The 72,089-nt window shown below is 34.8% G+C and overlaps 5 protein-coding genes across 12 annotated transcripts in view; all 5 read right to left on the bottom strand.

Moving 5' to 3' along the window:
- Positions 1-4,751, bottom strand: part of LOC110112197 (electron transfer flavoprotein-ubiquinone oxidoreductase, mitochondrial) — a 46,191-nt gene extending 41,440 nt beyond the window's left edge. For 4 of the 6 annotated variants that reach the window (XR_003699987.1, XR_002305005.2, XM_020844333.2 and 1 more), the window contains exons 1-2: positions 4,645-4,751; positions 4,397-4,479 (exon numbers count right to left, since the gene is read on the bottom strand). Coding sequence is in view for 2 of the 6 variants with exons in the window: in XM_020844333.2 (XP_020699992.1) it covers positions 4,397-4,461 (65 nt within the window). In the remaining 4 variants the exon portion in view is untranslated. The remainder of the gene's footprint in view (positions 1-4,396; positions 4,480-4,644) is intronic. The other 2 variants (XM_020844337.2, XM_020844336.2) reach the window with 2 other exon arrangements.
- On the bottom strand, positions 4,645-13,802 carry LOC114579141 (electron transfer flavoprotein-ubiquinone oxidoreductase, mitochondrial-like). Its single transcript, XM_028692885.1, has 2 exons — positions 13,239-13,802; positions 4,645-4,751 (listed from the first exon to the last, which is right to left on the bottom strand). The coding sequence occupies exons 1-2, from the start codon at positions 13,600-13,602 to the stop codon at positions 4,741-4,743; spliced, it is 375 nt and encodes a 124-aa protein (XP_028548718.1). The 5' UTR covers positions 13,603-13,802; the 3' UTR covers positions 4,645-4,740.
- A 4,923-nt stretch (positions 13,803-18,725) lies between these two features.
- LOC110112167 lies at positions 18,726-28,030 on the bottom strand. The gene is made up of 6 exons (XM_020844277.2): positions 27,488-28,030; positions 27,278-27,376; positions 22,881-23,058; positions 20,451-20,548; positions 19,306-19,367; positions 18,726-19,219 (listed from the first exon to the last, which is right to left on the bottom strand). The coding sequence occupies exons 1-6, from the start codon at positions 27,974-27,976 to the stop codon at positions 19,096-19,098; spliced, it is 1,050 nt and encodes a 349-aa protein (XP_020699936.1). The 5' UTR covers positions 27,977-28,030; the 3' UTR covers positions 18,726-19,095.
- Positions 28,031-30,833: 2,803 nt separating this feature from the next.
- Positions 30,834-38,360, bottom strand: LOC110112169 (UPF0415 protein C7orf25 homolog). Of its 2 annotated transcripts, none has more exons than XM_020844279.2 (4): positions 37,427-38,360; positions 36,325-36,491; positions 31,443-31,642; positions 30,834-31,377 (listed from the first exon to the last, which is right to left on the bottom strand). In XM_020844279.2, exons 1-4 carry the CDS (start codon positions 38,333-38,335, stop codon positions 31,334-31,336), a joined length of 1,320 nt encoding a protein of 439 aa, XP_020699938.1. In that variant the 5' UTR covers positions 38,336-38,360; the 3' UTR covers positions 30,834-31,333. The 2 variants fall into 2 exon arrangements, with proteins under 2 accessions (XP_020699938.1, XP_028548717.1); XM_028692884.1 differs by having other exon boundaries at positions 30,834-31,362.
- Positions 38,361-40,629: 2,269 nt separating this feature from the next.
- Positions 40,630-55,592, bottom strand: LOC110112181. Of its 2 annotated transcripts, none has more exons than XM_020844307.2 (13): positions 55,338-55,592; positions 54,556-54,606; positions 53,707-53,966; positions 53,550-53,624; positions 53,353-53,411; positions 53,107-53,242; positions 51,582-51,678; positions 51,335-51,401; positions 49,278-49,376; positions 46,519-46,608; positions 43,589-43,743; positions 42,854-42,955; positions 40,630-41,183 (listed from the first exon to the last, which is right to left on the bottom strand). In XM_020844307.2, exons 3-13 carry the CDS (start codon positions 53,957-53,959, stop codon positions 41,054-41,056), a joined length of 1,263 nt encoding a protein of 420 aa, XP_020699966.1. In that variant the 5' UTR covers positions 53,960-53,966; positions 54,556-54,606; positions 55,338-55,592; the 3' UTR covers positions 40,630-41,053. The 2 variants fall into 2 exon arrangements, with proteins under 2 accessions (XP_020699966.1, XP_020699965.1); XM_020844306.2 differs by having other exon boundaries at positions 53,707-53,984; positions 55,338-55,591.
- Positions 55,593-72,089: the final 16,497 nt, after the last annotated feature.

Genomic DNA, 72,089 nt, shown 5'->3' with positions numbered 1-72,089 from the left:
TTAATTTGGTATGGGTTTATAGAATTTTCTTGAGAATTATAAGGCTGAACGAGTAATGAAGTGGTGCCGGTCAGCCAAAACAAGAAAACCAAGCAAGGGCAAGAGCAATTATAGGGGAAATGAGAAGAAATAATAAATTTATGCAAGGAATAACTATGAAAACTTGAAGGGCTTACCATAAGGAACCACAAAGATGATTGAAGGGTGATGCAGCAATGGTTGACAAACATTCAAGGCAAAGGGAAAGATCGATTATTAAATTTGTTGGTCACATTGCCTTGATTATGGAAGGATGATACAGGAATAGGGTATCAGTTCAATTGCAATTTTGGCATAAATATCCGATAACAATATTGTTAATTCCATAACAAATAAAAATTCAAAATATGAAACCAAAATACAAATTTATCAAGTCATTTTATAGATAGATCACTTGTCATAAAGATACAGTGGGGGGACATGTAACGAGCTAGATTAAAAGAATCTCAATGGCACGTTTACAAGGTTTATAACTTCATATGAACTCTAGTGAAATTAATAGAGAGAAGAAAACAAATAGGCCACCTCAAAATACAATCTGAGCAATCATTAAATGCATTAACGCACTCATCAAAGAAAGAAAATAAAGCCATAAATAAAATCATAGTAGAACTGCCACAAGGAACATCCCATAATATTGTTATGTCATGAATTGTAAAACAGTTGAACATAAGCTGTTAAGGAAGAAAATACGAACATAAGCTATTTGAATTTTGTTTCAATTTCATTAAAAATATTCTAACTTTTTTTTAGTTTCAATTAGCATTTTGATGGTTTTGATGGGTAGTTCTGGTCCCCGGTTCAAGCCAGCGAACAAGATAAAAAATTATGTAGACAGAAGTGGCTAAGGCATGACACTCTACAAAGGAAGGTCCTACTGCTTCGTCGAAGTCATTGGCTGGAGAGAAGGAAATTCATGGATTCAATTGACCCAGTGAAAGAGAAGGGGAAAGGAGGCTAGCTCGCAAGCTAGGGAAAAACCCCGCAGGTTTGTATGCAAATTCTACACCAAAACTCTCTCCAACTGCAAGAAAAAGCTATAGGGGGAAAAGGGAAAAAATATTTAATGCAAAGTACTTAAAGCACCACCCAAACAACCACTAAAATTCCTTTGAAAACCATAGAAAATAGGGACCAAATGAACAGCACCTAGGGGGAAAACGAAACATTAATACAGCAGCTAATGGGCACAAAAACCGAATGGACAACTGCCCAAACTGAAATGATAGCAGCTAGGGGGACCATGAGGTATTAATACAGCAGCTATTTGGGCACAAAAATCTAAGGGACAACTACAGCTGCCCAAACCGGAGGGACAGCAGCTAGGGGGAAAAAGAGGCATTAATAAAGTAGTTATTGGGCACAAAAATTTAAGAGACAGCTGCCCAAACCGAAGGGACAACAGCTAGGGGGAAAACGATGCATTCATATAGCAGCTAATGGGCACAAAAACTGAAGGGAAAGCTGCCCAAACCGAGGGATAGCTGCCCGAGCCGAGGGGACAACTGGCAAGGGGAAAAATCGAGGAAAATAGGGCCAACGAGGGGACAAACCAGCAGCCCACCAAGGGAAAACAAAAGAAACAAGGTGAAGGATAGGGAGAGACATACCTAAGAACACCAACCTAGCATGATCATCAGTTTTCTTCCATCATAGGGTAACCAAAATAAAAAAAATAAAATATAGAATGATAATCCTTGATTGCATTAAGAAGGCTTTCTAAGCGAAAGCGCTAGAAGAGGTGACCGCATATACCAAAATTAGTGGAATTTGGCCGTTGAAAATTTGGTCATCTTACAAAAAATTTTGACAAAAAACAAATCAATTTTTTGAATTAATTTCACTTGACATTAACAAACAAATTATAAACAACTCAGTCATCAACTTCAATAGTCTTATCCCAACTATTTGGGCAGCTTTACAAATCCTGATTTTTTCATTCATTCATTATGACTAAAAGTGCAACCAAAAGCATTAAACATATTCTTTAAAATCATTTTGAACATATGACTCTTAATGGCTTGGATTTTTCTGCATGTTGACCTGAAGACGGAGATTTCCTTTCCCTCAACACTCTTGAGAACTTTGAGAGCAAGACAAGCAGATGGGCTTAGTCCTCTATAATTTATTAAGGCTGAGATAATGGTTGCAGAGTCCATGGAGTCAAATAAATACAATAGAAAGTGAAAGAAGCTGACATAGCCAAGGTTTAAAAACATAAAATCAAGAATCAAAGCGTTTTGTCTTAGCAAGGCGAGGAGTAAGTCTCAAAATGAGAGAATAAACTACTTAAAAATTATAACTAAGTAATAAAAATAACATAAATAAATAAATAAATTATGAGCATAATTAACTATTTGGAAGTAAATGCCATTGAAATACCAGTAGCAGCATCTATTTTCATCAGCATATCAATAGATGAGTGATCAAGAAGCTGAAGATGATGCAAATTACCTTTAAGTTTTCTTTTTCATTAAGATAGTAATTTAGATTAACTTTTGAACCCCTTGATTGATATCAAGAATTGTATCCTTGTACCTTTGTTCCAAGATATTCTAAGGAAATCAAACTAGTTGGACCCTTTCTATCATGTAAAGCATCATTATCATAATGGATTTCTACAAAATCATGTGAATACTTAAATGATTTAGTAGTAAATTATAGCATATTATTATTATATGAGAATGGTGTGAATTCATAAAACAGCGTGAAGTGAAATCATAAACTTGTTAATACTTGTTTTGTATTTGCCAAGTTTGCACATGATGAGAGATCATCAGGATGACCCAAGGAGGTTGAGAATGAGTGCATGTTCAATGTTTGAAGGCCTTCAAGAAATAGTGTACAAGGAGTGGATGTAATATTTGGATGCTTGTTTCATGGCATACTAATGAAACTAACTGCCAACAGAAATATAAAGGCTATTGGGAATAGCATTGCTATTATGACCGATAAAAGTGCCAAATCATGGAAGGGCATGAGGGTCTACCACTACTACTACACTAGCTATTGGAAGTATATGAACTTTTGGATGTGCCCTTCATACTTCATATGTTGACAAGCGGAACAAATGCATTATAAGCATTATATATATATATATATATATATATATATATATATATTATTGATAGAGAAAATTCAACATGAGTATAAAGTCACTATGATTGGCATCACTCCGTTGGCCCTAAAGATCTTGATTGTTGAGTTCAGGCTTTCCTTTTTTCTAGCTCGTAGTGCTACAACGTCAAGGTTGAGCTCCATCTAAGCCTTGTGCTTGATGTCTTTTGATTAACAATCCCCAACGTACAATGGCATCCTCAAGTAAGCAAATTTTTCTTTGCCTTCTCTGACCATGGAGTCGCTCTCTCAAGTTAATTTCCCGTCACTCTTGCATAATCATTCGTCATCCAATGACCCTCGAATTCTTTGGGGAATAATTTCAATTGTTCAGTTATATGTCCATTATTAAACTATTCGGCATGTTCTATAACCCTGATGACTCATATGTATAATCCTTTATACATGTTGTGTTAAATTGAAAGTATATGTAAGGGGCAATTCGGTAAACCTTGAATTTCATCGTCTCTTATAAAGATCTAATGGGCAAAGAGATTATATTCTTCATTGAGGAAATTGATGTTGGATCTACTTCCTATAATTCGCTTCACTGAGCTACCGTGTGAGTAAAAGGTGAGGCATAGGAAAAGCTGGCGGGAATAACGACGAAGGCAAAGATTAATGGGAAGGAGAGAGAATATACCTAAATCGGGAGAAATGTGTTTGATGGAGAGATCAAACAACACGAGGATGACCGGCAATTCAAAGAGCACATGGAACCTAAGGCTTCAAATGAACACCAAACAGTTCCATACAAGGTACATACAGTTAATGGTAAATCAATGTTTGCAAGCACAATCGTTATAGATGGCTATTCTTATTCTTAGACTTATTTGTTATAGCAACCTAAACACACTAATTTATAGCTTGTTTGCAAGTTTTGATGTCATTCTTTTTTACTCCTTGGAGGTAAGAAACGAGATGAAAATTTTAACCAGACTGAGAATGCTCCCCCCTTTCTCAAAAATCTGCTTTGGACGTGTAACCGTAGTAGTGGCAAATATTTTAGAAGTATTTAACAATCCATCTGTGTCTGTATAAGGTGCATTTGACGGACATCTGCTCCAGTACATATGGCAAAGGAACATCCTATGACCAAAAGTTAATTTCCAAGGGGATTAGTGCATTGTCGTACTTTTAGAAGCAGCATGGATAAAAACATGTCTTAAAGAAACTTCAACTTTTAAAAATAATGCAGCTAAAAATTGACGCAAGGAAAAAGTAGAAATATAAGCCTTTCCTGCCATGTGTAAATGTATATTCAAGGGAAAGGCTAGTCAGCCAATAGCAAGCAGCAAAAGGCATGTGGAATTTTACAGGAATCTGAAAAGGCATAATTTTGTGATCAAACATTGGTCCAATTCAAGCAGTAAAAACTTTAAAGTAAACAACATCAATGTTCTTTTTCCTGTTTTTTCATTATACCCATTTGCACTCATTGTAAGTAATTGATGCAGCTAGAACGACAAATATAGACTTGTTATGCACCTGATTACATAGTTTCCTTTATTATCAAAAGGAGATGGAAGTGATAAATGTTTATTCTCTGTTAGCAGCCAAAACTTGTCAGAAGATACTGGGACTTCAATTGGAGCCTACAGAAAATCAAAGCAAATATCAGAAACAAAAGCAGATCATTGATTCATAATGAAATGGGTAGATACAACAAGCAGAAGTGATGGATTGCATGGCATGATATGTATATAAACAAATATTTTACCCAACAATTTACAACAAGCTTGGCATTGAAGATTACCATACTTGATAAATTACTTGATAGAACTGAGGAAATGCAAAGTTCTGATGCTAGCTTACCTTATGTTAGAAAAATAAATGTATATGATTAATGGAACAAAAATTATTTTTTTTTTAATAAAAGAGGGGAAGAAGTGCGTATTTTGCAAGTCCATCACATGTGTAAAGGATCTAGAGGCAACACAATATCAAAAGAGAGTGAGATGAGAGTGATGACCGTCTACCAAAATTATAAGGCCCTGTACCTCCATTCCAACATAACAACACCCAACAACCAAGGAACTCTAAAGAAGAAGCAAGAAGCTAAGAAATGAAGGAGATGACATTGCCACCTAGCCAACCAAAAAAATGAAGAGGAAACCCCTGCAAAGTAAAGACAACACGAGTAACACGCCAATGATAAGGGAGGATTCAAACCTCCAACCATTCGCCAAAGAAAATTAATTCCAAAAAAGAGAGCAATGATCCAGGAGGCACCAAGCACAAGAAGCAGCATGAAAAATATCATGCATAACAAGCTCTTATCAAGGTTTTTTAAAAAAATTATCGAATTTACCAGTTCATGTAATATCCACAAATACAGGTAAAGAAAGTATATTTTCTTTAGTGGAGTAAATTTAATATTGACAGTTGCTTTAAGTAAATTATTACAATTAATATTTAATAGTATTATATTAAATTAAATGAGTTAAATTAACCGGATAGATGCTTATATTAAATGTGTAAATTGGGAAATTCAGTTATACAGTGGGCCCCTATTCCAAAAGAAATCCTATATGCCAACCGTAACACTTGGAGTGGTGTTCGGTTGGGAAAAGCAAAGGAATTTTTACGAAAGCAAGTGTAGAGTCACTGTAGAGAAGTTCGGCACTTTCCTGTGAAGTAGAGTGTGGCTCAGTGAGGGGAAATCGAAGGGCCGGCGATTTCTATTGTTGAGTTTGAAGCAGTAAAGGGTTCGGGAGAAGCGGAGCAGTAGCATTGGGAGAGAAAGAAGGTTTGCGGCTGAGTAAATTACATAAGTTTTTATTTTGTTTAATAATAGAATTTGGTTAATATTAAAGTTGGTTTTTGTATTAAGTGTAGAATCTTTATTCGGTAAAGGAAATAACACAGAAAGGAAGAAGAAAATTTAAGAAAGAGGAAATAAAGATAAGCAATTTTGATATATGCATAATTGTCATATAGATTTCCAAATAGTAGTGAAAGTCTTTGAAGATGTTGTATTTAATTGTGTCATAGCCTCATAGGTATCACTGATTATATGCAAAAGGAAGGTTACGAGGTAGATGGTTATGAAAGTAGAAATTTATAGTATACAATTTATTTGAATAATAAATTATAGAAATCATAGAATTGGAGAGGTGATTGTAGGTAACTTACAAGCGTAGAAGAGTAAGAAATAGAGGATTCGGAGGATGAGACTATGTAGTCTATGAGGTTAAGTTGTTATAAATGTATAATTTACAAAATGCATGATTATTATATAATATATATATATAATCACTTGATTTATTTGAAGTGATAAATGCATTATGAATATTCCAATAATGAAAACGAATATACATCCAAGTTCTCACGTAAGAATGATTGCATACCTGTGAGATTGAAGTTTAAAATAAGATTTATTATGGTTGTTTCAATATTTTTCTAGTTGATAATAATTTGGAAAGAGATTAAATTTAATGTTGTCAACACATCCTTGTATGCAAGCATAACAATAGACATATTCTAATGAAATTTTGTACATTACAAATCAAGTATGAATTACTATATTGTGAAATCCATAGAATATAAAAAAAAAGTAAAATATTAGCTATAAAAATAATACGATACTTGAAATTACAGGTGGGGAAAAAGGAACCTCAAGGGTAAAAGAGACCCAAGATATGATATTTGTATTATATGTTGGGCAAAAGGGACTCTAGAGACATGATATCTACATAGCAGATGGGGCAAAAGGGACACCTAAAGAGACAAAAGAGACCTCTAAGTGGTTCAATGACGATAATGTCAAGTTTACCTGGGCTCCATTGAACATTCTTATGAAAGTTTAGCTAAATCTTTAAAATACTAATATTGATATTTAGTATAAACTTCAAAGGAAGTAAATATTAATGCTAAATATGATTTTATGTTGTTTTATAAATAATGTGACGTGAAACCACATAGGAATTGCACGTAGAAATTTATAACGATTGAATTAGGCATCGCAACTTAAACTTAATGTTTCACTTTGAAAAGATTTTCGAATTTAAAATTGTTTAAATTGATATGGCAAGTAACCACACAATTGAAGAACAAGATCTCAAAATAATATCAAGAATATAATGAAAACAAGTAGCGCAACAAACAAACAATTCACCACGTAACAAATAGAGAATTCACCTCGAGTTTCCATCACTCACACTCTTTAAAGGTTAGCGGAAGAAGAATCACCACAATCCGGAAGATGTCACCACGAAGGAGAGGAAGCCGAGGTAGAGGTCTAACGAAAGTTAGCCGGAGGAGGGGCTATGTGTAGACAACCGGTGATCCACCAACGTCCGGAGGGAATATGCTTGACTTCTTATCTTGCAAGAGAGCTCATGGGATGAGAGGAATTCCAAGAAGGTGGGCAAGCAAGAGGGCATGCCAAGTGAGGAGGGTATTAAGGTTTGTGAGGTCTAGGTTTGGCGTTATGGAAAGAGCATTAAATCTGAAATTAATTTCAGATTAAATTAAATGAGGGAAAAGAATTTGAAATTCAAATTCAAATTCAAATATGGGTTAGGGGAATTAGGGTTATTAAATCCTCTTTAGAATTAATTACCAAGGAGGTAATTAATTAAGAGAATTAAATTAGGGTGGAGGGAATGATTAGAATTCAAATTTTGAATTCAAAATTTGGAGCAATGGGAGGGGGCCGGCAGCATGGGTGGGTGTGGGGAAATTGGGGAGGGGAATTAAAGCTTCCTAATTCCTTGGCTCACTTTAGAAAAAAGGATAAATAATTCCAATCTAATTTAATCTTAAATTAGACTCAAATTGAAAACTTTTCTAATTTTGCGTGGTTAATTTAGGAAAGTATTCAAAATTCAAAATTTGAATTTCAAATAGAATGAAACCTTTCCCAAATTATGTAGGCTAAATTAGGAAGAGCTTAATGAAGATTGAAATCAACATTAAGAGGGGGAAAAGGGGTGTGGCCGGTGGTGGGCTTGAGAAAGAGAGGGGCTTGGCTGGTGGGGAGAAAGGGAAGGGAGGATGTGTGGCCGGCGGTTTAGAACGGGAGGGGGCTTTGCCAAGGTTGGCCGACGGGTGGGGTGAGGTTGTGTTGGTCGGCGGTGGGGAGGAAAGGGAGGGGTTTGACCAGATAAAAAAGGAAGAGTAACGACGAATCGCAAGTCCCATAATCCACTGGCGGCTGATGGGCGTTGCAAGATCCTCTCCTAGGGTTTCTCCTCTCAAGAACTAATAAAGAAATCAAGCAAGAAAATCTGAAATTTCATTTCATCGACATCAATCCAAATACAAGACCAAGGACCTACTATATAGGACTCAAAGAGAAAGAAAAGATGATGCAATCAAAATTATAGGAAATTATGATTGCATACAAAGAAGCGTCTTTCTTTCAAAAATGACTTATTTTAACAATATATCATAACAAAACAACTTAGACAAAACATAATGTAACTTTTATATTAAAAAGACGACACATACAAGCTTATAACATAAAACACCTAAAGAAGTTTTTCTTTGATTGAGAAGAAAGATACAAATGGGGTGGTCACTTGCGGAGAGAAGAATGAGATAAGAAGCCCAAGACGAATTCATAGAAGAAGGGGAAGACGAAGAGGCATAGCTCGCAAGCTATCCAAAAAACCCTCAGGTTTTGTCGTTCAAAAAACATTCCATAATCTCTTCTTTTTTATGCATCAAAACAACCATTATTTATAGGTGCAAATAGGAAGCCAGACAGCCCAAACAGCCTTCAACCAAACCAACCAAAAAAAGGGAGACAAAAGGCCAATAGGCTGCTCTAGGAGCAGCATCCGAAGAAACCACACGGGGGATAGGAACGGGCAGCCACGGGGAACAGGAACAGCCGTCCACGGGACAGGAGCCAGGCGGAACAAACCGAAAGGCCAACAGAGAGGGAGAGAGGGGATGAACCAGGACATGCATTTATTATATAATAATGAGTTGATTTAAGTAGAAGAACACAGTAGCTCACCAAAAGAAGCAGTCTAATTCGAGACAACCAAGCCCACAACAACACAAAAATCAAGGCACATCCATTGTCCCCGCCTTTGCCTACATCAAAAGGACTAAAATGCCCATAGGGCTACAACTCAACTCAACACACAAGAAAGGGTACAAACATAAATAAAGAAAATCTGAACTAGTACATAAAATATCAAATATATAAGCTCCTCATCGTAGCCATCAAACTACGATGCTTCTGGCGGTAGACATTCCAGAATCTCCTACCGATGTCCTCATCATAATGTCAAGTTTGATTAATTTATGATTTCAATGTTGTGAATTTTATAATCATGTAATTTAACTGTTATTTAATTTGCATAACTTATTGAGCCTAATAGTTCATCAATTATTTTATGCTGACTATTATTACAGGCAAAGGAAATGGAAAACTTAAAACATAATAGGTTCAAGTTTATTTCAATTTATGTTCTTTTGTTTAACATTATTGGTGAGTCTACATCATAGGTATGTAGACTATTCAGTATTGTATTCTCTTTTGGTTTCTCTTGGTGGCATTGTACCTATTTATGTGATAAAATTTGGATTAATTAGATGCTTTCGTGTATTTAATAAATGAATTTATTTGTGGTTGTTTTATTCAACTATTACATTGTTCAGAAATGGAAAAGGTAATGAATGAATATTACGTTCATTTTTGTGGTATTCTACGTTACTGTTAAGGGGTATTGTGTTGTTGTATAGTTCAATTGGTCGTACCATGAATCAAGCCCTTAAGGGTTAAAAAAAAAGTTGGCCTAACAAAGAACTAGAAACAAAATACTCAAACTAAAGGTCAAATTGATAAATCTTCAGCTTGCTCACATCTTTAAAGTACCACCTAATTCTTAAAATGACCCAAAATTACTCCAATTTTTTGTTCAGATGTCAATATGTCAATAAAAAGCCAAATCAAATCTGTTAGTCATCTCATTTAGAATATAATTTATGGTATTAAACCAAAGCAAATAGAAAAGTCATCACTTTTATTATATTAACAAACGTATTAGCCTTTGAATTCCAACAAAATATTTTATTTTTTGCTTAATCAATTAGTAAATAAAAATATATGAAATTAAATTGAAAATTATTTTGTTCATATATTTTCTTATAATTTTGTTTTTTTTTTTAAGTTTGGCAACTAACTACACTATTATTGTATATATGATATCATTTAAGTAATTATAATATGTTTTTATATTTATTAAAACATCATAATTCAACCTCCGGTTGAATGAACCTTTCCTTAGATTTCATTTTTTGTTTAGTTATAAAAACTTCAATCCGCATTAGTATGTAAGAAGGCACAGGAAGAAGGAAATTCCAAGATATCCAAAGCTATACCTCAAAGGTTATGCCCAAAAGAAGATAAGGAGATGACAAAGAGGAACTCAAGAAATCCAAGATTCCCACCACTATGTTGGTCAACAAGTGGTTATTATCTAAAGTAATAAGAAGGCTCAATAATCCTCTTCCTCTTTTCAACAAGGAACCTTGATTTAATGGTGGATAAAAAAATCAAATGATAACTGAAGTCCTAAAGTTGAGTTTCAATAGCTACATATACTTAGCGCTCATCCGTCTCAATTCCAATAAAGGTAAACAAGCTCATCATGACATCAGTTTTTTTTTTTTTTTATCCTCAATTTGAAGACTATGCTTTCTTCAGTACTTTCTTTTAGCTAATTTTTTTCTAATGGTTTTGCATAACTCTATATCTATATGTGCATGTATATGCGTGTGTTTTGCATAACACACAAATATACATGCATACAAGTTGAATGTTAAAACATATCCGCATACAAAATGAGCTCAATGTATCAATGTTTGATCTTGGTCTACTAACTTAAATAGTGAACTTGACTCAACAGCTCCTACCTTTAAAAAGCTGCGTAAACTATTGTTGATATATCTAACTTCTAACTTTAATGAGTTTTGTGTTAAATTGTTCAAAGAAAAGTTTTTAGTGAAGGAAAAGTGCAGTTAATCTTCTAAGAAAATTTAAAAGTTTATAAATTAACAAAATCAATTCATCGATCAACAAAATTCTGAATCAACAATATATATATATATATAAGTGATATTTAATGAAGAGACAGTGTAGTGACGAGATTAGGTGGGGAGGGGATATTGGAAGCCATTACATCTCAAATGATCTCTATAAGAGTATCTAATCAAGCTAATGAGATAAATTGAAACGTTAAATGGACTATAATCAAGCATTGTCTAAACAAGTACATTGTTATACAACAAAGGAGCTATTTCAAAGTTTTAAACACATAATTAGGCCAATGCTAGATTCACTCTGTTATTAACTGCAGTTTGTGATTGTATTCAGACTTTGACTAAGTGAGAGAACAATCCCTAGTATTGTATTTTTTTTAATCAATTTATCTCTTTAAAACCATGAAAAATATATAGAGACCAAGGATTCTTTTAGCTCCAAGTCTAAAGAAATGGCAACACAAATCAAATATGAGAAATCTTTTAAACTTGACAATGCTAACAGTAATTTGAATCTCAATGACACAATCCTCAATAATTTTGCAACAGCTTTTGGCTCCTAAAATAAAAACTATTGCAATCACCCTCCTTGGATTTAGGGTTGGATCGCATCAATAGTACTCCTATATTCAAAAATGTATCCATAGCTCTCCAGTGAGCTCGAATTTGATAGATATTGGATCTCAATGAATGGGCCTAGGTCCTCTGAGGGATATGAGGTAAGCTTGACGTGTCTTAGGAATAGTTGTAATGATGGGGCAGTGGTGAATAGCTTCTCGAGTATGGGCTTGAAGAGTAGCTTGGGTATGGAGTGTTGGAGAGCTCAATTGAGAGATTGAAGAAGGGAAAACGAAAGGCAAGAGAGGGAAGGAAGTATTTAGGAGGAAAGAGGAAATAGGGAGATGAGAAGGATATAAAGGGGGGAGGGGGATGAGGCTTGGTGGGAGAGAAAAAAAAAAAGAGAAGAGAGGGACTTGGCCACAAAGTATCATCGTCAATAGCATTGGTTAATTTACATCCTAATGATGCCTCTATGTATAGGAAGATGACCATTATAAGACCAAGCAAAAGATTATCTTATCCGAAAACAGGACAGGAGTAAAACAAGGAATAAAAACCAACATAAATTGTCAACTGCCTGCAATCATCATGTTTCACACTCAATAACTAACGATTGGCAATCAATAACTTTATGCTCCTGAGATTAGAATAACATTATGCTTTACATATTTCCTGGGATGTGCACAAACTGCTTAAGTTAATTTGCGGTGTATTTAGTTCAACATGAACAAAAAAACTGGAAAATATCAGCTCATTTTGTTGGTTTTGTCTGAAATTTGTATTTTACCCACAGCATACAGATCATTGGCAAAATACATTAGCAATGCTTCTGCATATTTTAATTTGGAAGGCAGTATATAATGCCTACCTTGAATTCCAAGTTAGCGTTAAATCCGAAAGGCTTAGGCTCCAACTGCAAAAGCAAATAGTTATTTGGGCAACGAAGATGGTCAAAAAGAAAATTACCAGCTTGGAATGCAATGGACATTTCTATGGCTTGACTAATTATTTCATCATCTGTCCATTTGATTTCATTATTTCAATAAGTAATGCAATGCAACATAACAATTACATTTGGATGAAAGCAGCATGACAAGTAGATTTTCACAGAAATGATAATAAGCAATAAATGGAACGTTATATATCATCCCTTCAATCGAACAGCACAGATGCAGGATGCATTGGTCAGAAATTGGTCGAACCTAATCTTATTTCAACCTATCAGATTTAAGAAACCAGTTCCTCTTTACAATCTGCCATAGTTGAGACCTGAGTAAACAACAACGGCAAAGAAAAAAAAGGTGCAATGGCTGCTTCTCATCAAATAATCTCTATAGCCTACACAAAAAAAGAATCAACAGCCTTCAACACTACATCTATTCCGATAATCCAAGAAGATTTGCAAGCCAATCTAGAACTACAAATCTTTCAGACCCAACATTGTACTATGAAAATGGCATATATGCATGAAATAGATAAATACTTTAAAAACAATGAATACTGGCAGTGAGAGGACTTGCCCACTTCTGAGCCTTTCTCCAGGACACAGACCGATAAATCCTTTTTCCTCTCCAAGCACAGCTGCTTCAACCGTATGGCCGCCGATAGGCCTGCTGGCCCAGCTCCAACGATGACAACATCGTAATGCAGTGACTCCCGACCACCCGAACCGCTGCAAAAAGCCCTCCTCCCACCGATCGTACAACCGGTTATCGATTTTCGCAAATTCGTGCAGTTGTAAGAGAGTTCAAATAAAAATAAGGATTTCGGAGATATCGCGAGGGCGGAAAAAGGAGAAGAGCCGCTTGATAAATTGGGGAGGATTGGAGAGTGTTTGGAGATGGATTTTATCAGGATATTTGATATGGAAAGAAATCGAAACATCGGAGCTGCTGGAATCTGGGCACTGCCGATTAGAGAGAAATAGAGCGGATTGGGGAAGAAGAAGAGGAAGTGAGGAGTGGAATGCGGGAGAGGAATTGACTCGTGCGGGCACGAAGCACGGCGGTGGCATTCGTCGTGTTCCTCAAACACGAGACACCGCTACAGAGCCCTATTCTGTCCACTTGCTATTTATATTATTGCTTTAGATTACATCGCCGCTTATATGTTAGGCGGATAATATTTGCAGGCTTGATCTGATGGTAGATAATTGTTGGATGGCTGCCAGATCAGTCAGGTTGCCATAATGCCATGTGGGCAACATAACATAATATAAGAATCCGGTACACATTTCTTGAATCATTTAAAAGATTATTTATTTTAATAATATTAGATATATTATCAAGGTTTTAAAAATCGGATCGATCGAAAGAAGAAGATGTTCACGATTTGACCTATTCGAACGGTTGAATACCCACTCAATTCCAGGTCCAATTTTTGACCTGAAAAGACCAACTTGGACGTTTTTGGTGTCTCGTGATCATTTTTCGACGTTCCTGACTCAATTTCGACACATTCAAAGCTATTTGGGGCTCCTACATGCAAGATTAGATTTTGAATCACATTGAAAATTCTCCAAAGTCTGTGACGCATATTTTCGGACTCCTGGAGCTTCGACATCCGAAAATAGGGGGCAACTGATGTATCATCAATAAATTATCTTGATATGACACAAATCTCGATGCAAAATTAAGCCGGAAACTTCAAATATTAAATATGAGATCATTCGAACTCCGATTTCATCAACCTTATTATCAAACTGAGCATCTCGGAAATACAAACCCAATGACACTAAATTCGACTAAATTCGAGCCCAAGTGAGTCAAAATCAAGGACTCGAAGCGCTGTCAAAAAGTTTGAACCATAATTTGAGTTACCAACGGTTTCCAAACATAATGTGCTTATAGTCGAATTGAGCGGCTCGACGATACGAATCCAATGAGCCTAAGATCGTAGAATTCCGACATCATTAAGACATTCAAATGTCTGACTAATGGTACGCGATCAAGGGATTTAATATCGGCAATCCATCCTATCACTCCCTATTTACCCAAGATCTCTCACCTGTTTACAATCTATAAATTGGTCAGTGTAACACATATATCAGTCAGTATTCGATGTATCACGTGCTATAAGATCGATACAATGAATCAATGTATCAGTGGATCAGTAGTATCGGTATCGGTATCTATAGTATCATTGAATCAATGAATCGATGCAATTTTGAGTGACATGTACAGTATGAAATATCAATGAAATCATGCAATGACAGGAAACTCATAAATCCGTACAGTAAAGCCATTCGATATCAATAAATCAATTCAATATCAGTAAATCCATTCAAAATCCATAATCCAATTCAATATCAATAAATCAGTTAATATCGATAAATCAGTAAATCCATAATGAGATCATAAGAACAATACTTTACACATGCTTTCCAGTACAGTGGTCTTACTCGACAAGTACAATCACTGGCTATTAAGACGTTTTTCAATGTTAGTATGTTAGTAATCCGTTGGCTATAATAGAGTCGCACCCTTGCCCGTCGGCATAAACTCCATATGACTCCCAATCGTTGTATCACGTGAACAATAGAGGATAACACCAAACCCGTTTTAAAGGAAAGCTCGTCGGCCCACCATCTTGACAGGTCAATCTTCAACCAACGGTTCAACCAGCCTTTACTCAACAAGTAAAAGACATGGCTATTACAGCGTTTTTCAATCTTGGAATATCGATGTATCGTTGTATCTGTTGGCTCAATAAGAGTCATCACACTTGCCCGTCGGCAGAATAATCTCCGTATGACTCCCTTCAGTAATCACGTGATCAGTAGAGGATAACACCAAACTCTTTTTAAAGGAAAGCCCGTCGGCCCACCATCCTGTACAGTTACACATCTCCAACCAACGGTTCAACCAGTCCTTACTTGTCTTTCACACACACATTAAACAGTAATATAACAACAATTTCAATCATATAATCACATTCATCATTATCATCAACGCATTGCAACCAATAAACATGATTTAGCTCAATGTAGAAAACACCTTAAAATATCGTATAGTAGACAGAAGTCGTTGTAAAATGCACAGATCCAGAAAATTACAAAATTAGTAGAAATCGCATAAAACAACGATTCAAGACTTTACTTGTACTGAATCAATATTTTTCAACATCTGGATAATTTTTTATTCGATAAAAATCCACAAAAATATCTCAAAATATCTCAAATCCTCAATTTATCAAGCAGGATCGTCTAGGACGATGCCCAGATCGTCCCGGGACGAACTCCTCTGGACACGGATCGTACAGACGAAAATTAATTCCAATTTATTTCGTCCCTGGACAAAACTCTCGGGTTCAGTTCGTCCCGACGGTTCGTCCCGATGCACCCAGCAGGTTCGTCCAGACGAACCTGCATTTTTACTCTGTTCGTCCAGACAATTCGTCTGTACTAACCATACAGATTTTCACAATTTTCTTCAGTTCGTCCCGTACTAAGGCCAGTTCGTCCGGACTAACAGCACTCACAAAAATGAAAATTGAGGGGTTTTAGATGAGTGACACCATAATTCTTTTCGACGTTCAAGTGACACCAGAATTCTGCCCGATCTCCAAGTGACGCCGGAACTCTGCCCGACGTTGTAACTGGATTTCAATGTAGAAATGATTCATTGTAATTTGATCGTCCTAAATTTCAAGGACGATCGGCCTCTTGTATCTTAAACAAACACTAGTGAAACTTTTACAACTGGGCGTGGCCACGTGGTTTTTTTCCCTTTACAGGGTTTTCCACGTAAAAATCATGGTGTTATTTCATTTCATGTTTGTGTGCTGACTATTCGTACAATGCTGAAATGTAAACTTTATAACTCTATCACTGCGTATATTCTAGCCTGCAACAAGAACTTTTATCTTACTATAATGGATAAATTAATTTTAATTTGAGATAATGAAAATTCATCATCTCTATAATTACATAATATGAGAATATAATATAAAAAATTAAAGATCACTTTTTGATGCAAGGTGACAAATATGACCTCCGAAAAAAAGAAAACCTCGTAATAATTTTAAATCTGCCCCCACTTAAATTTGACATGCTTTAAAAAAAATTTTGAAAGTACTTATTAACGCGCGCTCTCTCTCTCTCTCTCTCTCTGTGTGACGAATCATAGAAAAATAAGATGAGTCATTAATGATCTGCTGATTGGTAATAAATTAGCCAATATAAAATTTGACAAGTTCAAGAAAAAAAAATTCAGAGAAAGAGTAGAATTATGTATAGCTTATTCCTTACTAATTACAGGGAAAACTTGGCAAAAAGCGGTATTAGAAGCCTGTTGAATGTACATAATGGCTTTATAATGATAATATAATCATAAGGATCAATTGTAATTAACATGAACCTAAGTGTAATAATATGCTGGATGTTTTTATTAAGAAGGGCAAAGACTTCCGAAAGCAATGATACATAATAAGTTGAGTCCTCTCAAATAAAATTTCTCTTGAATAAGACATCACATATGATATACTATAACATCACTGTTGGGGAAGATGCGGAGGATCAAACACCATAATGATGAAACAAGCATTGAAGTAAAAGTATCGGATAAAGCACATCAGAATTTAATGTGGAAAAATCAAAATAGGAAAAAAAATCACGAAATCACACCACACCACACCACGAAATCAACTATGAAAATTGAGAGAAATAAGTATAGATATCTCTTCTCTCTTACTCTCCTTACTTCTCTTCTCACATACATCATTCTCAATGTCTAACTAAGTCAAAAAATACAAGAGAAAGTAAGTTATAATCCACAAGGGATGCAAGGCTTGAGAAAAATAAGAAAAACACTCAGCGATGTGACGCTCAATCTTTGTCTTGACTCGCTGCGGCGCCATATCTCGATTGCTTTAGTGCTCTTCTCTCTGTCGTTCAATGTCGGGGCGCTCAGGAACACAACGTCGGGGCACTCAAGTACTAAACAATGAGGGTTGTACAAAAAAAAATTGTTTTGCGCCCAAACCCAAGGAGGGTGTAAACCACCCGCACCCCCCAATGTACACGACAAGCTTTGAAGATTGAAACCACAGAATAATCAATTTGATCAGCATAATCAGATTCCACACATAACACAATAAGGTAATGTTTATTTAAGTCCTCTATGGGTAATGGAGGATTATGGGCTAACTGAGCAACTTATAAATGATGGGTAGAGCTGGCAGTGTTCATGAGAACTTGGTGAGGCTATAATCAAGGGGGAATGACAGCATGATAATAATGAAGTACTGCATATGTAGCATCAAATGGATCAATTGCATCATGTTTTTGATTTTATAGTAGTAGAACTCCAATTTCTTGTGATAGTACTCTTTATAGTTCGATCCTTTTTACAACTTGAAAATCTTTCAGACTACATATAAGATCATGCAAAGTGAGGCATGGATAGCTTTCATTATCTAGATTTTACTATCGTTGATTGTGGGATTGATTGACGACTACGAAAAAATTATTTAAACTATGTATGGAATAGTTCCCACAAATCACATAAATTTATGGTCACAAACCATCCAAATATTTCTTGCCCAACCTCCCAAATCATATGGCACTCAATCGTGGAAAGAAACAAAAACTAACCCCAAGAAATATATCAAATAGAACATTGGTTAGACTACTTTATATAATCATAAATTTATATTTTGGTACAAATTCAATACAAAAATTGTTCTTTTGAAATTAAAAGTAATTTGCATTTCTCAAATAAAGCCTTACATAAATAAACATGTGCTCCAATGAACACTCTATTTGGGACGGCTCACGACAGAAGTTGTCAATAAAACTAGTTTAAAAAAGTTTATTAAATATTTCTTTAATAAAAATTTTAATAATCATTTTTGTTTTAATTTAAAAAATAAAATCACATTGATTTAAAAATAATATCTATCAATAAATATCATATTTTATAAAAATATGACTGCAATTTTTAAATATTGTCGATGAAGAAACTTTGGGGATACAGAACTTTAAGAGGAAGAAGCAAAATTTGACACAATAGTCCCAACCATTCAGCAGATCCCATATTTCAGTATTTTAAATTCTCTTTCCATCAACATCAGAGCATAATAGATTAAAAAAAATGAATACAACAACTACAACCCTACATAGGGCAAATTATTAGGTCCGGATATCAAATTAAAATTTGACATGCGAATTGCGCTTTGACTGTGCTTTATCTACGCTTTTGACTTGTTTGGCTTAAAATTCTGCGGACACGTGTACATTCCATATGTCAATATTTTATTGGAGTCCGAATGTATCTCTACATCCGATGTTCGGACCTAATAATTTTCCCCTACATAGGGTCTTACAAAAATTTCCTCTCTATCACTCCAAACTGACTGTTTTATCTCTCGATATATAAATCAACGTACTCTTACAGAATCATCATCAGGTTCTTCAGAGCCTGCATCATCAACAAGCTTCTCGAGTGTTTCAATATCGCCTGATTCAGAGAGTGTGTGCAAACGGAGAGTATCTGCATCCTCACTACAATAAAGATGAAATAAGTAACGGTGTTGCAGAGCTTACGACAAGGAAAGATTAGAGAATGAGTTCATTTTGCTCGAACGTACTCTGTCACTCCAAAAATTTCTTTAATGACTAGCGAATTGTCTCTTGAGCAGAAATCCGGAATCTGGTTTCAAGAGAGAGGATGATTAAGAAACTATTTGACAGGAAAGAATCCAAGCATGTAAATCATTAGCAAAAAAGTTGCAAATTTTTGTAAGTTCAGAAGATTGTGATATTTTCCCCAGAAGATTTAGGGACAGTTTAGTTGCAAGATTTAGGCTAAATTTTGCCGAGTACATTTTTTAGCTGCATAAATTATGTTACCTTCTTAAATCCTATTTTATTGTTTATTAAGATCTAACCAGAATTAATGTCTATCATGCCAATAGTCAATAAGATATTAAAATATTATTCTTATCCTCTAAGAACAAGAGAACACAAGTATAGCAGCTTATGCAATTTTAAAAAATCTACAAAGTATTCAAACATAGCTAATCATCTCTACTTATTAATGGTTAAATTAATAATTTTGAAATCATATAAGTAATAAAAAAAATTTGCAAAAAGAGGGCCAAAAAGTAAAATGAAGAATTTAGAATCGGAGCAGACAAAATTCTTCAAATATGAAAATCATAACCGAATCAAACAAGAGATGGGAGATGGTGTTTGACCCAAGCAAGTGATGATGTTGAACTATGAACAAAACAAAGAACTGATTTGTTGTCCTGAAAGATAGAGAAGGAATAGAAGGCCATTGAGCAACATAATCCATTTTTTTAATTGTGCATATACTTATCACACAATACAACAACATACAACAACAACATCAACATCAAGCATTTGTCCTACTACGTGGGATCGGCTACATGAATCCTTTTTCTCCATTGTGTCCTATTAAAAGTCAAATTATTATTTAAATCTAATAAAGAAAGATCATTTCTAATATTTTCTAACCAAGTCTTTTAGGTCTACCTCTACCTTTCTTAACATAAGTCAAATCTAATACATCTACATTTCTAACCGGGTCATCGGAAGGCCGCTGTTTTATGTGACCGAACCATCTAAGGTGACTCTCTCTAATCTAATCTTCTACTGACGCTACTCCAACCTTTTCACGTATTTGCTCATAATACTTATCAGACAATAACATGAACAAATTTCCAACATTAAGCAACACTTCTCATGGGGGAGGAAGAGAGAATTTTACCTCTGATAGATAGAAAACCTTCCCGAAAAGGGCCTGTACAGCAAGTTTCCTTTTGAAACCCTTTTCTGTGAATCCTGAAATATCCATGACAACTGGTCCTGCAAAAAAAAAATGTTGCTTCAAATAAGGAATAAATAAGCGCCTTTTAACCGCACAGTGGAATAATGTACTCAGCGCAGCAGCAAGTTTTAACATAAATAGTTGAACATGTTTATATTCAATATATTCGAAGAATTTGGCATGCTGAAAGCATATCATTCTTTGTTCATGCTTAGCATTTCCACTCACATAAAACACCCCTCCCAACACAAATTAAAACCATTATTGAGCCATCAATCTCTAAAACTCTCCCAAGTGAGCATATAAAATAATCCCACCAACTCAAGGGATGACAACTTCACCCATAACAAATTTGCAAGACTCGACCCCGATTAAGAGGAATTATTTAACTCACAATGAGACTTCATATCGCAAGATGCAACTACAACACAACACAGGCACAGTGACAATATTTAGGTTCAATTTGCCCTACCTTAACCAAGATATCACATCGAAATTCTTATATTTCCAAAATGTATGAATAAATGAATACTATATTCAAAATCCTAAGACAACCAACAACCCTTCATTCTTTCAACCCACTACAAAATTTTGTGACAGGAGCCAATCAACAAAACTATTTTTCGAGCGTTTACGCTTTCAAATACGTTTGGGAAAAAAATCCGATTATGCTAGGAGGTTTGATATAGTCCACCCATTTAAACCAATAAGGGTGACGAGGTAACCTAAATTGCCCAAACATTGCATCTATCCATTTCTAATCGTTACCTCCCACTTCATATGCTTAACTATGGTCACTAGAGGCATAAGGTCCTCAGGCCTTTCCATCAAGCCCACAGCTCCACTTACCTACTCCTTCCTCATCTTATTACCCTCCCCTTCTCCTACAACTTCTTTGCAGTGGTAGAAGACAAAGACCTTTTCATCATCGCTCAACCAAATCTTTTATGTACCCCACTCCCTCCATTTCCCAATCTCCGCCTACGTAGTTTTCCAATAGAACCCATCCTTTTGAATAAGGGCGGGCAAAATCCAAGCCCAAACTCTTCATTTCACAAGGTTAAAGATACATGGCCCGTAATAGAAAAATGCTGGGTAAATAGAAAGCGATGTTCAACAACTATGTCTAGTAAAATAGAACTTTCTAATTAACATTAGAAAACACCAACGAGCGGCTAAGGAATTATACAGGAATAAGTTTTAAGAGAGCTAACTTGTAATTTCCTAACCAACTTAACAAACCATAAGACATTCCATGCCACAACTCAATACATATCGTACAAAATGGAGTATTACAACAGATGGTAGCTATAACGCTTTTTTTTTTTACCGAGTGCATGTAAATTTGTAGAAGATCAATATTTCAAGAATAGAAAAGGACCAAAATGATCCCTCAACTCTTTAAAATGAGATATTTTTAAACCTAACATTAAATGTTGAAGTTAATGGTGTTAAATATAAGGGATTTGATCATTTTTAATTAAATATTTATTAAATAAAATTTTCAAGTAATTATAATTAAAAAAATTATTAAACATTTCTTTAATAAAATAATAATGATAATAATCTTAAATTTAATTTAAAAAATTTTAGTCATATTTTATAAAATATGGTATTTATTGATTTAGATAAATTAAATGCAAATAGATGTTATTTTCAAGTTAGTCACACATATTTTTACCAATCATATTTTATACAATATGACTAATTTTTTTTAAATTAAAACTAAAATTAGTATTATTTTTTTATAAAAGAAACATTCAATAAAAGTTTTTAGAAAAATTATATTTAATAAATGTTTGATTAGAAAATGACTAAAATATCTTTACATTTAACATCATTAACTCCAACATTAGATGTTAGGACTAAAAATGTCCGATTTTAAAGAGTTAAGAGATCAAATTGGTCCCTCAAAAGAGTTGGGAACTATGTTGGGCCCTCACAAAGAGTTGAGGGACCATTTTATTCATTTTCTCATTGCAAGAGATAAGTTTCTATTACATCATCATCTTGAAATAACATTCTTTTGTTTTGAGAAAAAATGAGACTTCTTATGTGCAAAAAGTCTTATTGTAATAAAGTAAGAATTTCATAACAACATATCATCACAAAGTGACTTGTAATGCAGAACTACAAGAATTTAATTTTGTTATTATAAATGAATAAAAAAATTTATGAACTAGAATTGATATTATGCTACTACAATCTAGCATAGTAGTCTAAATTTAAGGAAAAAGCCTTATATTGGATAGGTAAAATGGAAAATAGTATGCTATTATATTTCCCAACTGATTTTTGCAGTACAATTTAAAAATAAGTTCACAAACAGCAGCGAAGAAAAATGTTAAACGATGTACGTAAAGATATTACCTTTTTCTTTAACAATTCTCCTTGATGTTTCATTTAATACTTCAGCTACTTGATGATCCTCCAACATGGATGCTTTCCTAAGATGTAGTAGACCAGCCACAGTATCTGGATTGAAGGGCCTCTCATTCAGTACATATCGGATGTACTTCCTCAAAATATCATCCATATTAAAGCCTGTCTGAATGGTTAAAAAAAAAACCATCACTTACTAGGTTTGTTTCATCGAGCAAGCAACTCTAGCAAGATGAGTTAAGCCTCAGCGATTTCTAATAGATGGCTAACGGTGTTCATTCAAACTTCATGATGTTGCAAAGTTTGAATTGCTTAAGATTCACTATGTTTCTGGCAAGAAGACCAGTTATTTACTCAGAAATACCATATCAGACATAATTACTCAATTCTCGTCCATGCAAAAACATAAGTTAATGGTAAACAAAAAGTCTCCATTGCCTGATTTACTATGCTAATGGTATGCTTCCACAATTCAACAAGTTCTGTTCAGCTATAGTGAGCCATAAATCCTATGATGAAGTTGCTTACTCCAGCACCCCTGATTAAAATTTAAGCATATACAAAAAGGTACGTAAATGACCATTTGCCCTCAACAACAGCATGTAAGCCAACTAAATTGCATACTTCATCTTCAGATAAAGAACTCTTCATGATTCAATTTCAGCAGAAGAAGACAGCTCTAACTACTAGAGATCAGAAGCACGAGCATACATTTACATTAAGCCAAGAAAGGGTTATTCATAAACATCCATAAAAAAGCACTTTGTGCAGGAAACATATTCGCTTCTTCACATAAAATTAAATGCATCCCACTCAGAAACTTCATATGATTTTGCATTTATTCAATTTAGGCTAATTTCTACAGTGGCTTGAGAGTCATAAGGTTTTAATAGAATTGCACTATTGAAAAATGCACAATTGCAATAAATTGTGAGTTTTGCATGCAGCGAATTATGGTTTCGGTTTTGTCATTGGTTTTATCGATTTGGACTTGGGCAGTGTTGTTTGGATGTATCATTGTGGCTTTTGGTTGTTAAGTGTGGTATTGCTTGGATTTATGCACGGCTTTTGTGGTATTGCTTTGGATTACAATACTTGCATATGGGAATCAGTGGATATGGAAGCCAGTGAAAGAGTGATTGCAGCCAATTTGGATAGAGTAAAATGAATTTATTTTTTCATTATTGCGGAGGGTTGATAGAAAAGGAAAATGATTTTCTATGAATTGAACATGAAGTGAGATGAAGATTTGATGGTTTGTTGGTTCAAAACAAATATAGGCCTTATAAAGGTTTGAAAAATCCTAGAAAAATACAGGATTTAGTAAAATAAGCATTCAAATAGGGACTTGTTATTCAGAATGAGTGCAGGTAAGCTGTTAACAATATAAACCGTTGTGTCAAATGCATAGTGTCATAGGGAAAGAGTTAGACTGTTAGAATCATATGATGGAATAGAGTTAGTCCTATTTCAAAGATGTGTTGGTAAAATTATTACATGGATGAGACATATTAGAGTACATGTAGGGGAAATTAGAAGGTGAATTCCATGAGTTTTACATAAACTTTTTAGCCATTGGTATTCCTTGCTATCATCAACGTGAACAGTGGTGATTGATGTGTTGAAGAATTGTTCATCCATTGATTTGAAAATGAGAAAAATAGAGCGAACCTCTCAATTTTGTGCCATTGAAGAAAGCCAATAATATTTGGTAAAATAATAAAAAAACATAATGTAATATAAAAGATCATTTACTGAGTGAATTGGGATGGACTTCAAACATTACAGTAGAATCAATCAACTAGATGATGACTTGACATGCCTGAAGTATGAAAGGGTAGCTCGTGACTTTTGTTAAATTGACATGAGTTACAAAAAGATACATTGGATGATTTTGCGTTGCTAGAAAGTTTATTTGTGGATATAATATGAATATATGATGTAGGAATTTTTATGACAGATGGCCGAGGCGATCATGCCAACATTCAAGGATATAGTTAAGCTTAACATGGGATCGCTTGGAATTCAATGGATTCTCATTGATGCTTGGCCATTAGTACACATTATTTTTGCCCTACCTTCGAGTTAGAGGTGGCCCTAATAATGAGATCCTTGAAACAAAAAAGTAGGGTTAAATTCAATTGATGTATGATTAGTGGTGCAAAACTGACAAACAAATATTAAATTTTCATCAAATTCTGGGTGCATAAGACATTCTCAAGAAGAAAGGAGGTAGAAGGGGGTGGAGATGGAGGTTTTCCGGTGTGTATGATTTAAGCACCTAAATTTTCTCCAATAACAATGTCATTAGAACATTTGTAGGAATTGAGGAGAGAGATTTTACTTGTGTATGATGCTTGAATTATGGAGGTCAACCTTAGAGTCTAAAGGTTTTTGTTTGAATAGATCTAAAACCAAATACATGGAGCGTAATTTTAGTAGTAATAGATCTAGTGTGGGGATTGTGACATTGAGCGATCAAGTCATTAAGAAGAGTACACGTTTTACATAATTTGGATCGATTGTTCAGAGTGATGGTGAAATAGATGGAATATTATTACTAGAATTCAAGTTGGATGGATGAAGTGAAGGAATGCATCGGGCTTGTTGTGTGATAGAAAAGTACCACTCAACTTAAGGAAAAATTCTATAAGATGATGGTTAGACATGCGATACTTTATGGCACAGAATGTTGGTCATTAAAGGAGAAGCATAATATTAAGTTAAGTGTTGCATAGATGAGGATGCTCAGGTAGATGAGTGGCTTTACTCTTAGAGATAGGATACAAAATGAGCTTACATGTGAAAAGGTTGGAGTAGCTCTAGTGGCACATAAGATTAGAGAGAGTCGCCTTAGATGGTTTGGTCACATAAAACGGCGGACTTCCAATGACCCGATTAGGAGAGTAGATGTATTAGATTTAGCCTATGTTAAGAAAGGTAGAGGTAGACCTAAAAAATCTTGATTAGAAAATATTAGAAATGACCTTTCTTTATTAGATCTAAATGAGAATTTGACTCTTAACCGGAAACAATGGAGAAAAGGATTCATGTAGCCGACCCCATGTAGTGGGATGCTGGGATAAGTGCTTGATGATGATGTTGTTGTTGTATGATGTGATGCGAGGTGTTGATGTCAAGGAGCCAAACAAGTTGTGAGCCTTGATTGTTGGTGGTAGTATATGATGGGTTTTGGACGGGATGGAAAGGCTCATCAGATGTTTTGTCATGAAGCATTCGCATGTTGTATGTCCACATATGTTACTAAACTAATACACCATATTTAGGATTTTAGATCCGTATGGGTGAGAGATGGTACTTAACTTTGTTGTGTCTGGTTTCAAGTTCGATGTTTTTTAGAACGTTCACTTTTGTATTGATTAAAGATGTGATATTAGGAGCAGACAACAATTATTAGTGGAAGACTATTCTCACGTGATGCTCATTCAATAAAGTCTTCATATTCAATAAGTTTTTCAAAAGAGTTAAAAAAATGACCGATTATTCTCTTGTAGGAATGATTCCACTTATTCTTTAAATTCTGGCACAACTCCATTAAGCAATGGATAATGAAATGATCCTCTTGCAACACAACCCAACTAGGGCTAGTTGATCAACATGCCTTTTGAGCGCTTATCTAAACTCAATGGAATAATTTTCCCAGCGAGTCATTTGATATAATTTCTCTTTGAGGAAGAAAATGTGTGATTGTGAGCGATTGACATGCATCTTGTCCCAGGAATCATGTGATGATAAGAAGTAGGCTATGCAAGACATGAGTAGTTTGAATAAACAGTCAAACATGGCATGGAGCAAAAGTTGATCTTGTTGAACCCAAATGGTGTAACTCAGGTTAATGATTTGGAAATCTCCTTGAGTGAAGGTGGAAGTAGGTGGAATATCTTTGTTGATATAGCCAATAATATTGTATCCTTCAACTAGAGATTGTGCTTGAGCTCACCATAATGGGTGATTGTTGGGCATGAGTATGAGTAGGAGCTAAGCAGTTGGATTGATGAGCACAAATGGAGGGCGGATGGTAAGAGGAATGGTAATTTCATCAGCCATGGAGTTGCGTTTAGTCGATTAGGATCAACTTGTTGGAGTTTGTGATCTTTGATAAACTCAATCTTATACCGGATCTTCGATAATATAAATGATTATAAGCCAATAGCGGCAAGTATTTTGGGATGAAATAATAAAGGCTATCAATTAATGCAATACATCAGTAATTACATGATAAATGTATTAACAGCATTAATGTGATTTATTGTATCGAATTATTTGAAAAGTGGATAAATATTTTCTTAATACACAGGACAGAATATAAATTGTTATATAGAAACTTCAAGAGAAAATTTTAAAGCACGTCCCATAAGAATTACCTTCTGCATAAGCCCCTTAAGAGCCGAATGGTTCACTTCTTCCCTACCCTTCTCAAACAATTCGTCTATTGACTTCAGCAGAAAAGCATTCTTATTCACCTACAAAGCATTAGCAGTTATAGTCAAGTAACCAAAACCTGAAACAGCTGACAAATATCAATCTTTCAACCATTCAGCAGAGTAATTCCGCAAGAATTTCAAAATAAATACCAGCTTCTTCCGCTTTGCACGGGGAGAAGTGAACTTTTTCACAGTCTTGAAGACAGCAAAAACAAACGTGAGCCCGATGTACGCCAAAGGAACGGCAAGCATCCACGGTAGAGGGCTCTGGCCAACCCTCGGCCCGGGAATGGCTTGGGTCACAGTACCAGTGAACTCGACAAGGTCAAGGGCCTTCTCCTGAATCCATGGGAGTTCCTCCTCGACTTCCTCTTCTTCTTCCACAAAGCTTTGAACCAAATCCTTGGATTTCTTCGATTGTTGGTCATCGCCGACGGCGCTTGCCTTTGCCCTGGCGATATGAAATGCAGATCGCCGGCAAGGTGTCCGAAACGGAGTAAGAAAGGAGTACCGTGGGGAGAAGCGAACATTGCGTGTAACACCTCCAATACACCAATTTGCATCGGCGGAGAAAGGATGGTTCAGAGTGAAGGCCATAGAGCGGCAGACGGGCTCCGTCGTTAGGAAACCTCTCCACATCCCATATAAGATTGGGTTTGCTGTTAGATATCCGGCAGGGCTGTGGAAAAAATAGCCGTCCGATACGAGTAATTATTCCGTCAGTTTACTCAATGCACCCCAAAACTAATAACAAAACGTCATGTTACTAAAGTGTTAGGTATCGTGCTCAATACAGCGAGTTCGGTACACTCGGTATGCTCGGTATTATTGGTATTTTCATCAGATGTAATAATTTTTCGTCCGATACAGAAACAATTATTACGTCCTCTGTCCGAACGTAGAGCTACGTTCGGCCGCCAATAACATGTCGTCACATGCTCTTACTCTTTACCGTGCGGCCCGACGACTTGATCCAGACCGGAACCCGGGAATGCTATGTTCGCGTATTGCGAGGTATTACTCGATATTGCTAGATATTGCTTGACAATAACGAGAAATACCATTCTGTGAAGACCAATACCGAGTAATGCAGAGCAATACCGAGTTGTACCGAGTTTTTCTAAAAAAACTCGGTACAACTCGGTATTGCTCGGTATTACTCGGTATTTTCTCTATATTTTTTCTAGAAAAACTCGGTACAACTCGGTATTGCTCGATATTACTCGGTATTTTTTTTAGAAAAAATCGATAAAACTCGGTATTGCTCGGTATTTGCTCGGTATTGGTTATTGCCGAGCAAAATCGATCAATACCTAGCAATACCGAGCAGTACCGAGCAATACCTAGCAAAATCGAGAAATACCGAGCCATCCTGGGTCCGTTTCGGGTCGGGTTGTCGGGGCGCGCGGTAAATAGTGAGAATGCCCTAAGAAGGTAGAGCTACGTCTTGTGACCAGACCAAATAAAAGTTCCCGATACAAGCTTTGTGTATATTTATTGTTTTATTTTATTTTATTTTAAAATTTATTAGTTGATTTCCAAAAAAAAAAAGTTGATTATTACATTAGTGTACATATATTATTAATCTTAAATTTGAACAGGCATAATACATGTTGCGTGTTAGAAAATACGCGGCGGTAGAGTTTGTAAATTCGCGTCTGAGCGTTGTACGTAAGTTTAACACACAAACAGGGAAAAGGAATGAACACCAAGAGTTTTTACGTGGAAAACCCAAAACAGGCATAATACAAATATAATATTCATAAATAATTTAAAATAAATAAATAATAACATATGAATATTTAAATTAGTCAAACATAAATATATAGCAAGCACACTAAAAATCAACTTATTATATAACAATTTATTTTGACTCCAATTATGAAATCTAATAGAGGCGGACAATCCAATCATAAATACTTTTCATTAACACATATTTTGATTTTACTAATTAAGAAAAATTGAGTGAAAAATTAGTCTATTTACCCATCGTTGTTTAGCTTAGTTGGTGGGTGAGTACAGTTGGGAACCTCCAACCCGTGCTTGAATCCTCTCGAGCGGTAGCGCATCAAGTGCGGGGAGGTTTATTGGATGGGTTCCTCTTCTAGGTCAGCCGAGGATTAGTCACGTCCCCAAATGACATTTTGGTTTGGAATGGCTGTGAGTGGATACCCCATTCACAAAAAAAAAAAAAATCACGTTCCTTCAAAAAAAAAAAGTATATTTTGATCATCACAAAATATACATTACACTTTACAATTATATAACAAATCCATCATAAGCATTAATGCTAAAGCATGAAAAAAAAATTAGACATCCAAATCCATCATATCATTAAATGAACTATAAAGTTTATAATTAAACTTCAAATATAGATTTATATATAGTGATAGTCATTAAGACATCCAAAAATATAGGGTATAAAATAAAATGGGTCACCTATCAATAGCCCAAACTATGCATCTTTATTGCTAGAAAACTATAATTATATTATCTAATGAGCTAAATGTTCAATGGGATAAATTATTTTAATAAAAATTTTAAAAATATAAAAAAAATATAACATTATAATCATATGAATTAAAAGGAGCACTAATGTTTATAAATAAAAATAGCTTAGTGTAGTAGATTTTAAATATTTTATCAATTAGATAAATAAAAGATTTAATTAGAAATAATAAACATTATTATTTTCAAGATAATAAAATATAAATAATAGAGTATCAAATTATTTAAATACACTGCCTAATTAATTATTGGCATTCTATTACTTTACTTTCTTTTTTCTCAATCTTCGTAATATTTATATAGGCTTTTGACATATTTATATAATTAGTCCACCTCCTAGCTCATCGATCATAATAGCTAGTGATAATCAATGGCCCCATAATACAACTTAGATAATCGCCTGATCTCTCCTCTTATCATGAGAACTGAGATGATTGCTCTCAATCATCAAACTTTCAATGTTCTCCATTACTGAACAATTACCAACAACCAAAATTCAATGTTCAACATATGTTAACTATTAATGTCTAAAACATCTTCTCAGCCATTCAATCTCTTATCTGATTAAGATATTTTTTGGGGGGCAGAATAAGGGATTCGAGCCCGTGTGAGAGCGGGAGGAAGGTCTTCCATCGACCGTCAAAGCACAGAAGAGATTGATCAGGAAAAAAGAAAACAACTTAGCTCGACTTTTGACGATTCTCATTAATTATCAATTGTTAATGATTAGCAATTGACATTTGTCAATTATTGATGTTGGCACTTACCATCCTAATTACTGGTCTCAAGTCCGACTAGAATAAAGACAAAGCTCGCTCACAAACCTTATGGACCTTTCAATGACCTTCACCTCCTGACGCTTAAAACATTAAATTATCACCATTGTCGTGACTATGTCAAAACACAACAGAAACATATGATGAATAGGATCAAAATCATGTGATTCCGCATAATCAAATTTGGATCATTTTGATATTTGAGTTTGGAATGAAAAAAAGGAGGAAGAAAGCTTTATTAGTGCCAAAATTGCAGTACAGGTATAGGGAGAAGATAGAGAGAAGAAAAAGAAAATACAAAAGGAGAGAGAAGTTAGGCGATGCATGATCGAAACTGCCCAAACAATTCTCATGAATAGGGCCACAGAGTGAATTTGAATCACAGGACCACCCCCTTATCATGGGGCAAATTATTGCATCCGGCACGGGACGCGGAGATAGATCAGGATATTAATAAAATATTATTTTAAATTAAGCGCGTCAAAAGCGCAAGTAAAGTGCAGGTAAAGCGCAGTCAAAGCGCAACTAAAGCCCAAGTCAAAAGCGCAGGTGACGTGGGTGAAACTTATCCAAACCTATTTTCCGCATCCGGTGACCGGATGCAATAATTTGCCCATGGGGCCCCCTATCATGGAGGTTTTGCTTTTGATTCTCATGTCTGTTTTCATGTCTCCTTTTAAGAAATCAGATTTTTATAAATTTCTGATCAGTTTCACCCACCTGAACCGGCTCTGATGAGTTCTGCAAATCCACAAACTACACAATACTACATATCAGAGACAAAAATGGTGTAGAATTCAGTTAATGCAGGGTTTAATTACCCGTCAGTGCCCGAGGCCTATGTTCAATGGTTAATAATGACATGCCAGTTTGGGAAATGGCTCTGACAAAACCCATATTTGCAGTTAATGTTGGGGCACGATAGTGATCCCCAGTGCCAAATATGACCTTGTTCTTTTCTGCAATCTTTCTTGTTGTTGGAAGAGCAGAAATGCGCGCCGAAGGACTGTCTGGGACAACCCTACACATTTTAAGAAGATAAAATTGAAACAGGCGTTAATTTAATAATTGATACTTTTAAGTGGAAATATAACACTGCAGTTCAACTGAATTAGTGAGTAAATAATGTCCCGTGTAAATAAAATTTACAACCCAAATAAAATTTGCAATGTCAATATTGGCATCCCATTGTTCACCCGACTAAATAGTGAAAATTTTACCGTTCGGCTAGAGCTCGCGAGCGACCCCATTCAAGTGTTTGGAGTTCGGCTGGAGAAGCCCTTATTTGGGTTGTAAACTGTTCATCTTCGCTATTTTTCTGTCTCTACCGAACTTGCCGAAGAAACGCGCGAAAGAAGAGAACGACCGTTATCTTCGCAAAAGGGGGCAAAATAGAGTTCGATTGGAGATGAATCACGACATTTAGGAGTGAAAAATGAGATTTTCGATTGGAGATGCCCTAAGAAGCCTGGAATGTGTCTCTGAGAGCAACAAATGATTTTGCTTTACTATAACTGCTGAGGAGAATGTAGAAAGTTACATATCTAGTTCAGAGTGAAGATGAAAAGTCATCAAATACTTGAACCTTTATATCCATGGAAGCCAAAAAAAAAGTTCTGAACTGATTTAGGCTTCGTTTGGGACGACTTTTTTATTGCTTCTTAAAACAGAGTTTTAGTAAAAACTTAAAATTTTTTAAGTAAAACTGTTTTAAAAAGCAATAAAAAAGTCGTCTCAAACAAAAAATTAATAAAAACACAAGCAAAGAAATTTAAGTAAGGGCTAAAAATAATGCCTAGAGTTATCTCATAACATTATTAATGCTTCTGACTGATGATGAGCAAATGTGCAATTTGGAGTACCGAAGGAATCACCATTGAGAGACTGATATCATGGAAGGATCACTATAAATATGAATTTGTAGGTCCAATATATTACAGACAAAAAAGGTTCAATGAAGCCACAGAAACGCCAACGTAGGCTCAATGCACTGCTGCAGGCCACTGAAAACACATGGTGCACAAATTTCTCGCTAGGCAGAAGTTCCATCTCCATGGTTGGATGGTGGTGCAGTCCTACTTCATCACCATGCCGTGGTGAGAAACACCTACATAACCGGAATTCTTAGAGGCCACAAAAGCATTTTCTAGATCAGGCAGACAAAACACATTACCAAACAAAACTGCAGCAGAGGAGTGAAATTGTCAGTCTCAGCAGTGCGAGCTAAGTGATGCTTATCACAGCATTGCAAGTGATCATGCAAGTGAGGAAGGCAAGAGTGGAGTAGAATCTAGTGTAACAAGCGTAGATAAGCAAGCTAGCTAGGCGAGCCACTGCAGAAAGCGATCAAGTACATGATCTCAGCAAGAGTGAGGTGGCGTACAATCTAATGCAACAAGGATGGATAAGCCAACTAGCTAGACAAGTCTCTGCAGCAAGCGAGCGAGTGCATGAACTCAGCAAGAGTGAGGAAGCGAGTGAACAAAGTGGCTAGGGTTGATTGTGAGAAAAAGGGGAATGGACCGGTTAGACTACAATGGCTCCGATACCATGTTGAGCATTGGTCTTACATATATGCATATAGGAGTGCAAAAGGAAAATAATAAAGATGATAATTTTCTATAGTAATGAGGATATAAAACAATAATAAGTATGTATCTTATTAATCTAGTACTTTCCAATTTTGCTGCCATCTAATTTAGTATTTTCCTTCAATAGCAAGTACTAAGGCATCAATAACATCATTTATAAGCATGAACATGGATACAAATGCAAAAAGTAGGACATAATTCACAGTTAACACAATATTATAGAGTAAAAGCTCAAAATAATTTTCTGACTATTGATAAATGTCTAATTTAGTCTCAGAATTTCACATTGGCCCAATTTAGTCCCTCGACTATTAGAAAATGAGTCAATTTAGTCCAAGCGCCTAAAATAAAAGTCAAAGTTAACTCTAAAGTTAAATATAAAAGATATTTTGGGTATTGTAAGTGAGTATGAGATTACATTATTTATATTGTCATATTTTATCATTTAATAAATTATAGTATATAATTAATCTAGTACATAATAAAGGTGAACAAATAATAATAAAAAAATATTTTTAAAGTAAAATTTAATATTGCTTTTCTTTATCATATTTTAATAATTTTATAGATTATGAAGCAGATTAGAAATTATTAAAATAAAATTTATTTTATATTAAAATATGACAAAATAAAATTCTGTGGTTGCCAAGGTCCCAAGTACTAGGTGAGAAAAATGGAGAGTTGCGTTAGTTAGTCAACAGCCAGCATAAAACTTGTCAAATAATAATTACATGAATTTTTTAACATATCGTGTTAATGCTAAGGCGTTCCGTGAAAGCAACGAGTTGTATGGCCGGAATACAGTGACAAGTAAGCAAGGGCCGCTGCACCGGTGCTCGGGTGCAGTATTAAATAGGCAATGGTTCCTACATCATGGACGAATGTGGGCATAGAAGCTAGTCCATAAAACTAAAATTAGGATATAAACTTAGAATATAGATTTTCTTACAGGAAAATTAATAGAATTAATAGATATTATGATCCATAGAAAGATAAATATTCTATGTATTTAGAAAAATAAATGTGTTGGAAAGAAAGCTAAGGAGATTGATAGTTTAGGATTTAAATTATAATGATATGGTAGAAGTCGTACTATAAAATAATATAGGTGTGATTATAAATAAAAGTTTGAAAAATAGTGTTATAAAAATAGATATAATTGGAGATATAATTATAACTTTAAAATTGTTGTTGATGCTAAGATTATTAATATTATAAGTGTTTATCCTTCTCAAATAGTTTTGGATATGTATACAAAATTAAAATTTTGGAATGACCTAGAAGAATTAATTCAAAAGATACATCTCGAAGGAAGCATTTTAATTGGAGAAGATTTAAACAGACATAACAGTAGAGAGGTAGATGATTTTAAAAGCATTCATAGTGGCTATGATTTTAGAGCAACTAATAAAGGCGGTAAGACTGTATTAAATTTTTCTTTAGCTTATAATTTTATGATTGCTAATAACTTATTTAAGAAAAGATATGAGCATCTCATCAGTTATAAGAATAAATATAGTAAAACTCAAATTGATTATTTTCTTATAAAAAATAGATTGTTTAAATTGCAAAGATTAAAAAGTTATTTCAAGTGAAAGTTTATGTGCCCAACATCGCTTATTAATTTTGGACTTTGAGATCAAGGGGAATAAGATAAAAATAAAGTAAATCGTTGTTCAAGGATCATATGAGGGCATTTAAGGAATATTAACAAAAATATTTTTAAGAGTAAGATTCTATATTTTAAGATTTTGTCTATACATGAGAAAGCTAATGTTTTATGAAAAAAATAGCTAGTATCAAAGGAAAAAAGCTACTAATAGTAAAAATAGTTGGTGGTGAAATCAAAATGTGCAAAAAAAAGATAAAAAATAAAAATATTTATTATAAAAATTGATTTAGATGTAAAAATTCTAATAATAGGAAAAGAAATAAAATGTCTTGAAATGAGTCTAAGAAACCAATTTGCAATATAAAAATTTTAGCTTTTAATAATTTATATAATATATTAGATACTAATGAGGGTGAAATATATATGTATAAGTTAGTTAAACAAAGAAGTAGGAGTAGTTCGGATTTAGTTCAAGTGAAGTGTATTAAGTATGAAGATAAAAAAATGTTTTTATTAGAAGAGGATAATAAAATAGGGCAATGCAAAACTCTTGAACTAAAGTGGACATTTATCAATAGTCGGGGGACTATTTTTAGCTTTTACTCCAATATTATATGTTATAAACCATGCTGGAACACCTAATTTTGTCATGAAATGCTTTGGACATAATATTGACCAGGTCAAGGAGTTTCAAAGATGTGTTGTGTCCGACATAGACATGAAATTATATGTGCTTCCTAGTTTTAATGAATGTTTCAAGTGAGATTACAAGGAATAAAGTTTTTATTCATAACTATCAATGGCATGTAATATTTCTCCACATGAAAAGTTGAAGATCATCTAAAAAGGACAATGATTTTGAGGCAGGAAATTAGTGGAATAGAAGGAAACTAAAAAAAATTGGAGCAGAAACAACTGACATACAAGCTTCTTAGAATATCTGGGATCAAGCTACAGAAAATTCACCGCAGTTTATTTGGCTGATAGATTAGTGAACTTAATCTTCTAAGTTTCAACCAGATAATCACTAGTATTTCCATTACATGTCAGGGCTACAGTAATACATTAATGGATGGGGCTTACATTTAAGTCAACTCAACATTCAGGTGGTCATATTACATGGATATCATCCTGAATGAACAATGAAGTCAGTACAGCATGGCTGGTAAGAGGTTAGTTTGGTATGTAAGAGGACAAGTGTTTGAAATCAAAATATCAGCAGTACCCTGGAAAATAATGGCATGAAGGGTAGAAAAAATTCCAATATGCTTTTATTTCAAAAAATACCAAATATAGTTGTCATTGACATCATATAGAATGAATATGCAACTACAATATGAAGAACAACTCTGGTGCTAGCTTTAAAACACATCAGAATTCACAAGAAGTTCATGCTGATAAAGGCCTAAATCCATGATGCAAATAGACACAATTGATCTGATATAATTAGAATAAGGACAATCCAGGTAAAGATATAATTAGAACAATTTGAAAACTCACAAAAGATGCTTTAACAATTGATCTGCTCTAAACTTCTCATTAGCTCCTCCACACATGAACATGAGCTCCTTAAACTCTGATCGAACTCTCTCACAAATAATGCCTTTCTTCCCTTCTAGGACAACTTTGAGTGCAAGCAGAATTGGTTGGTCTAGTTCAGAAGTTGCCTGAAGATTAGGATTTATAAAAGAAAGTGACTAAAACAAGTTTTCAAAGCTGAACAAATTTCAGGACAGACCACTCTAAAGCAAAGTTAAAAATTAAAATGGGGATTTACATAAGCATCATAAAGTTCTTATCTTTTTACAAATTCTCATCGTTCAATTGACAAGCCAAATCACATTACAACATATACATAAAACTATATGTTTTAATTAAATAAATTAATATTATCGTTTATTTTATTTTAAATATACTAATATTAGTGGTATATTTTTATATAATTTAGAGATTTAAGTGTTATATAAATGAATATATAAAAATTTAGATATTAGAAATATAAATATATAAAAGATTCGTGGCATATATGTAAATACGCCAAGCAGCACATCTTAATCCTAACCAAAAAATCTTAGGTTCAAGAATTTACGCATGTGATGTGTAAGAGAGGGGTGCCTGTGAATTTATAATTAAATTTACTTAAAATTTTCATATATATAATGAAATTCTTATTATAATAAAAAAAGTGGAAGGAGAATAAAATGCTCATTAAGGCATTTTTTGAAAAAGGTTCATTAAAGAGAGTTGGAATCTAAAAAAAGGTTCAGTAAAGAGAGTTGGAACCTGAACCGAAAAGAGGATTAATTATTTTGGGCAGACTTCGACGGTGTCCGGAGACGAATGAGAGCATGCCAACTCTTTTTTATTTGCACACCATTATGCATTATGCACCAGATGACGTAACAAGTTCTCATTCATACGACTACACAACAATTTTTCCGAAAAGAGTGCAAAATCAAAACCAAACGCAAGTACAGTGTGTGATCAAAATAAATCATATTAAATTATGAATGTAAGCAAAAAAACAATTACATTTTTGTGTCCCATTACCAAGAAAAGCATCTATAGATAATAGACTATAGTGTAAAAACACACGAAATACCTGCTCTATGACAAATTTATAGTTTCCCTTAAACCGCCGTCTCAAGTCAACCTCAGGCGCTCCGAGCAGCCTCTCCGCAGCACCATTACTTATTCCCGACACCATAGCAATCAGCGCAGTCGTATCAAAATTTATCAAATCCACCGAAGCCACCCCTCCCGGCCTCAAGCACGACATCAACTCCCCGAACGCATCCTTTCCCCGATCCACTTCATCCCCCTCACCCACACTCGCAAAACCAGAAACTTCATTAAAACGTTCAAGATCATCCCCTTCGATCTGGATCCTAAACCAGCGCGATCCCTCCATTCCCCATGATTCCACCCCAACCCATCCATCCTCCAAATCTTCGAACACGATACATTCCGCATGCGCATCGATCTCGACGGCACCCAGATGGCCGGCGATCGCCGACGCCGCGTCATCGGGGAGCCCGCGGGAGAATACGAGAAAGAGATAGGTCGGCTTGAGAGTAACTGAGGCAGACCGCGCGGCGAGCAGGGTGCGCTCGGCGCGGGAGCGGAGACTTCCGCTCCAGGAGATGCGAATAGGGTTGCGGTGTGAGACGAGGAACCAGGCGGGGGAGGAGCCGAAGGTGCAGACGATGTCGACGTGTGCCGAATTAGATGGAACAGGCTTGCAGAGGCGGGAGGCGTTGCGGACTGCGGGATGGAGAAGGACGCGGACAATGGACTCGAAGTAGCCGATGTTTGAGGTGATGGGAGTAGAGGGGAAAGGGAGTCGGTGGAGGAAGCGGAGCTCTGCTCGAACGAGACGGAGGAGGGTAAGTTTAGCTGGGTTTGAGAGCTTGAAGGGCGGGAAGGAGGTTGCGATCTGGGCCTGCAGCGAGAGGCAGCGGCTCTGCAACTGCTCGGCTTCGGAGGCGTGTTGAACGACCGCTGGGCCCATGACGATGTACAGTTAATCGCACTTTGAGTCTTCACTTCCTCCTTTCAAGACGAGTTAGTATTTTAGAGTACTACTCTATTTTGAAGTGAAAATTAAATTTTTTGGTTGGAGATGCCTAAGGCCTGTCTCGGATGACTATAATTTTTTTTATAAAATTTGATACTTAAAACAAAATAATCTTGGTCAGATATGGATCAAGACACGATTAAAATAAAAATTTTTAAAATTAAAATTATGAGCATCCAAACTCCAATCTTAGCAAACTTATAATCAAACTAAACTTTTCGGCAAAACGAATCCAACGACACCAAAATCAAACTAATTTGAGTACAAATGGGCTTGAACAAAGATCTGAAGTATATTTTGAAGTTTTAAAGTATTAATTGGATAACTAAATAATCTCCAAAAATTGTATACTTATATTTTAATCGAGCGGCTCAATGAGACGAATTCAAAGAGCCCAAGATTACTTAATGCTTACATCATTAGGGCACTTAAATGCTAAATAAAAGTTCTATGATTGAAGGAATTAATATGGACTATCAGTTTGACCATTTTGAATTTGTCCTAAATTTTCTTCAAATTTATAGAGTATGTCTTTCTAAAAAATATATAAATGTACCCTTATTATTCACCTAAGAGAGAGGAATGAGTAGAAAGAGAGCAATAAAAAAACTATCTTGCATTTCATTATTAACAACTATCATTCTCATTGACGACAGACATTAGAAATCATCATCATCTTCAGAATACTAACAAGATTTTACCCTGTTGTTGAGTATATTTGTCTGTCTGTGCACATCTATTTCTATAATCCTTATTAGGAAAATTAAGTCGTGTTGTTTAGTATAAACTGTCCCTCTGTGGATACTTGATTTTTGCACTTTCCCTCATCTTCATCAGTGAAGAAAGGAAAATATTTGTATCACTTCATTACAATTGAGTCAAAATTTCTAATTTTTCCCTCTCCAGATTTTTCAAGTAAAAAATTATATGATCCTACTACTTTCACATATACATGTTGAATCTTTATGCACTGCTAACATATAAAACACACATTCTACCGACTTAAATTTTTTAAAATGCAACAAAATTGATTTTGAAGTTAAAATCAAGCAAGAATTTATTTGGGACTCTAATTTTTTTTTATAAAGATGATTACAAAGTTATTGTGCAAATTTTTTTTTTTTTAGTTGTTATAAAAAGAAGCTTCTTAAAACAAAATATTTTTAAAAGCAACAAAAAATAGTTTAATAAAATTTGTGATTATTCTATGAAAAACAAAACAATAACAAAGTTATCCTAAATAGACTCTTAGCTATTTTAGTTATAAAAATAAACTTTCTAACAAAAAAATTAAAAAAAAAATTGTGAGAAAACAACTAGAAAATAGCAACAACATAAATTTATGATGATTATCTAAAATGCAAAATAATAAAAAAAAAAATTGCCTCAAAAAAATTTGAAGGGAATTTTAAAATACTATGTTTTATGGCATTAGACTAAGTTTTGAAATGAATTGTTGTATAACCCATACACATTATTATGAAATATCCCTATCATTTATTTTCTCGAAAAAATATATTAAAATTTTGTTTAAGATCAAATTACCCTTTTATTTTTACAGCTTTTCCATTGAAGCAAACTTAAATTTGAATAAATTTGAAACAAATGCCAGAGTAAGATAATAATCTATTCCAAACAAGATTCAAATAATATACAAATAAGAGTAGAACAATGTTCAAAATAAAGTCCTCATTCCAAGTTATCTATCAACCTGACTTTACAAATGTAATAGCATCACAAACATTTTTTTTTTTTTTTTTTTTTTTTGAGAAGAAAAAAAGAGAGAAATATATACTGTTACTTTTTCTTGGTTACAATATCTTCTACGATACTTTTGGAATCAGCAGATAATAAATCTGAGAAGCATCTATTCTCCGAATAACCGGAGAAAAATAGTTTATTCTTCTATGTCTGGACAAACAAACAGCAGATGAATACAGAGGAAAGTCGAAGCCTAGGCCTAATAACACCAAGGAATGCTATCACGCCTGAAATCACTGGCCAATACACTAGAAATTATTAGGCGCCGAGTCCAGACCTAGAGATCTGTCCGAACTCCAGTAAAATGTTGACACATGGAGTGAATACATGGATATTCAATTGGATTTATTTTTTATTTTATATATCTAATGTGTCGGGGGAATTTTAATCTAAGCGCACCAAAAGTACAGTCAAAACGCAGGTAAAGTACAGGTAAAGCGCAACAAAAAAGCGTAACAAAAGAGCAATTAAAGCGTAGCTAAAGTGTAACTAAAATGCAGGTAAATCGCACAAAAAAAGTGTAACAAAGGCGCACTCTACATGTCACATTTTAAGTAGATGTCCGAACGTATCTCTATATCCGGTGTCCGCACCTAATAATTTTCCCCAATACACAAAGTGCAATGACATGAATTATAATAATTTATTTATAATACATCACCAGATGCCAAATTGGGAATCTCCAGCCGGTGACTTGTGGAGATTCTTTATCAGAAAAAAAAAAAAAAAAAAAAAGAAAAGAAAACTGTATAATAGCAGTTAAGAGGAGCATTGGATGATTGGAAAAACATCAAAAGCACACGATGGACAAGGAAGCTTATGATTGAAGACCCATTTCCTCTTTCTTGCTGGAAACTGCATCTCAGTGAGTCGGGGACCTGCAGTGTTCTTTTACTTATATTTCAAATCTTCTTTAGTGCTCATCACTGTATTCCAGATGGGATCCAATGGGGGAAGCTGGTATTCATCTGGGTTTAGAGCCAATGCAAAATCTGGCAAAACAGGAGCAGCCTGTAAGATCCTGTAAAGGACACACATGTCAGCCCTCGCTCTGGATAGCATATTAGATATTTAAACAGCTTCTAGGTATGCGATAGAGGCTCCTTCACTCCTAGACAACTACACGAAGGAAAAATGAAGAAAGATAATAGTACGCTATGGAGAGAGAGAGAGAGAAGAACATAAAATTTCATCGAAAGATTGATTTTTTGTGACCATACCTGAATCGTTTTTCTCCATTGTGTTCTATTAAGAGTAAAATTCTCATTTAAATCTAAAAAAATATCATTTCTAAAACTTACCAATCAATTCTTTTTAATTCTACCTCTACTTTTCTAAATACAAGTCGAATCTGGTATATCTACTGTCCTAAGAAGGCCATCGAAAGATTGACGTTTTTGTGACCAAATCATTTAAGCAACTCTATCTAATATTATCTATCACTGGAGCTATTCCAACCTTTTCATATGTATACTTGCTTCAAATTCAATTTCTAAGTGTAAAGCCACTCATTTCCTTGAACATACTCCTCTATAATACTTAATTTTATGCTTCTCTTTTAATAGCCAACATTTTGCATCATGAAACATTGCAGATCTCAAAATCATTTAATAAAATTTTCCTTAAGTTACAAGGGTACTTTCTATCACAAAAAAGGCCCAATGCATTCCTATACTTCAACCATGCATTCAACTTGAATTCTACTAATAATATCCCCATCTATTTTACCATGCAAAATTAATGAGTAAGCACATAAAAAAAATTTGCGAGTTCTGCTTAATACGCAGGTATAAGAGATTAAGAAAGATGGAGATATGAAGGAACATGCATTGATTTACAGGAGAAAAAATAAATTTTTATTTGCTATTTGTTCAATAAGCAATGTCTTTTCCATTTGTTAAGTCATTGTAGTAGCAACGACTCAGAACAATACCATGCAAAATTACAGAGTTAGCACATAAAAAATTTGCAAGTTGTGCTTAATACGCAGGTATAAGAGATTAAGAAAGATGTACATATGAAGGAACATGCTATGATTTAAGAGGATGCAAGTCATGAGTAATTATTTGGCTCAATATGTAATGCTTTTTCCTTTTGTTACATTGTCATTGTATTAGTATTTATTCAAAACAATAACTTTTGCAAAATTATAGAGGTAGCATATAAAAAACTTTTGAGTTATGCACTCCAAATAATATTTAAGTATGAGAGATGAACAGGAAAGAAAAAGGAGGGAACTTGCAATTATTTACGGGAAGAAGAATGAATAGAGAAAGAAGCTAATATAATGCTGAAAACTGAGGAAGTGCCAGTATTTTTGTATTATTTTAACCTAATATATTGATTAGGCCAAAATAATAATGGTAACCATAGCAAAGTAAAGTATTTTAACATTGTAAATTTTTTGCATATGCTATAGTAAATTTTTTTAACTCTTAACAGGACACAAGGAAGAAAAATGATTTATGTTGCCGATCTCACATGGTAGAATAAAGACTAGTTATTGTACTCATAAGAAACAAGTCATGTGAAAATAATGAAATATTCAAGAGAAGAGTACTAAAAAATATATTGGAATCAGACTTCCATAGTAGTTTTTAAATAGGATGACTTAAACTACAAAAAACAAGTTTAAAAAATATCTCATGTCAAAAACTAGTGTAACAAGTGAATATCTGAATATTACTTTACCTTTCCTGAGAGTAGAGATCCTGGGTGGTGTGAGCTTTGCTGGAGACATCTTTAGGAATTTTATCAGAGAGAAACTTCATAGATCCCCAAGGAGGTGGGCTTCTGCAGATATTTTGAAACAATATTAATTCCTAAGATTATATGACATTGTGGCAAGAAAAACAGCCAGGCATGGAGCAAAGAACATCATTATCATGGCTTAAAATTATATAAAAGAAAATAAAATGCAAGATGCTTCTCTAATTATTCAGAGTAGTTACATTCATTTTATGCTAATATTCCTAGCAAGTTAACAAACATTCACTTAGACACTTCTGTGTAACAGATTCACCAAAAATAAGAATCTGGAGCCTGAGAAAAATTATTTGCAAACTTTCTAAGAAATTTAGAGTTGGGCACTTATCTACAATAACAAAAAATAGAACAAATATTTTAGACTTAGGTAGCCCCACCTATACTGACAAATAAAATAAGTAAAATTATCTGCTAATTAAAATAAATTAGCTATGCGCAGCATTCTTAGGTATTACTATTAGTTAATTCATAAAAAGGAAATACTGAACAGAAAAAAAAAAAGGATTTTTAAGAGAGGAGATGCAAAAGCTAGATGACAAGAAATATACTTTAATTAAGAGAGGTGAGAGAAAAAAAAACGAAAAAAAATCTTTGGTTGAGGGAATAAAAATGTACTATAGTCAGGATTAAGACAGGAAAAAAAAAACAGAAAGATGGTACCTTGAAGTGGGTGGCGCAACATTGAAGACTTCACATGCCCTCTTGCTTTCTTTCAAAAACTCTTCTGCAGCTTGCAAAGCAGCTACAGCCATACCATGGAATTTCTCTGTGTTCCCTTCATCAAGGATCAGGCCATGATAATAATAGGCTGCCGCCTATAAAAAGAAAAAATATTTATATGTTAAAGGATACATCAATTCTATTTATGTGGGTAAGAATGCAGTATGAAGAAGATGCATGCTCCAATATCAAACTTGTGAATGGGTAAGTTCCCCTGTAATGTGTAAATTCATTATGGCATTGAAGTTAGAACTTTGTTCATTAAACCAACTTTGTTAATTTATTCTGATGGACCAGCGGCTAAGCCGGTGGGCCCCACTAGGGTGGGCAACGGAAAGAAGAGAGAGGGGGGATTGTTTAAAAAATTTTTAATTACAATTGTGAGGAAAATAATTAGGGAAAGAGATCTAATTTGAATTCAATCTAAAAGAAAATTATTTAGGGAAAGCCTAAGGGAGTTAATATTCATTATGTAAGGAGGAATCAAGGGGGTATTGTTTAGAAATTTTTACTTACAATTGAAAGGGAATTAATTAGAGAAAAAGATCTAATTTGAATTCAAATCTAAGAGAATTATTTAGGAAAATGGATATGATTTGAGAGGGAATTATGGGAGCCAATTTAAGACTAATTATGGGATGATTTCAAATTATGCTTAATTTTCTTGGAATTAGTTTTGCTTAGGTTGAGTAGGCTTGTAATAATCCGAAATTTTGAAAATAACTGAAAATGAAAAAAAAATGAATTCCTATTTGAATTGCAGTACTGCACCTGATAGAAAAAGAAATTTGAATTTTTATATCTGGTTCGCTTTGCCACTTTTACGAAATTTGTTCAGATCGAGGTAGGTGATTCTAATCATATCTATGTTTTCAAATATTTTGATTTTGACAGCTGACTTCGCCTCAAAACTGATTTTAATGTATTTTTTCGGCTTTATTAAACTTTTACGACACATATTTTTGTATGTTATTTTACTGATTATCACGAATATTTTGCATGTAATATTTCTAAATTTCACGGATAAAATTAGTATGATTATATCTGAATAGAAGTAAGTATTTTTATTTAAGCATACTATTAATAAAAGCATTGTGAATGAATATAGACATGTGGTTGAGTAATAGCTGGTCGTTATTACTGTTAAAAATATGTGATATTAATATGTGTGAAAACAAGTAAAAACTGGTTAACCCATTGGTTAGAGATTGATTGACCTGTACAGGATGGTGGGCCAACAGGTTTTCCTTCAAATATTATGGTTGTGTGACATCTTGTACTGATTCACATGATAGAATGAAACAACGATTAAGAGTTATAAAGATTTATTATTATACCAGCGGATAAAGAGTGACGACTCTGTTTACTGAACCAACAATAAAAAAAGCTCTAAAGCAAGCCGCAGACTGAAGCTAGTTGAGAGGGGGGGGTTGTTACCGTAAGGGATGTTGGTGATGTTAGGTTGTTAGCTGTTGGTGTGATTGCTAAAATGTCGTAATGCAGTAGTGTTTGTTGAAATTAGGAATTCTGAAATTTGTCTAGATGCTGTTGATGCTAGCTACTATTGTAGTTGTTGTTTGCATGTTGAAATTGTTGTGTACTGAATAAGTTTCTGGAATTCAGAACAGGTGCTTATTTAATTACCGAAATCAGTGTAGTTATTGCTAAAATTATGGTTTGTGTGCTAAAATTAGTAAAGGGAGACATTAAGGCTGCTAAAAATTGCCGAAATAAGTGAGAAAAAGGAAGAGGAAAAGCTAAGAGCAGGTAAGGGCATTGTTGTTTGTTGATAGTTGATGAATTTTGCTAAAATGCTGCTACAGTTGCTGAGAACAGCAGCTGAACACAGTAGGGAGATGAATTCAGGAAGAAAAAAAAATGAAGGGAAGTGAGGGAAAGAAGTTCGGTTCGGAGAGCAAAAAGAAAAGTTTAGGTTAAATGAACCCTCAGGTAAAACTATAAGAATCTTTATATAACTTGTATGATTTTATTAAAATGAATGCATGTATAAAGGAAGAAAAATTATGTTTTAGATTTAATATAAAAGGAAAAGATGTCAGAGTATTTCAGGTGAACCAAGTTACCTGACTAGCCCAAGAAAAGAAATGAGATACTCAAACTTTGGTATAGGAGATAGTAATAATTTTTATAATTTCAACCTCAAATTTTTATGATTGTGCTAACATTAATCTCAGTTTCATTACGTAATTAGTTATTGTTCATCCAGTATTTATTACAATAGCATTTTTAATAAAATGTGACTTGTATTAAAAAGGTAAATAAAAAAGCTATGAGATAAGTCGTACATGGGTGTAAGAGATAGGTCTCTCCAGATTCTCCTTCTCCGTTAAACTCCTGATTGACAGTAAGGGGAGTTAAAATGGGGTGTGACAGAGTGGGCTCTAGCCTATGGCTAGGAATTTGAGAGAGCCCGATATTCCTTTCCAATTAAAGATCCAAATCTGTCTTGTATTTTCTTCTTAGTTCTTTCAATAAAAAAAGATTTCTTATGTATTCTTCCTAAATTTCTTGTATCGTTCTCTAGTTTTGCTGAAATTACATCCACTTCCTATCATATTCCTCTTCTTCTTTTTTTTTTTCCTTTTTTCAGAATGGTTGTCTATTCCTAAGGGCAATGAGTTCATACTTCAATTTACATCCTATTTTTTCAAGTTAACTGTTTATCGTTTGTGCATGTCTGCACAGAAAAGCATAATGCAATCCACACTTCTTTTTAGAAGCTTATTGATTCTGAACACGCTTATCAAGATAGTAAGCACATATTGTCCTAATTTTCATATGATGGTAAATATAGAAAGCATCATTACTTAGAACCCATCAAAAATAAATAGAGATAAATAGTTCAATACCTTTGCTTCAGCATATTTCCACTTGACAAATAACCGATGCTTTTCTCCCAAGCCACCGCTGAATGGAACCTTCAAAATGCTATCCTGGGCCTATAAATGCAACGCTGTTTAGAATCATAGATATCAATTACATAAATGCGGGATGAGATCCAAATATGGTTTTCACAGTGTCTAATTTAGCAAAAATGATAAGCAAAAAAGTCAATAGTATAGCTGGATGAGATTATAGTTATGTTCTTACATGTGGTCAAGGATGGCAAATCTGAATGTGATGGTTTAGATATTCAATTGCATAAGTCTACGAAGTACGGTGATACTAGTTGTCATAAGGGAAAGGTCTATGGAGTTCTGCTTTTTGTAGTTATAAGGAGAATTGCACAGTTGCAGCTTAGATGCTTTATATTCGATAGAAAGAATGGTAGAATTGCATGTTATGCATGCAGCATGACCTATAGTTAGGTGGTTCATAATAATTGGTCATGAAACATAAGGTGCAAAAGAATGAGCATTGCTAAAGATTATCATACTGATAATCAGGCGATTTTTATAATATATTTCAAATGACCGGTTATTGCACTCACAAATGAAAATTAGCATTGTAATTCCACCAGGAGTGGTATAGTCTGCTTGTGAAAACGTCTAGCAGGATGGACAAAAACACAACAGTTTTGCTCCATTTATTTTTGCATAAAGATCAAAGCAATATTAAGGAATTTTATAGAACACGCCCCTGCTCATTTGGAAAAACTGTAATGGCATCTCATGGAACATAGTTCGATCAATTTCTCTTCACAATTCTCAGGCGTTTCAAATTGTTTGCAATATCAGGGAGAATCTTTTTACCCCAAGCTATGGCTTTTTTTTCTCCTTTTTTTGAATGAAAGATGGGAGCTGGTTACTATGACTTTCTTTAGTTTGAGAAAAAGAAGAGAAGGATAATGGAAATGAAAATTCTCCTTTGTATTTCATACCTCAGGAAAAAAAAAAATACAAGCAAAGAATAACGAAGGCTAGAAGATAGAAGCTCATGACCGAGAAAGTCCAATCAACAATAAGAAATATAAGCTATATCACAACAAAACCAGTTATTCTTGATACCTCCTCCTCATTCCTTCATCCATAACCTTAGGTAGATTTCCTCCTTCCATAACCCTGGCTAAACTTTATAGCAAACTGATTGCTCCAAAACATTTACCTAAGGTAGGAATTTGATAAAGACATTTGTTTAAAGAAAGAACCCTCCTAATTCGCTCATGCATCTCTGTAAGCCTGCAGAAAACAGCTTCGTCCACTCCTTTCTTTTTTCCATTTCAATTCTTCGTCATTAGGCTAGTCCCAACAGTATGAGGCTAGCTTTTTCAATCATCCTGCTAAGTATTGTGTATGGTATTAATCAACACAATTAAATTCTTGCTGTGGTTTTACTTTTTTTTCTGGCACAACATGATTCAATAACTAATAACAGCAAAAAAATGAAGTCTCAGCAAAAATACAGGCATAAAAAATAGCATTATAGCAAAGGAGAGATTATCCATCAGGAGTTCAGGAGTAGCCCCATACATTCCTCAAGTCAATAATATCAGTCATTGACCGAATTATTACGTCTTATTATGAATTTAAACCTTGGTGAATGAAGAAATACATTTTTCTATTCCCGCCTCTCCAAGCAAATAGGAATTAAAACTTCTCATCCACTTCATCTTTGACTCCTGGGAGATTTCTATCAAAAGCATACGACTGATCAAATCCCGTGCAATCAAAATCCTAAACATATCGAAGAACATTAGAAGCATGTGTTGTCACAATTGGTGAATCTAGATGATTGTTGATACTTGAAGAGGAATCCCTTTGAATTGAATTTCTCGAGAAGGCTCATTTGATAATTTTGATTGCTTGCAAATAAAAAACATGTTTTAAAAAATGATCATGTTGTTATTAATTATTTTTTATGTGAAAAATATATCATCATTTTTTTTTGGAATTTTTGAGGTGTTTATTGAGTTTGGAACTCATATTGATTTTTAATTGTTAAGGAGTATGCATCAAAAAGCATGAAAGTGTTATAGCAAGAGCCTCCTCAAGCACACAATGCTTGCATGGGAGTCCCCTGCTCTTGAACCTTGCTTGGCTATTATTAAAACTAACTAGGATCCGTAGTAGTCAAACCGCAATACTCACTCTCAACTAAAGCATTAACTATAACTTATAACATCAGTTGTTGGGCACAAGTGGTCAACACTCAAAATCATAAACTTTATGGATCAGAGCTAACCAACTATACATTTCTACACAAATATACTTTTCAAATATTCAATGCATGATTAAACATTATACCCTCATGAATAAGTGGTTTGGGAAACGTTGACATCACTCTAATACAATGTTAGAGAAAAACTCTCTTTATTATATCAATCTATTAAATATGTGGACCGATATATAGTTATTCAGGACAATAAAAATAGGAAACAAATAAAAGAAAAATTATCCTAGTTAAAGATATAAAATTACCTCCCTAATTTAATTACTTGTCAATACTAGGAACCTATTTAATACCCCAACATGTGTAACCAAGAACATTTAATGAAAACAAAATATAGTGAACTAAGATTGGACACACCAGGACACATAAGAATCAGTCCTTGAAGTAAAGTTGAAGTTCGCCAAAACAATTTATTCGTGCAAAATAATAATCAATATAGACCTAGCAAGAGAAAAACAATGGCATTCTCAAACTAGCAAATAGAAATCATTAGCAGTACCTGATGCCAATACTTGACCATTTCACAAGCTAGCCTTCTTTTGACAGCAAGCGTTGCTTTGGGACTATCAATTGCCATCTCCAATTGAATATCAACCCCCTACATGATCAAGAGAAATATTTGGTGGGCAAAGAAGTACAATGTTTAGACAACAAGGTAAAAGCCAATATAATGTAGCAAGATGAAGTCTTTCCATAATGAAAACTCTCATATTTATAAGCTGGAAGGTACACAATGATGTAAAACATGCTCCATCACATTGAAAAATAACATTTAGGTGAAACATGGTCAAAATAGTTTGGTGAATTCTTATAGAGAACATTCATCAATTCAAACACAGTAAAATCGCAAGTTCAAAATATGTATGCAGCATAATCAATGAAGAAAGCATGGAATAAGATAAACTTCAAAAGGATCGTGAAGCACACAGGATCATTTTTTAATACTTTGCTGGAATTCCATCACATAAAAGAATGAAAAAAAAAATCATAAAGTTAAAAAGATATATTATTTAAGACATTAAGCAAATAAAAAAGAGATCATAAAAAATATGAGGATCTTAAAAAGGCGAGCAGTGTTACAGTTGACGAAAGATTCATCCAAATAAAAAATTTCCAAATTACCATAATACTCCACCACACCTTACGGTCACTGAGAGACAGCTACTGTTAAAAGTAAAGGCAAAAAAAATTAAATCGATTACATTCGGCTTGAAATTTGGTTGATTTTTCTTTCATCATCTTTGACATTTCTCCAAAAAAAGTGTTTGATAAAGTACATTCAAAAGCTAGTTGGATATGAAGGTTGGTTTATTTAGTCATGCTAGATATCCGGTTAGTCCCAAAGTCAGATTCTTGCTAGTCTCAGCTCAAATCCATGGTGCATTCCAATGGTTGATGAGTTGTGCAGAGACTTTTAAGAAGAAACGTCTTATTCTTTGGCTCCATAAGTAGTGGTTTTAGTCCCATATCCCGTATGGAAGGAATTGCCTTATCCTTTGCTTATATAAGAAATAATATTTAGTTCCATATCATGTATAGAAGATGTGTTAATGGAATTCCTCGCTGCAAATATGAAATAAATCTAGTAAAAATGAATCAAGAAGAAAAGAAAAAAACAATTCCCCTTCCACTCATTTTTTGGGCTACCATCTGTGAGCCCCTTGGTTTAGAGGGTGGATTAAGGTGGGGTGCTTAGTAGCTTTCTAGCATTTAAAATTTTGCTTATAATAAGTGGTTTTGATGGTTGTGTAAGTTGCATTTTCATGTATCTTGATTACCTTTTGTACAATGCAAGCTTCATTTCTATTGTTATCATATTTTACACGGTTATTTGAGCGAAATCCTAGTACATGGTGATGTAGCACATCATATAGATGAAGATAATCAAGCTAAAAACTTAATTACAAGAACTAAAACCAAAATTTAAGAAAATGATCAAAGAAAATGCCCAATTATAAGAGTTCAACCAAGAGCCCAATAATGAGCCGATAGCTTTGAATATTTTAAATGTAATTTATATTTTATTTGTCTTCTACAAACTTATATGGCAGTCATGAAATAATTAGGTAGGGATGAAGCATTAAAAAAATGGATAGGCAGAACTCCTCTTTAATATCCACCAACCCATTCCCTTTTTTCCTCTATTTTTTCTCAAAAGTAGAGTATTCACCTTATCAACAATGAAAAATATCAAATTAAACAAGAAACTGGAGTTTAAGGATTAAATATTGATGCAGGCCCATTAAAATAGTTCATAATAGTTGCATAACCCTACTGCAGCAGGTCTTCCAAACTAACCCTAATAAATCATACAAACTGAAAAAAATAAAAAATAAAAAAAACAAGCAACACAACTTTCTGAGCCTTCACCTTATAAAAAAGAAGTAGGGCATTATAAGGCCAGTCTCTTAGGAAACACCAAATATTGACAAACATTTAATGCCGTAAACTAGCAAGAATGCCTGAAACTTTTCCTAGACCAGTCATGGAAATTGAAGACATGAACATAAAAGCCAGAGCATAAAGCTTAAACGCATAGCAGAAAATCAATAATACCTGACCCAAAGCTTGCATGCAAAGAGCATGCAACTCCTCTTCAGAGAGGTCCACAGGAAGACTTTTCCTGCAATTTGTCAAAATATCAATGAATAAAGAAGCTATCAATTTGTGAGTGCAATGGAATCATTGATCAATATAATTTCTCCTTTAAAAAAAATATCTTTTTTGAAATGCTAATCCGATTCACAGATTTCCTTCCCAGAAAACTTGAATAACTAGGCCAATGGAAAAGGATGTTGCATACCTTAATTCAAGAGGTATCTGAGGAAGAACATGGTGGATGGAACAATCCAAATATCCTGCTGCCTTCAAGAAAACATCAATGGATCTCCGCCTATCCTCTGCAACATTTTTTTGCACAGAAATTATAAAATTATTGTGAACTTGCCCAGTTAGTAAATGAATTATCATCAAGGAACTACAATAGAAAAAGTTCGCGGAGGCTGCCATAGATTTGGGATAAAGAACAGATAAGTCCATGCCATGAAAATAAAATTTTATTGTTCTTGCTTGAACAAGACATAAGTTTACATTATACCTGGGACTTCTAATGACTAGCCAAACAGTCTCTGCTTGGTTTGAAGATGAAGGTGGCTAGAATTTTCTAAGTATTATCCATTATGATAACGCTGTAATCAAAGCACAAATATATCTCAAGTAATATCAATTGATGCAACATAGGAATCCTAAGCCTAGTAGGAGAACACTAGGTATGCAAATAATCACTTCCTTTCAAAATAACTTAAACAGACACAACAATAAAAGAGGACAAAACACCACTTATAATAGAACGGACAACACATACAATTCACAAAACAAACACAACCTTAGAACACAACAACACCTTACAACTTACAAGACACAACACCACTTTTAACTTGTAAAAAACAACACGACTTATTACTTGTAATAAAACCCATACACAACACAACTTACGACCAGTCAAAATTTCAAGAAGAAATATACAAGTGAAATAGGAACCGTGCAGAGAAGAATAGATAGAAGTCCAAGACGAAATATAAGAATGAAGGTAGAAGAGGATAGCTCACAAGCTATGACAATCCCGCAGGTTTGACGTTCCAAATATTCATCACATATCTCTCTAAAATTCTCTTTCACAAAGGAATTCGGCCCCAATTTATAGGAGAAAGAAAAAGGAATAGCATTCAATAGTTCGCATAATTCTGCCACCTAAAACAGCCAATAGGAGCCTATCAAGACAGTCGATTTAATGAGTTAATGCATTTAGTATAGGAAAAAAACAAGGTGTAAATCAAACAGCCAGCAACAGGGAAAAAATAGGACTAAAGCATGGGGAAAAACAATAAGCATAGGGAAAGCCAGCAGCAGAGAAACCAAGGGAAAGCATGGAAACCGAGCAGCCACCATGGGAAGAAAAACAACTACATTGGATGACCAAACAGCCATCAAAAACCACTCCAAATCAGCCCCTACCTTGACTGCATCATCAATTAAGCCAAGCATTATAAGCTTTGGAAACTAAAAGGATGCACGATCTGAAATCTTCATCACACAACTTTCTGATGTCAACATTCAACAGATTCTTAGTATGCAGAAGTTCTAATGATGTAATGTAGAGGATTTGGTGAGAAATGTTCGATTACTCTATATTATCAAAAAAAAAAAAAAAATTGTTCATAATAAAGGGAAAGCAGAGAGCAACAATAATGTAGCAAAGCAACGTCAATACATCAAGACAGGCTTTGATAATAAAGCATCAATAGCACATAAGGCTATCTATAACCTACCTTCAGACACACGTTGTTGATATCCATCCTTAGATTTTCTAGGAAGGAGCAAATAATTGGCCTCTGCTAAGCAAAGCGTAGCCATCAAATGCAAAATTGATAGGACCTCGTACCACACATTACCAATGGTAGTTTGCTGCAAAGGAAAATCAGAAACAGTTATCATAAGTTCAAAACTATTTTTCTATTGCAAGAGAGATGCATCTAAATGTCAATGACAGGTTTCTAATAACTAGGCTTATTTACCTCATCATCATCTTCCTGATTGATCCACACAAACTGAACCTTGTCTTTTAGCTGGCTTCCTGCAAAAAACAGTTCACAAAACTCATATAGAAATAAAGAAGACATTAATCCCTTGAAAACAGGGAGAAGCCTGTGACAATGATAACATGGCATTTACCCCAATAAACTTATATCAGCAAAAGAGTCAATTAAATTACCATCTTTTGTCAATCCCAGCAGAACAGGTAGGTAATCTTCAAGAGCCTGAAGAAGATCGGAAAATGTAGAAGTTCCTGAGAGTATAACAATATGAATCAGATTCTCATCACTTGTTTAACTATCTAATTAAAAAACAAGGACTATAACTGCACAAACCATTCCGTGTAATCATCTTCTGCTTTGACTTTATAGCAGTTGTTGCCTCATGCATAGCCATGGCAACTATTCGAGTTCTGAGCGCGCTGAGACGGTTCACTACACTTTTTGGCAAGCTATCACCCAGTGGCTGGGTGAAATCTACACCTATTGGAATGCGGAATCCGGGCACAAAAACAGCCAGTTCTCCTATACTCTTAACTCGTCTCCTATTTCCCCCAGCATCACTTGGAGTTGATGCAAAGCATCCCATATTGAACCTACTTTCGGAAATATAACTGAAAATAAGTGCATAATAGTGATGCGTTAGATGCAACACCTTCAAACAACCTCCCAAGTGAGAGATTAGACAAATGAGAAAACATTAGCAGAAACAAGATATGTCAATTGTCAAATATCCCATATAATCATGAAAAACACAGATGCAGCATATTCAAACTGTTTTATTCAATCACAAAATTATTTGTGGCAAGCAGAGATATCATGAAATTAATCGCTTGTAGAGAACTTACTACAAACGGCATTAATTAGATGTCAACCAACCAAGTATTAGTAGCTCGCGTGCTGCTGGCCAGCCGCTAAAATATTTAAGAGATTATGGGGCAGTTTTGTTTGCTACGCATGGTATGGAGCGTAAAAAAATGCAGCTTTTGACAGCAATTAATTTTTGCCATATTTTTCAAAAAAATGAGCTATGAAGTAACCGTGCACTTTACTAAAAACCAAACAACAGCATGCACAAGTTGGCAAGCGAACACTCCATATTAATTTTTTAAACAATCCAAACATATCTTACATATACTCAAAAGGCTGTAAGAGAGAACACTGAAATGAAACTAGTTTCCTTACCTCTTCTAATTAGCAGAAGCAAAGTGAATTCCTCATACAGCAATTTTAGCCCTGCATGAATATGCGACAAATCAGATATGAATAATATACAAAAAGAGAAAAGAACGAAAAGCACATAAGCACCATGAAAGTAGGTTAGTTCCTTGTTTTTTTTTTTTTTTTTTTTTTTTCCGGTAAAAAACGTTAAAGTTATCACAACTTGTTGCTAAAACTGAAAACAAATGGCAAGCTATAGGCCTTACAAGTTACAAGGAAAGTCACAAATTCCGAAGAGAAAATAATGGCTTAGAAGAAAGGAAAGTATGACAGGAAAATAAAGAGATTTTGTTATGCTTTAATATATGCCACCAACAACTTGTCGGCTCAACTAGAATCAAGGATTCACAGAAATCTTATTCTTGGCAATAAAAAATGATAAAGTAAAAAAAAAAAATCTTAATAGAACAAAATCATCATTGAAATTTGAAAACTAAAGAACTGTAAGAAGCTTATCAAGCTAAGCCCAAAAAAAAATAAAAAAATTAATCCTCATACGGTTTTGAAGTTATATGCTGAAAGAAAGAGCAAAAACAACTCGAACCGATCACAAATTAATCCCGATTGCCAGGTCTGAGCTGAATAAATCGATGCTAGAGCACGAATTCTCGTGGAACAGACCAAATCGCGTCAGGGGGCAATATAAAACGACTACAATAAAAACGAAGGGAGACAAGCAATGCAAGAATAATACAAATCAGAAGCATAACATGGAAGACAAATGAGATCGGCTTGGAGATATTCACTTGGTAATCAAAAGTCAGGCTACTCTTCAGTTCCCTCTCCTCGAAGATCTCTTTACGAGGGCCTCAGCAACATCGCAAGTTGGCAGCCTCACACTCCTTTCCGATTGCTTCCAAAAACCCTAAAACGTCTGCGACAGCTAAAAACACAAACAAGTCGAACGAAGTAGAAGGAAAATATGTCCACATGGTAAGCAACGCTCAAACCTTCTAGTTTTTAAAGGGGAGAAAGATTTGAGAGTTTCGGCATTTGCTCTCTCGCTGCTGGTATGAACCTGGCAGCAGCCAGCCGTGTACGATCAGCTGTTTCCCATCGAACAACAGCTCACCATACAGGACACGTGTTCAAGCAAAATGGTCTTGATGATGGCCACGTGTTGCGGGTTCGATGATGAAAGCTCTATTCCTTGACCCGCTTATCTTTCGACGCGTATCCCCCAATCATGGACATTCGCGGGCCCTTGTATCGACTGTTTCAGTAAAATAATCCACTAATTGTTGGGGGAAGTTCTCCATTAAATATTGAGTGGCATTATTTTATATAATTACACTTTTTTAGTTAGATTTATTAAAGCAATTTCATATATATATTTGCAACTTTATTAAATAAAAGTTCTGGCAATTTGAAATTGTGTACCTCTCTAAGGATAGAGATGTCAATTCAGATCAACGAAATGGGTTGCTTGAATTCGATCCTGCTAGCTAAATGGGTCAGGATTTTCAACAAAACCAGACTCACGTGGGTTACTGGGTTGACATGACCCTACCTGACCAATTAAACGTCACATGTGATGGTCGATGAGGCTGACGGTGATTGAACCACTGGTGAGGCAGTGCAGGCGGTGAGGTCGAGTGGCTGAAGGTGACCGGTCGCGTACTCGTCGAGGTGGAGATGTTGCACGCCTGCACTGTGGCGTCCTGCAAGCCGACCGCCTGCAGACGGAGGATGTGACGGTTGACTGGCTAATGCGGTTTAGGACGACGCGCGAACGAGATTGCAGGCCTGAAACGACGAGATGGAGACTAAATGTGCCAACGCGGACGAGAGTGCTGGCCTAACGCACGTAAGGCTAAGGCACTGAGCTGATGAAACTCGGGTCAATCACGTTCTCGGGTTAACCCGGTTTGACTTCAGATTGCCGGGACAACCCAAACCCAACTCGTTTTTAAAAACGGCTCGAAAACTCGAACCCTGGCCAACTTGTTGGATTTTTGTCCATTGCTTGACTTCTACCTGACGCCGTCCTTCTGACCTCAATCATCAAACAACAATCCTTCCAACCTTCGTCGTCCACCGACTACGATCCTTCTAACTTATGTCGCCCACCGACTATAGTCATTCTGACCTCTGTCATTCGCTGACTACAATCCTTTTGAGTTACGTCGCCCACTGACTACAATCATTCTGACCTATGTTGCTTGCCGACTACGGTCCTTCTGACTTATGTTGCCCGCCGACTACATACCTTCCAACCTCGATCTCCTGTCGATTACGGTCCTTTGGACTTACGTCGCCCACCGACTATAGTCTTTTCAGACTCCATCGCCTACCGACTATGATCCTTCCGACTTACATCGTCCACCGACTACAGTCCTTCCGACCAAACAAACACATCAGTAGTGATTCTTTGTATTATCATCATGTAACGTAATCTATAAGATACATATCAAGCTAAGGTCTTCCCCCAATAAAGAGTCTCATTTGTAATCATTAATCAACATCAATACTAGTTGATTCATTCAAACTGGGGTAGGCCCCGTGGTTTTTCCCCCCTTTTTCAGGGGTTTTTTACTTAAAAATATTGGTGTCTCTAGTGAATGACACACCCTTTATTTTTATCTTTGTATGTGCTTGATATTTGTACAAAGCAAGAAGGAAGGAAGAATAGGAGGAAAGAAACTCATCTTCGACCACCGCCAGAGTTCCGCTCGACTAGCAAGTGACACCGGAATTCCGGACGCCGTCCTTCTGACCTCCATCATCAGACAACAGTCCTTCCGACCTTCGTCGCCCGCCGACTTTAATCCTTCTAACTTACGTTGCCCACCTACTATAGTCCTTCCGACCTCTGTCGTTCGTTGACTACGGTCCTTTTGACTTACCTCGCCCACTGACTACAATTCTTCTGACCTATGTTGCTTGCCGACTATGGTCCTTCTCACTTATGTTGCCCACCGACTACAGTCCTTCCGACCTCGATCGCCAGTTGATTACGGTCCTTCTGACTTACGTCGCCCACCGACTATATTATTTTCAGACTCCATCGCCTACCGACTATGATCCTTCCGACTTACGTCGTCCACCGACTACAGTCCTTCCGACCAAACAAACACATCAGCAGTGATTCTTTGTATTATCATCATGTAACGTACTCTATAAGATACATATCAAGCTAAGGTCTTCCCCCAATAAAGAGTCTCATTTGTAATCAACTGCAATACTAGTTGATTCATTCAAATTGGGCTAGGCCCCGTGGTTTTCCCCCCTTTTTCAGGGGTTTTCCATATAAAAATCTTGGTGTCTCTAATGAATGACACACCCTCTCTTTTTATCTCTATATGTGCTGGATCTTCGTACAATGCTAAGACATTAAACTTTATATTTCTCTCATTAAACTTTATATTTCTCTACCGCCGCGAATACTTCAAGATGCAAAATTTATTATTTACTTAATATTTTTCCTTGAGCGATATTTAATCATTAACTATGATATTTAAGAAATCTTGTTGATTTTTCTTTGAGTTGTTCACCCCAATTTTCTTGTAGTTGGTCAAATTTTGAGATGAAGAATTAATTAAGCAGCAGCCATCAGATATAGAAAGTGATATCTTATATATCTTTTTCTTTAATAAAAAATAATATGGGATTTGAAAAAATGGTAGAGTTAGAATTTTATAAAAGAAAATTGGCACATGAAATTTCTCTTGTATTTAATACATGAAATCAAGTAATTTTAATTATAGATAAATTACATAAAATTTCTATTATATTTAATGCAATGTTTAGTGTAGTCCTATGATGAATCATTTATCATATTTTGAACATTAAAAATCATTAATCTATTTTCAAATATTATATATTTAACATATGCCACTACTATTTAGGACAATCATTTTTTTACTATGTTAATTATCTTGCATGACATATTCACTTGATTTTTTATTTTTTTAACTATCATTAATTTTTTTATTTGTCAAAAATTTGAATCTTACAACATGATTTCGATTAGGATTGCTTATATTTTTTATTTTAAATATCGGATATTTATTTTTAAAAGTTATTATATTGATCACCATTTCTATTTTGATTCCAAATAAATATTTTTTCTAAGGTTTTTTTTATAAATATTTTTTCTAAGGTTAATTATAAAAAAGAATAGAGAAACAGTTATCTATTATTTATCATAACCTATCTTATTTTTTAATTGGAACAACTCACGCTCAACTTCGTCCGCTAATTAGTTGCGCATCAATAAAAAATTTTAATTAAAAAATAATACAAATTTAGATTTTTTTAACCCCAAAATATAACATAAATTAAAAAAAAAAAACTTTGAAGAAACTAAAAAAAATAAAAAAGCGAAAAAATGAGCTGAAGCATGTCCAAGGTACAACCAAGCTAACGAAAATCATAAACTTTTATGGTCAATATTTTGGTGTTATGCAATTCATCTTGATCTGCTTCCAACTAATAGATATTAAATTTGAAGCTTATATATATAGTATGTGTCTGAATTTAACTTAAGTTTCATTTGGAACAGTTTTCTCATTGCTTCTTAAAGTAGTTTTTTAGTATAAATAAATTAATTTTTTAAATAAAAAATAGCTTTAAAAAACATTAAGAAAGCCAAACCAAACTAAGGCTTCGTTTGGGACAGCTTTCTTATTGCTTCTTAAAATAATTTTTTATTATTAAATTTTTTATTTTTATACTAAAAAAGAAACAGTAAAAAAATTGCGGTGCTCGTTTATTTTTTTCTTGTGATTTTTCCTATGCTGTTATCACCCATCTCCTCCCGGTTTTGAACTGTTTTTTGCTGAGACCAACAATTCGGCAACTTTTTGAGTTTGTGGAGGAGATTAGCATCCTTAATGTTGTGGAAAAGAACTTATGTTATTTTGTTATTTGGTGTGTTATTTATTTTATTTGGAGGGAAAGGAATGATCGAAAATTTGTGGGGTCTCATCTATCTTTGCATGAACTGTACAAAAAGATTGCTTTGGTTATTTCATGCAAAACTTCAAAATGGAAAACTTTGGATCTGCTTCAAGCTGCGTTCCCTACTTGTTTTTTTGCTGGTGGTGGTTCTCCGAATTATTTGGGACGATGATGACTGGAACCGGCCTGTTGCCCATTGGATGGACTCCGGCTCCAGCTCTTGCGGGTCTACTCATTGGCATGGCATGTTAATTCTGCAACCTGATTTCCTGTCCGTGTTGGGCCCTTTGGCAATCGGGGCAACCTTTTGCTGCCTTTGCGGGGACAATTGAGCTTATGGCTTTGATCTGCTTGTCCTGGCTGGTTCCAATTTTGCCCGAGTCCACCGTTTTTTCCTCTTCTTCCTTTTTATAGGTTTGAAATTGTAATTTTTCTTGATCTTTCTCTCCAGCTGGTTTTTTAGACTGGGTTTTGTAAGTCCGCAATTTTTGGTATATCAATATATACAGGTTTTGCTCCAATTTTACCCAAAAAAAATACTAAGCCTTAATGACTCAAATGTCAAAAAAAGAAAAAAAGAAAAAAAAAACTATGTCCCAATCAATCTCTTGATTGATCTCTTTACTGACTGGTCCTAACTTGGGACCAAAACACCGACCAAGCACATGGTATCTCCACGTGTCAACTAATCATGCCATCAGAACCGTAGAATAGATTTCTCATGGACTTTGCGACAAAATTCCGCAAAAAGCACTTTCCTCGTTGTCACGCAATTTATAGATTGTGATTAGTCAATGAAAAAGACCAATAGCCTCTTGCCGCCAAAACAACGCCACCTGAGCATAGTTTATTTAATTCAGGAGCAAACCTTCACTAAAAAAACTTTAAACGACTATTTTTTTATTTTTTTCTTTTTTTATTTCATTAGTGGGTCAATCAAATTTAAGAAAATATTGTCCACTTTTATTTGAGTTCTTTTCTTTTAAATAAAATATATCATATTTATTTTTTACATGCAATTTATATAATGATTACTATTTTATTTGGGACGACTTTCTTAATATTTAAAGTAGTTTTTTAGTACAAAATTTAAAATTTTGTTCTAAAAACTTGTTTTAAAAAATAGTAAAAAACAATCATAAACATAACCCAAGTGATTTGGGCCATTCAATGCAAAACCCATGCCTAATAAGAGAACAGTGATGGATATGAAGTCGTTGGAAATGAATTATTAAGATTAAGGTTTCGTTTGACACGACTTTTTTACTGTATATAAAGTAGCTTTCTAGTATAAACTTTTTAATTTTTATACTTGAAAGCTGCTTCAAGAAGCGGCAAGAAAATCGTCCGTCGTCCCAAACGAATCCTAAATTAATTTATGTTTGTATTTGGACAATTAATTTTTCTATTGTGACTTAAGCTTCATTTGATACTATTTTTTCTTATTTCTTAAATCAGAGTTTTTGTACAAAAATTTAAATAAAAAAGACTAACCAAATGAAGTCTTGTTTGAGACGGCATTCTTTTTGCTTCTTAAAACAAATTTTTAGTACAAAAATTAATTTTTTGACACTAAAAAACTACTTAAAAAACAGTAAAAAAATTTCCCCAAACTAAGCCTTAATATTTAGCTGAATTGAGTACATAAATTCAATTTTATTTGCTAGAGATACTTTTTGAGAAAGGCACGAATAATTAACTCAGATTGTTTCCATGTTATGGTCATCTATTTTAATTCTCTGTTTTTTTCATATAAGTTTTCTAAATATGTATGCATTCGAATATTTAAGCATAAGCTTCAATGTTTGATTATTTATATTAATAAAAGTTTATATTTAGGCTAACATTAAAGGCCACTCCAGTGTGAAAATAGATAGAGTAAAGATATTAAGAGAAGAAAAATGGGCAACGAAAGAAGATTGAGAGAGAAAAGAAAAATAAAATAAAATAAGTACTCAATAGAGAGAGAGAGAGAGAGAGAGAGAGAGAGATAGAGAGAGAATTCTCATTTGATTAATTATCAAGTTATTTTTTTGTATTTTTATTTTTTGAATAATTATCAAGTTACTTTACCTCAAATTATTCTATTTATAAATATGGAGGAAACTCAAAGATAAGATTCAATTTAAATTAAAATATTACTTATCCAAATTATCCTAATAGTTATCCAAATAAATAATTTTATCATGCAACATCAAGAATAATGGACTTAGATTTCGTTTGGGACAGTTTTAATCACTATTTTTTCATGTTTTTAAGGATTTGCTTGGGCGGCTTTCTTGTTGTTTCTTAAAACAATTTTTTAGTACAAAAATTTTAATTTTTATACTTAAAAGTCTTTTTAAGTAGTAAGAAATATAAGCGGAGTGTACTTACCGTTATACAGTATTCTTTGTATTTACAATTATACCCTGTTTTTACTATAAATATTAATGTACTCTGTTTGTTCAATATAATATTTTCTCCTATTTTTCCCTGTTCGATCTCTCTTCCTCATGTGTCTTCTTCTTCTTCAAGAACTGTTTCATGGTATCTAGAGCTGGTAATGGGAGATCAAGAAGCTGAATCTTCCCGCCCTCCCGCTTCCTCCACTCTTCTCACCGACTCTTCCATGAATCCCGAACTCACTCTACCGGCGTCTCTCAAATTCATCATTTCCAACTTCAAGAACCTCATACCTCATCAACTCACCACCGAAAACTACAACATCTGGAGGATCCAAATTCTTTAGAATCTTTCCGCGAACGGCTACAAAGATTATCTCTCCGGCAAGCTCGCTCCTCCTACATACACCGCCTCTCAAGAATTTGCACGATGGCAACTTATCGACAGTAATTTGATATATGCACACTTTTCTACCATTTCGCCCGCTCTTCTACCTTACGCTATCACTGCAAATTCTTCTCAAGAAGTCTGGGCTACTCTAGAACGACGGCTGCAATCCGCTAGCCGATCCCGTGTAATTCAACTAAAGAACGAATTACACCAAGTTCAAATGCAGAATCAAACCATGCAACAATACCTATCAAACATCAAGAACATTGTCGACAACATTGCCGCTGCAGGAACTACAATCGATCCGGAAGACGTTGTGTTATACACTTTGAACGGTCTACCACCGTCCTACAACGCCTTCAAGAGTACTATAAAGAAAGCCGTCCCAAACGAGGCCTAAGAGATTTGTTACTAAAAATCAGTTTTATAAAGCAATAATAAAGCGAGCCTAGGTTTTGTTTGTGACAGCATTTTTAATGCTTTATGAAATCGTTTTTTAGTAAAAAAATATATTGAATTATAAAATTGTGTACTATAAAGCTTTTCTGGAAAAAAAAAAAAAGTTGTCTCAAACAAAGCCTAGCTTGGGTTTGGTTTCAGACGAATTTTTTACTTCTTCGTAAAGAAATTTTTTTGTACAAAATTAAATTTTGTACTAAAAAATTTCTTTAAGAAACAGCAAGAAAGACATCCCAAATGGAGCCTTAGGTTTCGTTTGGGACGCCTTTTTTATAGCTTCTTAAAATAACTTTTTAATTTAAAAATTAAAATTTTTATACTAAACAGCTGGTTAAAGAAGCATTAAGAAAACCGTTTTAGTCTTTAAAAAACCTAAAAAATAAAAATAGAAATCCTTATTTATAATTGTGTGTTGACATTACTCCTACATAGTAGCCAAATCTAATTTTTGTCTAATTACCAAGTAAATATGCGATAAAAGAATTATTCTGGCCGGCATTAAACTACCACCTTCATCTATTAAAATCAGAATCTTCCAAAATATCCTAAACTGGATCAAAAGCTTATCCAAAAAATCTTTAAAAATAAGCAACTTGTTACACTCCATAGTTGCCAAACTTGGTCCTAATCAATAAGAGAATTTATCAACTCAGGCGTGGTTTTTGATGAAGCAGATGAGGAATTTTAAAGTCACAGAAATTTCTTCTCTTCTGGTCAAAGTTTCTACGTGTACAATTATTTTGTTTTCTTTGGCTATTTATTTTGTCTGACACTCGCAGAATCCTAATATGTGAAGTCATTAATATTTTATTTTATCATTAGCCGACTAACTCTATCTAATCGACTGACTTTTATTAAAAATAATATGTAGAGTCTTCAGCCCCTACAAAGTTGGACCTGATAGGAGTTGGTAGTTGGATATATCGTCTACATTTTTATCTATAATTATTCATTTATTGTATTTTTTTATAATTTTTATTTACATTCACATTTATAAAAAAAAATAACTATGATAATGATTGCATATTAGAAAATTTGTAGCAATAAATCGAGTATTTTCTCTTATTGTTTGCACATAAATTCTCACACATGAAACAAAAGAGATTTTTTTAATCTAAAAAAGTCATGAGGGCTAGGCTTCATTTGGTACGGCTTTCTTATAGTTTCTTAAAGCTGTTTTTTAGTATAAAAATTAAAATATTTGTATTAAAAAGCTGTTTTAAGAAGAAGTAATAAAACTATTTCAAACAAAATATTAAAATAATTGAAATAATTTCATATGTAAAAATATGCCTTTTAATTAAAAAAAGGGTTATTATAATATCTAGATAGATGACATAGCCTTCTGTGAATGTGGCGGAGAATATTGGAGAAATAATGGGTGATGAAAAACATTAGTGTTGTTTGGTGTTAAGAGATGGCTAAAGATGGCTAATGTCAATGTTGGTTAATGAAAAGAGATGATGGTTGGCAAATGATTGTCGGGCAAGAACAATTAGGTAACGACAATCACTAGGTAATGACAATGAGATTTTTGGGGAATTAAATCAAGCATAAAAAAAAATAAGGTAGATAAATGCATCGAAAATAAAGAACATCAATATTTAATGTGGAAAACTTTGAAACCTGAGAAAAAATAATGGAGCCACACAGTAAAAAAATTCACTATGAAAATTTGGGAGAAATAGTACAGATATCTCTTCTCTCTTACTCTCTTATTGTTTGTGCTCACTCATACAAAGTTCTCTATCAAGTACTAACAAAATGATGAAGCTCCCTGTAATCCCTTGGACGGCCTTTGGGCAACCAGGATTACAACTTGTTTTCTTGTTAATTCCTCTGAGTGCAGCCTGCTTCGCCCGGGAGCAGTTTTTGTTTTTCTCTGTGCAGGTTTTGGATTTATATGTGCCAGTGCCGAGGATCAGGGTCATCTTTTCATCTGGCGGGAGTCTTTTTGGATCTCCTTACTTACTACCATTTTGGATCTTATAGTTTTTTTTTTGATGTAAAATTATGGGTGGTATAGTTGGGGTTTTTTGGACTTTTTCCTTCATAAGAGTTTTGTTGTTCTTATGTTGGAATTTCTTCTTTTACTTGTAATCTTCTTATAGTAATATATGGGCTTTTGCCCCAAATTTCCAAAAAAAAAAGTAGTGTCTTCTAATATCTTAAAAAAATTATAGCACTAACAGGCATATCACGTGTTTCTTGACACGTGGCATGTAAGAACCGATTATTGCCTGTTGCGAGTGGAGGCTTCGTGTGATGTGGAAAAATCCTAAACTTCTTATAAATCCCCAACTTAGGAAACAAACCAGTTCCCATTAAAACTCTTCTGCTACAACCCACCATCAATCAATCACAACAACTTAGAAATAGTGTCGATTTCGTCGTAAGAGCAAAATCAGAAGCAGCAAATAAACAAAGAACTGATCACCGATATGTGGAATCAAAACACAGAGGCATCAAACAGAAAGAAAGGGTAAAAAGATTGCACCTTTGCTGCTCTTTGAAAGGGGTAAACATGAAGCTTACGGTTCTGCGATCGGGAGAACCCAATAAAGCGTTCAAATCTACGAAGAAACCAAAGGAGTCTGTGCAGAGGAAAATGTAAAGCGGAGTCTGTGCAGAGGAATCGGGAGTCCTGAGGGAAAAAGCTAAAAAAATAATGACATTTCTTTTGGCCTGCGATCTGCTGAAGAAGACGAAGGTAACGTGGGGACGTGAGAACGTGAAGGGTTACTTCGGACATTTGGGTTGCAAAACGGCGGTGTCTAAACGAATAAGCACTCGCTGAGAAAATTTTGTAACCACCCAATAAACGTGGTTATATAAAAAGGAATTACGGTTAAATTTATATTCCAAACAGTTTCGCCGAACTAATTACAGCTTATTCAAACGGAAACGGAGGAAATAAATGCAATCAAACGAGGTCTTAGTATATCCAAAGATAGCAAATATATTTAATTGGAGTATGTATAATTATCAATTATGAGAATTTTATTTTAAGCATCAATTATGATTACCATTGTATATTGTAGTATCACCCAAAGGAGAACGAGGCTTTAATTTCAAATAAGATAAAATAAATTGATAATAATAAAATAAAATACTAATAAAAAATTTTAAAAAAATGAACATAATTAATACCAGAGGTATCGTAATAGAAGAGGCTATGGCTTCCTTCAAAGAAAATTAATACCAGATCTAAGACTATGGATTATCAGTTATGAAACAGAGACAACCGAAATCAACCTTAGTTTTCAAGGAGTAAGTGATAAATTTATTAAAAAATAAAAATAAAAAGATATATAAAGATGTAAAAATAATTTATTTTGCATATACTAGTCTTTCATAAACTTATTTGTTAGTGTAGAAAATTTTAACATAGACTTCATTTGGGACGACTTTTTATTGCTTCTTGAAGCAGTTTTTAAGTACAAAAAAATTAATTTTTATACTAAAAAGCTAATTCAAGAAGCAGGAAAAAAGATGCCTCAAACGAAGTCATAGTTGGATGAAAATAACATGATGCGAAGAGGCTTTTCAATTATTGTAGTGGCAAATTGTGTGAAAAAAGGGTCGGTTGGGAGCAAAAAGTAAAATTCATAGGGGACAGATTACAAATAATCCTCACTAAACTAAGATTTTTATTTTTTTAAAGGGGGCACCCTCAACACTACACAATTACGCCCCTACATGTGAAGGTAGATGGGAAGGAGGGATCGAGTTTGTGACCCCGCCAGAAGAAGCAAAGTATTGTTGGACAAACAGGATCTTCTTCTCGACGGGATGAGTTACAGGAAAACTCTCTGCAAAGAGAATTGAGCAGGAACCACCACCGGACTCAAAGGAATCCGGATACAGACAAACGCCAAACTCAAGCAAAACAAATAAAATGATCACAAACCAACCTGCTTTATTATTAACAAAAGAGTCTATTTAAAGAACATAGATCAAATGAAAGAAGTAGGAAAGGCTACAGGAACACGCTAAAACAAAAACTTAATCACAAGTAACAAAATAACAGCAGGTTTAGCGACGCTCCGGCGTCATTCCCCCGGGGTAGGAAGAGTTTCTTCCTCATAGAACGGAGAAAGGTCAGCGACATTAAACGTAGCAGAAACCTGATAATCTCCTGGAAGATCAAGCTGATATGCGTTGTCGTTGATCTTCTTTTTGATGCGAAAAGGTCCGTCTGCACGTGGTTTTAGCTTGCCAAAAGCTCCTTGAGGAAACCTCTCCTTACGTAGACGGATCCATACATGATCACCTTCACGGAACACCATTTTTCTGCGATTTTTGTTGGCCTTAGATTGATACTGTAGGTTCTGCTTAATAATAGCTTCCTTAACTTGCTTATGTAATTTCTGAATTTCTTCTACACGCTTAGCTCCGTCTGGATTGAAAGTGGATGGTTGATTAATCGGAAGCAAATCAATAGGAGACAGGATTACAGCCATATGCAACTTCAAACGGGCTTCTGTTAGTGGCTTGGTTTGGTGACCGATTAAAAGCAAACTCAATTTGGGGTATAACCAGATCCCATTGCCGGATGTTTTTGCCCACGACGTAATAAGTTTCCCAAGGTGCGGTTCACAGTTTCCGTTTGCCCATCGGTTTGGTGGTGGGCGGCCGAACTGAATTGTAAACGAGTGCCCAACTTGCTCCACAAAGTCTTCCAAAAATGACTTAAAAACTTTACATCGCGATCGGATGTAATAGTCCTAGGATTGCCATGTAGACGAACTATCTCACAAAAAATTAAGTCCGCAACATGAGTAGCATCTAAAGTTTTTGCACAAGGCACAAAGTGTGCCATTTTTGAAAAACGGTCAACTTCTACCATAATGGAATCCTTGCTTCTTTGCGTGCGAGTTAATCCTAGGACAAAATCAATGCTGATATCCACCCACGGCGTGTCCGGTACAGGTAGAGGCATGTATAAACCTGCATTCGTTCCTTGCGTTTTGGCAACCCGACAAGTGCGGCAACTTCTGATGTACCGTTCTACATCCCGCTTGATAGTTGGCCAGAAAAAATTTTCTTTGAGTAAGGCTAGAGTTTTGTCTCTGCCAAAATGACCGGCCATTCCTCCGGCATGACATTCAGCGATCAAGGCCAGTCGCAGAGAACATTGAGGAACACATAACTGGCTGCTGCGGAACAAAAATCCATCTTTCTGATAGAATAATTGATGAGGGCCCGTTTGACAAAGCTCCCATAAATTTTTAAAATCTGCATCAGTTAAATATAATTCTTTTAAAACTTCAAGCCCAACAACCTTAGAATGTAATACCTGCAAGAGTACGGGTCGGCGACTAAGGGCATCAGCTATTTTATTTTATTGTCCCGCTTTGTATTTCAGCACATAATGATAAGCTGCCAATGATTCAATCCAGGATGCATGCCTGCTTTTTAGCTTCTTTTGGTTGTTAAGATATTTTAATGCTTCATGGTCAGAGAAGAGCAGAAATTCACGGGGCAATAAATAATGACTCCAATGGAATAATGCCCTTACAATGGCATAGAATTCTTTATCATAAGTGGAATATTTTTGCCTTGCATCATTCAACTTTTCGCTAAAGAAAGCGATTGGGTGCCCTTCTTGGCTTAAAACAGCCCCAATACCAACGTTGGAAGCATCGCACTCTACTTGAAAAACTTGATGAAAATTCGGTAATGCTAAAACAGGGGCTGAGGAAACAGTTTGTTTCAGTATTTCAAAACTAGCTTGGACAGCTTCGTTCCAAGCAAATTTGTCTTTTCATAAAACATCCGTAATAGGTGCAGCTATAGTGCTGAAGTTTCGTATGAACCGTCTGTAAAAGGATGCAAGCCCATGAAAACGTCGGATATCTGTAAAGGACTGAGGCGTTGGCTAGTTCACTATTGCTTCTATTTTGCTGTGATCAGCTTCAATTCCATTTGCTGAAATTATATATCCTAAGAAGGAATTTCGATGTGTAAGGAACTGACATTTATCCAAGTTTACAAACAACAGCTGATCTCGAAGTACTGTAAACACTTGATGCAAATGCTGTAAATGTTCAGAGGCCTGATGACTATATATTAATATGTCATCGAAATATACAACCACAAACTTGTATAAAAATGGTTGGAACACATGATTCATAAGCCTCATGAAAGTGCTTGGTGCATTGGACAACCCGAATGGCATTACGGTCCATTCGTAAAGACCATCACGCGTTTTGAACGCAGTTTTCTATTCGTCTCCGGTCTTCATGCGGATTTGATGATAGCCACTTCTTAAATCAATTTTTGAAAAAAATTGAGCTCCATGCAGCTGATCAAAAATATCATCCAAGCGAGGAATTGGGAATCGATATTTGGTCGTTATCTTATTGATAGCTCGGCTATCAATACACATCCTATAAGTGCCATCTTTCTTTGGGACTAAGAGTGCAGGAACAGCACTTGGGCTGACACTAGGACGCACAAATCCTTTGGACATTAGCGTTTCTATCTGTCGTTTTAATTCTTTGTGCTCATCAGGTCGGAGGCGGTAAGGAGGCCTGTTGGGAATGGAAGTTCCGGACACCAAATCAATAGCATGCTGAATTTCTCTAGGAGGTGGTAGACCCGCTGGAATGTCCTCAGCCACAATATCTCTGAATTCTTGGAGTAAGGTCTGAACACTTTAAGGAACTTCAAGATTATTCTCATTGGCTTCCATCATAACCAACATGTACCCATTTTTTTCTTCCTGTAATTCTCTCAAGAATGTGGATTGTTTAAGTATAAATAATCCATTGATGATCTCAGCTTGCACTTCTTTTAACAGAAGTAAAGTAATTTGCTCACCCTCATGAGTAAACGAGTACGTGTTTTCAACTCTGTCGTGTGTTGTTTTTCAATCATACTAACAGATGGCATGCATCCATTGGAACTACATCGCACCAAACTTGCTCTTTATATTTTCCAATGGAAAAATTAATCAAACAACGTTTGGTTACCTATACTTCGTTCCCCTTTTGAATCCAGGATAACTTGTAGGGACTTAGATGATCTTTTGTGGGTAAGCTCAGGCGTTCTATCAAAGTTGTGGAAGCAACATTTTCACAGCTACCACTATCAATGATTAACTGACATACCTGACCATTAACTGTGCAGCGGGTCTTAAATTTATTGTGACGCTGTAACGGTTCTTCTTTCTGTGAATTCAGCAACCGGCGAAGAACAAGCAGAGGACCATCATCCGGAGGAATGACTGTAGTTGCTGATATATTTTCACATGAACAATGAATTTTCGGTTCCAGTTGCTCATCAACTTCTTGATCTTGTTCTTCAATCAGGCTAACAACCCGGCGATTGGGGCAACCAGACACAATATGGCCAAATCCTTGGCATTTGAAACATTTTCTAGTGGCAAGTCCACCAGCACCTGCTTGAAACCTGCTGCTAGTTGCTTGATTTCAGGGTTCTTTGTGATTTGTAGTCGGGGTGAAAAATTTTTTCTTGAATTCATTCTTTTCTTCTATAACCTCTCGATTAAAAGATCGGAAAGACGCAGGTTTTCCCAGACGTTGTTGTTTCTCAACTTTGATGGCCAAACTGATGACATATTGCATTGTCCAATAAGGCTGTAATTGGACCACATTGGTGATGGAAGGTTGCAAACCTCCCAGAAATCGCACAATAGTGTTTTCTTCGGGCTCCATGAGGTCACATTTGAGTGACAGTTGCTCAAATTCAGCGACATATTCTTCCACCGTCAATTGGTTCTGTTGTATTCGATGAAATTTCAAGAAAATATCATGTTTATAATGATCGGGAAGGTATTTTCACTGGAGCTCCTTTTTCATCTTGGACCATTCAGTAATTTTTCTCTTACCTTCTCTGCTTCTAGTTCGTTTGACATTTTCCCACCATAGTGAGGCATTCTTTTTGAGTTTAATGGCAATCAATTTCACAATGCGATCAGCTGGTATTTCCCGGAATTCTATAATTCGCTCGACGGTATGAAGCCAATTCAAGAACTCATCGGGATCCAATCGGCCATCGAATTCGGGAAGATCTATCTTGACGCCGCAAGTATCTCGAGATCCCCTCGTGAAAGGATCTTGATAACGTCTAGGCCCTTCTTCCTCACTAAAGTGATCTGGAGCCAATGGATTAAATTCCTCTTCCCCTTCTTGACGTTCAGAAGCTCCGTTTTGCTCATACACTGCCAAACGCTGTTGCAACTGCTGAATCTCTCGTTGAAGATCTTCAACGAGAATTTCTTGCAACGACCTTTGTGGGTTTCTTCGGGGCGGCATCTTGCTAAGCTCTGATACCACTTCTGACCCCGCCAGAAGAAGCAAAGTATTGCTGGACAAATAGGATCTTCTTCTCGACGGGATGAGTTACAGGAAAACTCTCTGCAGAGAGAATTGAGCAGGAACCACCACCGGACTCAAAGGAATCCGGATACAGACAAACGCCAAACTCAGGCAAAACAAATAAAATGATCACAATCCAACCTGCTTTATTATTAACAAAATAGTCTATTTAAAGAACAGAGATCAAATGAAAGAAGTAGGAAAGGCTACAGGAACACACTAAAACAAAAACTTAATCACAAGTAACAAAATAACAGCAGGTTTAGCGACGCTCCGGCGTCAGTTTGGGAAGAAGAAGAAGGAAGGGGCATGTGTTTGAAGAGAAGGTAAGTTGAAGGTTGGGACTTCAGAAGCTGATGAGGCACTGAATCGCTAACAATGAAGAAAGGAGAGGAGGAAAAAAAAAACTTTCCTCTTTATAACGATCATCGTTACTGACCTGTTACAGTGGCTCAACAAAGCACAGATACAAATCCGCCTTGCATAAATTGTATTCAGCATAAATAAGTTGCAATTGCTGTGGCGGGGGCCCATGCCCTTCGTGGCCCGGCCCATCCCAATATCATAAGTTTTATAAAATACAGACTTAAGAGCAGCTTTAAACTACTGTATTTTTTTTTTTTTTTTTGCAATTTCAAGAAATTTTTTTAACTAATACTTAGGCATCATTTGAGACTATTTTTTTATTACTTCGTAAAGCAATTTTTAAATAAAAAATTTTAATGAATTATAAATTTTGTACTACAAAGTTATTTTAAGAAGTCGTAAAATGTGCAATATGGTTGGTCTCCGGTCACCATCCGGTGTCGGGACAAAATAATTTTTCGCTCTTATAAGAGCATGTTTAACTTTGAATTTTCTAATAAAATTTTAACTGTTACATCAAAAGACGTCTCCATATTTAAGAGTAAAACATGCATAAAATTATAATTATTCTTATATGATGACAATTTTAATTCTCTGCTTGAATAAATCATGTAGAGAAGTATAATTTCGTCATGATAGAATCAATGAAAC

This window comes from Dendrobium catenatum, unplaced genomic scaffold, assembly GCF_001605985.2.
Source record: "Dendrobium catenatum unplaced genomic scaffold, ASM160598v2 fragScaff_scaffold_178, whole genome shotgun sequence".
Classification (NCBI taxonomy): Eukaryota; Viridiplantae; Streptophyta; class Magnoliopsida; order Asparagales; family Orchidaceae; genus Dendrobium; species Dendrobium catenatum.
This window is presented reverse-complemented; position numbering and strand designations above follow the sequence as displayed.

Excerpts from the sequence above, each read along its gene's own strand:
- LOC110112167 (XM_020844277.2), bottom strand. The coding sequence starts at position 27,976 with ATGTGGAGAGGTTTCCTAACGACGGAGCCCGTCTGCCGCTCTATGGCC. Across the intron at positions 27,377-27,487 it reads GTGCAAAGCGGAAGAAGCTG|GTGAATAAGAATGCTTTTCT; the intron begins GTATTTATTTTG and ends AATGCTTTGTAG. Across the intron at positions 19,220-19,305 it reads GAAATTTTTGGAGTGACAGA|TGAGGATGCAGATACTCTCC; the intron begins GTACGTTCGAGC and ends TCTTTATTGTAG.
- LOC110112169 (XM_020844279.2), bottom strand. The coding sequence starts at position 38,335 with ATGGGCCCAGCGGTCGTTCAACACGCCTCCGAAGCCGAGCAGTTGCAG. Across the intron at positions 36,492-37,426 it reads ATAAATTTGTCATAGAGCAG|GCAACTTCTGAACTAGACCA; the intron begins GTATTTCGTGTG and ends CCTAATCTTCAG. Across the intron at positions 31,378-31,442 it reads TAGGCCTCGGGCACTGACGG|TTTGTGGATTTGCAGAACTC; the intron begins GTAATTAAACCC and ends AGTATTGTGTAG.
- LOC110112181 (XM_020844307.2), bottom strand. The coding sequence starts at position 53,959 with ATGGGATGCTTTGCATCAACTCCAAGTGATGCTGGGGGAAATAGGAGA. Across the intron at positions 51,679-53,106 it reads TCAACAACGTGTGTCTGAAG|AGGATAGGCGGAGATCCATT; the intron begins GTAGGTTATAGA and ends AAAATGTTGCAG. Across the intron at positions 46,609-49,277 it reads TGGTCAAGTATTGGCATCAG|GCCCAGGATAGCATTTTGAA; the intron begins GTACTGCTAATG and ends TTGCATTTATAG.
- LOC114579141 (XM_028692885.1), bottom strand. The coding sequence starts at position 13,602 with ATGTTTCGATTTCTTTCCATATCAAATATCCTGATAAAATCCATCTCC.